The sequence below is a fragment of the Triticum urartu genome, chromosome 4 (assembly GCF_003073215.2).
Source record: "Triticum urartu cultivar G1812 chromosome 4, Tu2.1, whole genome shotgun sequence".
Classification (NCBI taxonomy): domain Eukaryota; kingdom Viridiplantae; phylum Streptophyta; class Magnoliopsida; order Poales; family Poaceae; genus Triticum; species Triticum urartu.
This window is the reverse complement of record NC_053025.1, coordinates 56829681-56901769: the sequence shown is the minus strand read 5'-3', so window position 1 is coordinate 56901769 and position 72089 is coordinate 56829681. Positions and strand designations below refer to the sequence as shown.

The 72089-nt window shown below is 44.8% G+C and overlaps 1 protein-coding gene across 1 annotated transcript; it reads left to right on the top strand.

The window, feature by feature from the left end:
• The first annotated feature begins 54350 nt into the window (after positions 1-54350).
• On the top strand, positions 54351-57747 carry LOC125553526 (4-coumarate--CoA ligase-like 7). Its single transcript, XM_048717294.1, has 5 exons — positions 54351-55450; positions 56616-56802; positions 56903-57048; positions 57164-57231; positions 57359-57747. The coding sequence occupies exons 1-5, from the start codon at positions 54419-54421 to the stop codon at positions 57570-57572; spliced, it is 1647 nt and encodes a 548-aa protein (XP_048573251.1). The 5' UTR covers positions 54351-54418; the 3' UTR covers positions 57573-57747.
• The last annotated feature ends 14342 nt before the right edge of the window (positions 57748-72089 follow it).

The following is a 72089-nucleotide window of genomic DNA, read 5'->3' as shown; positions in this document are numbered from 1 at the left end:
GACACACCATTACGCTGTGGTGTTCCGGGTGGCGTGAGTTGCGAAACTATTCTGCATTGTTTCAAATGTAGACCAAACTCGTAACTCAAATATTCTCCTCCATGATCAGATCGTAGAAACTTTATTTTCTTGTTACGATGATTTTCAACTTCACTCTAAAATTCTTTAAACTTTTCAAATGTTTCAGACTTATGTTTCATTAAGTAGATATACCCATATCTGGTTAACGATATCCGCCACGAGCCTCAACATTCATTGGACCACATACATCTATATGTATGATTTCCAACAAATCCGTTGCTCTCTCCATAGTACCGGAGAACGGCGTTTTAGTCATCTTGCCCATGAGGCACGGTTCGCAAGTACCAAGTGATCCATAATCAAGTGGTTCCAAAAGTCCATCAGTATGGAGTTTCTTCATGCGCTTTACACCGATATGACCTAAATGGCAGTGCCACAAATAAGTTGCACTATCATTATCAACTCTGCATCTTTTGATTTCAACATTATGAATATGTGTATCACTACTATCGAGATTCATCAAAAATAGACCACTCTTCAAGGGTGCATGACCATAAAAGATATTACTCATATAAATAGAACAACCATTATTCTCTGATTTAAATGAATAACCGTCTCGCATCAAACAAGATCCAGATATAATGTTCATGCTCAACGATGGCACCAAATAACAATTATTTAGGTCTAATACTAATCCCGAAGGTAGATGTAGAGGTAGCGTGCCGACCGCGATCACATCGACTTTGGAACCATTTCCCACGTGCATCGTCACCTCGTCCTTAGCCAATCTTCGCTTAATCCGTAGCCCCTGTTTTGAGTTGCAAATGTTAGAAATAGAACCAGTATCAAATACCCAGGTGCTACTGCGAGCATTAGTAAGGTACACATCAATAACATGTATATCACATATACCTTTGTTCACTTTGCCATCCTTCTTATCCGCCAAATACTTGGGGCAGTTCCGCTTTCAGTGACCAGTCTGCTTGCAGTAAAAGCACTCAGTCTCAGGCTTAGGTCCAGACTTGGGTTTCTTCTCCTGAGTAGCAACTTGTTTGTTGTTCTTCTTGAAGTTCCCTTTCTTCTTCCCTTTGCCCTTTTTCTTGAAACTGGTGGTCTTATTGACCATCAACACTTGATGCTCCTTCTTGATTTCTACCTCCGCAGCTTTTAGCATCGCGAAGAGCTCAGGAATAGTCTTATTCATCCCTTGCATATTATAGTTCATCATGAAGCTTTTGTAGCTTGGTGGCAGTGATTGAAGAACTCTGTCAATGACACTATCAACAGGAAGATTTACCCCCAGTTGAGTCAAGTGATTATGATACCCAGACATTTTGAGTATATGTTCACTGATAGAACTATTCTCCTCCATCTTGCATCTATAGAACTTATTGGAGACTTCCTATTTCTCAATCCGGGAATTTGCTTGAAATATTAACTTCAACTCTTGGAACATCTCATATGCTCCATGACGTTCAAAACGTCGTTGAGGACCCGATTCTAAGCCGTAAAGCATGGCACACTGAACTATCGAGTAGTCATCAGCTTTGCTCTGCCAGACGTTCATAACATCCGGTGTTGCTCCTGCAGCAGGCTTGGCACTTAGCGGTGCTTCCAGGACGTAATTCTTCTGTGCAGCAATGAGGATAATCCTCAAGTTACGGACCCAGTCCATGTAATTGCTACCATCATCTTTCAACTTTGCTTTCTCAAGGAACGCATTAAAATTCAATGGAACAATAGCACGAGCCATCTATCTACAATCAAACATAGAGAAGCAAGATACTATCAGGTACTAAGTTCATGATAAATTTAAGTTCAGTTAATCATATTACTTAAGAACTCTCACTTAGAAAGATATCCCTCTAATCCACTAAGTGATCACGTGATCCAAATCAACTAAACCATGTCCGATCATCACGTGAGATGGAGTAGTATTAATGGTGAACATCAATATGTTGATCATATCTACTATATGATTCACGCTCAACCTTTCGGTCTCCGTGTTCCGAGGCCATATCTGTTATATGCTAGGCTCGTCAAGTTTAACACGAGTATTCCGCGTGTGCAACTGTTTTGCACCCGTTGTATTTGAACGTAGAGCCTATTACACCCGATCATCACGTGGTGTCTCAGCACGAAGAACTTTTGCAACGGTGCATACTCAGGGAGAACACTTATACTTTGATAATTTAGTGAGGGATCATCTTATAATGCTACCGTCAACCAAAGCAAGATAAGATGCATAAAAGATAAACATCACATGCAATCATTATAAGTGATATGATATGGCCATCATCATCTTGTACTTGTGATCTCCATCTCCTAAGTACCGTCATGATCACCATCGTCACCAGCGCGACACGTTGATCTCCATCGTAGTATCGTTGTCGTCTCGCCAATCTTATGCTTCCACGACTATCGCTACCGCTTAGTGATAAAGTAAAGCATTACAGCGCGATCGTATTGCATATAATAAAGCGACAACCATATGGCTCCTGCCAGTTGCCGATAACTCGGTTACAAAACATGATCATCTCATACAATAAAATTTAGCATCATGTCTTGACCATATCACATCACAACATGCCCTGCAAAAACAAGTTAGACGTCCTCTACTTTGTTGTTGCAAGTTTTACGTGGCTGCTACGGGCTTAGCAAGAACCGTTCTTACCTACGCATCAAAACCACAATGATAGTTTGTCAAGTTGGTGCTGTTTTAACCTTCGCAAGGACCGGGCGTAGCCACACTTGGTTCAACTAAAGTTGGAGAAACTGACACCCGCCAGCCACCTGTGTGCAAAGCACGTCGATAGAACCAGTATCGCGTAAGCGTACGCGTAATGTCGGTCCGGACCGCTTCATCCAACAATACCGCCGAACCAAAGTATGACATGCTGGTAAGCAGTATGACTTATATCGCCCACAACTCACTTGTGTTCTACTCGTGCATAACATCAACGCATAAAACCTAGGCTCTGATGCCACTGTTAGGGAACGTAGTAATTTCAGAAAATTTCCTATGCACACGCAAGATCATGGTGATGCATAGCAACGAGAGAGGAGAGTGTTTGTCTACGTACCCTCATATACCGGCAACGGAAGCGTTGACACAACATAGAGGAAGTAGTCGTACGTCTTCCCGATCCGACCGATCCAAGTACCGAACGTACGGCACCTCCGAGTTCTGCACACGTTCAACTCGGTGGCGTCCCTCGAGTTCCGATCCAGCAAAGTGTTGAGGGAGATTTTCGTCAACACGACGGCGTGATGATGGTGATGATGTTCTACCGACGCAGGGCTTCGCCTAAGCACCGCTATGATATGACCGAGGTGGAATATGGTGGAAGGGGGCACCGCACACGGCCAAGGAACGATCACGAGGATCAACTTGTGTGTCATGGGGTGCCCCCTTGCCCCCGTATATAAAGGAGGGAGAGGGGGAGGTGCGACCGGCCCAAGGGGTGCGCCTGGAGGAGTCCTACTCCCACCGGGAGTAGGACTCCCCCCTCTTGCCTTGTTGGAAAAGGAAGGGGGAAGGGAGAAAGAGGAAAGGGGGGCGCCCCCCCCCTTCCTTGTCCTATTCGGACTAGGGGGAGGGGGCGCGCGGCCTGCCCTGGCCGGCCCTCCTCTTCTCCCTTATGGCCATGTAGGCCGAATAACCCCCCGGGGGGTTCCGGCAGCCCCCCGGTACTCCGGTAAAATCCCGATTTCACCCGGAACGTTTCCGATATCCAAATATAGGCTTCCAATATATCAATCTTTATGTCTCGACCATTTCGAGACTCCTCATCATGTTCGTGATCACATCCGGGACACCGAAAAACCTTCGGTACATCAAAACACAAAAACCCTAATTACGATCGTCACCGAACTTTCAAGTGTGCGGACCCTACGGGTTCGAGAACTATGTAGACATGACCGAGACACGTCTCCGGTCAATAACCAATAGCGGAACCTGGATGCTCATATTGGCTCCTACATATTCTACGAAGATCTTTATCAGTCAGACCGCATAACAATATACGTTGTTCCCTTTGTCATCGGTATGTTACTTGCCCGAGATTTGATCGTCGGTGTCTCAATACCTAGTTCAATCTCATTACCGGCAAGTCTCTTTACTCGTTCCGTAATACATCATCCCGCAACTAACTTATTAGTTACAATGCTTGCAAGGCTTGAGTGATGTGCATTACCGAGAGGGCCCAGAGATACCTCTCCGACAATCGAAGTGACAAATCCTAATCTCGAAATACGCCAACCCAACAAATACCTTCGGAGACACTTGTAGAGCACATTTACAATCACCCAGTTACGTTGTGACGTTTGGTAGCACACAAAGTGTTCCTCCAGTAAATGGGAGTTGCATAATCTCATAGTCATAAGAACATATATAAGTTATGAAGAAAGCAATAGCAACAAACTAAACGATCAAGTGCTAAGCTAATGAAATGGGTCAAGTCAATCACATCATTATCCTAATGATGTGATCCCGTTAACCGAATAACAACTCATGTCTATGGTTAGGAAACATAACCATCTTTGATCAACGAGCTAGTCAAGTAGAGGCATACTATGTATTATGTTTCCGGTTAATACAATTCTAGCATGAATAATAAACATTTATCATGATACAAGGAAATAAATAATAACTTTATTATTGCCTCTAGGGCATATTTCCTTCAGGGTGATGGCTTCCTGTTGGACCGGCGGCGACGAGGACGACGACCGACGGCTACAAGGACGGCGAGCGCATCCAGAAGCGCAGGGCGGCAGAGGGAGGAGGTCCAGGTGAGGGAGTGGTGGCCGGCGGCCGGGAGGGATGATCAGCGGGGGGCGGCCGAGGGGCGACAGGGGATGCGCGGGGAGAGGAAGAAGGAGATGGGGGAAGTCAACGCGCCCAAATCAAACGGCTCGGGCTAGTTACATTGGGCGGTCGGGGCGCGACCAACCGAACTATTGGGCCGGTGCGCCGGCGCCTATAAGCGCCCTTACAATAACTTGATTAATGTGGTGTGTAGGCGAAATCACTAATTAAGGAGTACTCGTTGCAAAGAACACTCCACTTTCCTATGTCGCGACAAGTGGCGCACATGCAGCGCGCCACTTGTCGCAACCTAGGAGTTTTCCCTTTTTTCGTAGATTCGTTTATTCAAAACGTTTTATCTCTTAAACCGTGCGTCCAAATATAGAACCGTTTTCACCATTGGATTCTTCGCGTCGAGATCTTCAAAACTAGATCCCATGTTGATAGATTTTGACGAACTTTTTTTTCACGAAAAAAAACAGACGAAAAAAACCGGGCAAAAAAACCAAACCGGGCGCACGATTTTTTCCCTTTCCGAAAGAGGCACGCCCATGCCTCTCGCGAAATCACAACCGTGCCTCTCGTTGAAGCAAAACCGTGACTCTCATGGAAGGAAAAAAACAGAGAATGCGTTTTTTCCGTTTCCGAGAGGCACGGCCGTGACTCTCGCGAAAGCACAACTGTGCCTCTCACGAAAGCAAAACCATGACTTTCGTGAAAGAAAAAAAAACAGAAAACGCGTATTTTCCCCTTTCCTAGAGGCACGGCCGTGACTTTCGCGAAAGCACAACCGTGCCTCTCACGGAAGCAAAACTGTGACTCTCACGAAAGAAAAAAAAACACATTTTGTTTTTCCCTTTCCGAAAGGCACGGCCGTGACTCTCGCGAAAGCACAACCGTGCCTCCCGCGGAAGCAAAACCGTGACTCTCGCGAAAGAAAAAAAAACAGAAAACGCGTTTTTTTCGTTCTGAAAGGCATGGCCGTGACTCTTGCTAAAGCACAACCGTGCCTCTCGCGGAAGAAAACCCGTAATTTTTGTGAAAGGAAAAAAACGTGTTTTTTCACGCATTTTTTTTTTATTTTTTTTGTCGAAAAGCTACGAAAGATCGGGGGGAAACCAAAACATCGAAAAAAACCCGGGAAAAACCGTTTAAAAAGCCGAAAACGCGTGCGGAAAAATAAAAAAACAAAATTCGAAGGGAGCGTTCAAAGCGCGACACGTGGCGAATGGCTGAGAGCGCGCCAAGTGGCACTGATCGTTGCGAGGCTCCAGGAGAAGCGCTCGTTAACTAGTTGCTCCCGTGTGTAGGAATACGTTTGTCGCTTTTAAACGGGTTGTAGTTAGTGCAGCCCATTTCACACATGTTATATTTTTTTAGAAGTAGTAAACAGTTTGTAAACTAATATCACAGTAAATAAATTTCGAGTATTAACATGGTAGAAATATTATACGTACAAATAAAATAACTTATTTAAAAGATGTTCATGTAAGTTTAAAAATATTTACTTATCTACATGCGGATTATATTGAAAACATTTAGTTAATACTCCCTCCGTTCTCTAATATAAGATCTTTTAGTTTTTTCTTGATTTGTATGCATCTAGACACAATTTAGTATGTATGTTCACTCATTTTAGTATATATGTAGTCAATATTTTGAAATAGCTAAAAAGTCTTCTATTAAGGAACGGAGGGAGTACAAAACTATTAATCATTTAGTAAATGTATAAATATTATACCTCGTGGCTTATATTTAAATTGTACAAAATTATGGACACAAATTTTTTTTATTAATATTCATTTGTGATAACTTTCACTTGTGGCATATAGTCTTAATTTCTATTTTACATAGAAAAATTCTTAAAATACAAATTTATGAAATATAAAAATGTGCATATAGTTATACAAATATTTGTGGAATCAAAATAATTATTATTATGTATGATTTGGAAAATGTTTGTATTATTATATATTGTACAAACATTTTGATAATCAGAAATACTATTTTATTTATAAGATATTTTTCTAAAATACGGCATCAATACTCTTTATAAGTACTTGAAAATTTTGCTAAATAAGTTAATTTTTGTATGCATAGTATTTATAACACACAAATGTTTAAACGTTATTTTTATTACTATCATCATAATTTACATACTTTTTACAAACACTACAAAGATAATAAAAAGCTAACAAGTGCAACATGCCCGCATAGACAGCAACCCCTTTAAACCACACAAGCGTGTCTGTTTATAATATAAATCGTCATGATGTTTAGTGACATGAAAGCATTAGTGGTTACACGTAAAAATAAAATAAAATAAAGCATTAGTGGTGACGGGTCAGCATTAGCTAGCTTGATTTCTGTTAGGATTTAATTAATTCTATTAATCCATGATTTTTCTAATTGAGGCGGTTGTCTCGTGTCCCTTCGAACGGGAGCTCCTAAGTGGCGCCTTCAGCGCCACTTGAGGAACGGGCGCACACTGAGTTTCTGCGCTGGGCCGGCCCATGTAAGGTAAGCCCTTTGGTTCCCCCTGGTCGCTCGGTTCCCCCTGCCCCCCGCTCGAGTGCAGCTGACCGGTCGCCCAGTCCCCCCTCAACGGTGACTTTTCCAAAAAAGAAAAACAAAAGAGAGAAAAATTCGCAAAAATATAAAAAATAGTGAATTGAAAAAGTTCACGGTTTAAAAAAACGTTCACAAACTTCAAAAAAGTTCACGAAATTGAAAAAAGGTTCATTGATTTGAAAAAAAGTTCACCGATTTTGAAAAAAGTTCATCGAAATAGAAAAAGGTTCATCAAATTTGAAAAAAAAAGTTCATCGACTTTGAACAAAAGTTCATTGAATAAGGAAAAAGTTCAACAAATTTGAAAAAAAAATCATCGATTTTAAAAAATGTTCATTGATTCTGAAAAAAGTTCATCGAATTAGAAAAAAAGTTCATTGGATTTCAAAGAAAGTTCATCAACTTCGAAAAAAGTTCACAAAAAATGATAAAAAGTTCATCAAGTTGAAGAAAAGTTCATAAAAGTAAACAATAAAAGAAAAGAAAAAAAAAAGTAAATAAAAACCAAACTAAACCGGAGCAGAAAAAGAATCGAAAACAAAAAACCTACTTCAGCGAAGTGAATAATAAGAGGGCTAAAACGCGGTATATTGACACAAGTAGTGAAGTAGTCCAAGTGTGCGCGTCCGTTTGCACCGATCGTTTAGGGAATGCCCCTTCGGACGCACCCTTTCGAGGGCTATATATATGTAATCCCATCATCAATGAGAACAACGATTCATTTTTACTTTTGTGTCTCCCTCTCTCTCGTTTCTTTTCAATACGTTACCAGCACGCTCTCGGCAGAGCGACTACCGGCCTCACGGGCGACATGGAACGGCGGAAGACCGAGGCCGACGACGTCTCGAAGAGCAGCAGCGACGCTCCCCGGCAGACGACGCGGCCCTTGTCTTGCATCTGGCGCATATCGACAGGCCTCGGCCAGTCCTCCACAGCGATGCCCTTGGTCCCGTGATCCCGTCGCTACCCCCGCGCGAGGCCCTTCCCACGCGCGGGGCCTGCCTTACTCAGCGGCGGCCACGGCCATGACCAATCCCGGTGCGGCGCGCAGCCCCGCATCGACGACAGTGCCTGCGACCGGCCCTCCACCCCGACTCCATGCCACGACGTCCCCAGCAACTCCAGCGATTTTCAACTCGAACGAACTCCAAGAGAGGAAAATCCAGAGGGGAAGAAGAACTGAATCGGAGTCAAGCACCACGCAAACATCAGCGTCTTCGTCATACAAAATAATTGCTTTCCCATGAACAGGAAGCCATGAAGCAAGTCTTACCCCGGCGAGGCCCCATGCCTGGTGCTCGAGTCCACTGCCAACGGCACCGGTCGGCGTCGCCTTGGCGCACGACGTCGAAGGCGGCTCCCTGCGGGGCAGCGCCCTCCGGCGCGTGGCACCCAGCCCGGTGATGCTTCTCGTCCCTCCAACGCTAGGCAAGGCGACGCTCCCATCGGCGCGGCTCCAATCGACGGAACCTGCGCATGGCGGTGGCCGCGACCACAGCTTATGGTACACGCCGCTGCACCCTCGATCTGTAGAGAGGCGCGGAGCAGTGGACCATGGCGCGGTTGTAGGGCTTCAACTCCCCGACGAGCGGCGCCCTTCGGTGTGGCTGCTCGGGGCCACGGCCCCTCCCGTGAAGGAGACGGGACGGCCAGACAGCGATGCCCTCAGGCGCGCGCGACGTGACCTGGCTCTCCAGCGCGGTACCCTCTGCGGCGTCGACAGAGCGGTTTCGTATATACTGGTGATGCGGCGCTGCTAGCGCATGGCACGGCGGCGCACAGTGCGACCGTCTCCCGACGGTGGCGGTTATCAGGGACTGCATGAGAAAAAAAAGAGAACCTTATCTCTTCGGCAGTTTTCACTTCAGACCTTGTGGTTTCCTATAATCACAAATGACTGCCTACAATTCTCTCACGCATGATAGCCTATTTTTCTGTTGAGTTTTAACATTCCAGAAAATATATGGTTATTGTATGTGGCATGTTCAATATGTTTGCTTTTTAGCAATTCCTATAACATGTTCCATTAGTACAATGACATTGTTTTGCGATTGAGATTAAGTTTTCTCGCACAACATTTGCGATTGAGAAATTTTATTTTTCTCGCAAAATAATCTCATTGCGGTTGAGATCAGTTTTCTCTCGCAAAATATTAATTCACTCTGCTAAATTATCTTGCAATTTGATACAAGATCTCATTTAATTTGATATCTATACAATTCAAGTTTTTCACTTGAGGATCAAGTTTGCAACATCATTATTATTCATTACATTAGTAGTATTTTTCTGTTGAGTACCAAGATGTATTTTAGATCTTAAATTGATGTAATACATTTCCACATTTATCACGTGTTGAGATTAATTACGTCCATTTGCAATAGAGATTTTTAATCTCTTGCAAAGATAAATTCAGTACCTCTGTGGTACTGTTTTTCTGTTGAGTATGAGGTATTCCGGAATATTTCTATGATGCATATATTCCCATGTTCGCCACATTTCGAAATTAATACGTCTATTTGCAATTGAGATTTCAATTTCTTGGAAATATGGATGCAAAATTCAAAGTGATTACTTCAAATTGATGTATTGGGATCACAAGGTAGTGTGTAGATCTACTGCTTTGCAGATTATCACCACTACTCTTTAAGCCAACATTTTGTCATTTGACATTATGATTGCTTTCCAAAGTGCTCTCCCATATATTTTTACTAAGTCGTGACATAAGGCATTAGGAGTGAGTATCTACTGATTTCATCAGATTATACTCTCTAATGCGGCGAGATCTACTCCAGTTTGGAGATTATCTTCAAGGTGTCATAATTAACAATTTGAGATTCACACTAATGATTTCAAGCCAACTTCTTGAAACTATATCAATTTTGCAAATTTCATTACAACATTAACCATGATGGTATTTAATTTACTTGTTGTGAATTAATTATCTCTGGTAACAGATGACTAGAGATTTTGAGGCATTCGTCCTCAATGGACACCACTGCCCTATCTGGGCAATGGACATCACGATCGCTCTTGTGTCTCGTGGAATAATGTGTGCAATCTTGGATTCACCTCTAGTCAGGATCACACTGCTGAGAGAAAAATGTTGTCTTATACATGATAAGGCATTAAATTCAAATCTCAGCATCTGGTTATTCTGTATCAGCAATTCTTGGGACACAATGAACTCAAGGGCAAAGGTTTGAAGACCACTTCAACTTTCAACCCGACATCACCAATGATGACGGGATCCTATGGACACGGAGAACGTGTGCTTGAATATGACTCAACTAACATGTTTGAAGACATTGATTTCTACGGGGGTCAATCTGATGAAAGATGATATGTGCCTTATGGACATATGCACCACAAGCTCTATACTCAGGGAAGTGAAATGTTTCCACTCTCGTTGAGACAAAGGAGATATTTTAAAATCACTAGACGCGATGAGGTATTTGTTGGCTCAACTCGAGTCATATTTACTATCTTTGTGGGTACTCAAGTAATGTCAGGATGCTTTATTGTTTCCCGGTTTAACTCGTACCCTACTAAACTATAGAGGTATCCGTCAAAACAGTTTCCATAGCGAAATTTATGATGACAACAAAGAGAAATAATTTCTCTTTACCATATGCAACGGATATGGCGAGCACATTCTCTGTGTATCATCTGGATTGTACTACACATACGACGCAACCCGTAGCACATGTTGCGTATGAGATAGTTTTCCAGAGTGTCTTGTACATGACAAACTTGGCATACTCGCCTTGGTCATCGAGACATTGAGTTGAAACCGAAACTATCAGCAATTCCATTAGTTTAATTATGATGCTAAATTCTAACAACATTTAGATTTTATGTGCACTACAAGTGACACGGGGAAGCTAATTTTAAGGCTCACACACCTTAAAGTCTACACTGAACCACTCAAACTCCTTGAATGCATCAAGTTGAGGTAAGTGGCTCTTCCCATCCATTGACTAGACTATTCAGGTATTTCCTGGTTCTCAAAGACATATCTACATGATGGTCTTAAGTGTGTGCTTTATTCACACGAAACCATTGGCTCATTATCCTGACATCGATTTCAAGCAAATCGAATGGATAACATTGCAGAATTCTCCTTGAGTGCTGTAACACCCACGATGCAGCTATATCTCCCACGTGTCGGAGCACGACTTAGAGGCATAACCGCATGGTAGGCATGTCGCAAGAGGGGTAATCTTTACACATCCCATGTACTGAATAAGAAAGGGATAAAGAGTTGGCTTACAATCGCCACTTTAAGCAATACATAAATATAGCATTACATCATCCAGAATACAATCAAGGTCTGACTACGGAACCAAAATAAAAGAAGACCACCCCTAATGCATAGGTCCCCGATCGCCCCGACTGGGCTCCACTACTGATCAACTGGAAACGAAAACAACATAACGAACACGATCTTCATCGAGCTCCCAACTGAGCTGGGTTGCGTCACGTGCACTGGTATCATCGGCACCTGCAACTGGTTTTGGAAGTAATCTGTGAGTCACGGGGACTCAGCAATCTCACACCCTCGCGATCAAGACTATTTAAGCTTATGGGTAGGAAAAGGTAGTGAGGTGGAGCTGCAGCAAGCACTAGCATATATGGTGGCTAACATACGCAAATAAGAGCGGGAAGAGAAGCAAGGCACGTTCGTGAACTAGAAGTGATCCTGAAACTACTTACATTCAAGCATAACACAAGAACCGTGTTCACTTCCCGGACTCCGCCGGAAAGAGACCATCACAGCTACACACGCCGTTGATGCATTTTAATTAAGTTAAGTGTCAAGTTCTCTACAACCGGACATTAACAAATTCTCATCTGCCCATAACCGCGGGCACGGCTTTCGAAAGTTCAAAACCCTGCAGGGGTGTCCCAACTTAGCCCATCACAAGCTCTCACGGTCAACGAAGGATATTCCTTCTCCCAGGAAGACCCGATCAGACTCGGAATCCCGGTTACAAGACATCTTGACAATGGTAAAACAAGACCAGCAAGACCACCCGCTGTGCCGACAAATCCCGATAGGAGCTGCACATATCTCGTTCTCAGGGCACACCGGATAAGCTAAGCGTACAGGAGACGACGTAACCCAAGTTGCCAAGGGATGGCCCTGCACGGTGCTCTAGTTTGCACCAACACTCAGAGGAGCACTGGCCCGGGGGTTTAAATAAAGATGACCCTTGAGTCGGCAGAACCCAAGGGAAAAAGGCTTAGGTGGCAAATGGTAAAACCAAGGTTGGGCCTTGCTGGAGGAGTTTTATTCAAAGCGAACTGTCAAGGGGTTCCCATTATAACCCAACCGCGTAAGGAATGCAAAATCAAGGAACATAACACCGGTATGACGGAAACTAGGGCGGCAAGAGTGGAACAAAACACCAGGCATAAGGCCTAGCCTTCCACCCTTTACCAAGTGTATATATGCATTAATTAAAATAAGATATATTGTGATATCCCGACATATTCATGTTCCAAACATGGAACAAACTTGAGCTTCACCTGCAACTAACAACGGTATAAGAGGGGCTGAGCAAAGCGGTAACATAGCCAAACAACGGTTTGCTAGGACAAGGTGGGTTAGAGGCTTGACATGGCAATATGGGAGGCATGATATAGCAAGTGGTAGGTATCGCGGCATAGCAAAAGAGTGAGCAACTAGCAAGCAAAGATAGAAGTGATTTCGAGGGTATGGTCATCTTGCCTGAAATCCCGCAAGGAAGAAGAACGGGTCCATGACGAAGACAAATGGACGTAGTCGAACGGATCCTCACAAACGCGACGTTATTGGAACTAAACCGAAGGAGCAACACCGGAAAGAAGAAAACAACATAGTAAACAACCATCACATAAACATGGCATGATGCACAACCAAGTATGATGCATGACCGGTTTAATGAAGCATGGCATGGCAAAGTGCAACAAACAACACTACAAATTAAGTGGAGCTCAATATGCCACGGAGTTGCATATTGAAGAAAACACCACATGACTTATTTAGTTCTCTCTCGTTTAGGTACTCAACATTATTAAATGTTGGTTAGCATGGCAAGAGGTGAAGCATAACAAAACTATACTATCTAAACAATTTAAATGGGGCCGGATATAACAAGCAACAAATCCGGTAATCCCCATATGCATTAGCAATTTAATGCAACAACAATTTTAACCATTTAAATGTTATTAACATGATGCGGATGACATGTGCAAGTTTTATGCAATTTTTTATTAAAAGTTGACGTGAGCATATTATGAAGCATTTGTCATCGTGGCGGAAACGAAAAGGGGTGCCACGGCGACGATAACGAAATGGTGCCACGGCAACGTTCCGGTTCCGATAAATCATTGAGACGTCGGTGCAAAAGAAAGGGTGGCGGGAACGTGTGGAACACGCAAGAGATCATGGGGTGCTCCCGGTAATCGGGTTCCCACGGTTCGACGACGGTGCCAAGGCAAAAGAGGGACAACCTGCACCGACAATTCGAGCACGGAGCAAGCACGAGCATCTCATACATCACACATGCATTCGTTCATGGGCGGTCGTCTCGGGGTTATACCTTCGAAGCGTGCAATCGTGATGGTTCGGGCTCGTCGAGGGAAGTAGAGGAAGTAGTGGTACTATCGGTCCTCGACAGTAGTGAAAGTAGCGGTTCTCGCGGGTCGAAGAGGTACTTGGGCGATTTCGAAGACGGCGGAAGACGAACTTGGCGGTCCTCGTAGAACTAGTACTTGGCGTTAGTGATACACGCTTTGAAAGTGGTTCACGATGATGGTAGTCGAAACTTGGCGAACCGAAGGGGTACTTGGCGAACAACGGTCGTCGTACACGATTCGTAGACGTTCGGGTCTTCCATAGGGGTACTCGTTACATCTCCAGGTGTAGTGGTACTTGTCATAACCCGAGACGGTCTTGGCGATGCAGCGACCGTAGAGGTACTTGGCGATGTTTCCCTGAAGCAACAAACAAAGCACCCGCAAACAAAACAACCAGTACCCCGGTGCTTTGTATGAGGGTCGATGCAATTGTGGCCGAACAGAAAAGGAAAATAATGCATCTTGGAGAAGCATGGAGGCGGCGCCAGGGGCTTGCGGCGAGGCTGGTAGGCGCGGGAAACATCGGGTCGGCGAGGAACTCGGCGACGGGGACTGCCAGAACTGCTGCTGGTGGCGCTCGACGTCCCTGGCGAAGCGGCAACCGAGGAGGTCCTGTGCTCCGGCGAGGTCGACGGGGAACGGCGGGGACTTGCGGGCGCAGAGGCAGAGGAGCTTGAGGGGAGGCTCGGGCATGAAGGAGCAGGGCGCGGGGATGCGGCGAGCTCCGGCTGCTTGAGGAACTTGGCGACGCGGACTTGGGGGCGCCGGCGACGCTTGGCGCGATGCAGGGCTCCGACGGCGCGGTCAACGAGCAGGAGAGGCAGCGTTGAGGACGATGGGTCCGGGCGGCGAGGAGGCGCGGCCATGGAGACTGGGCGCGTCGCGCGGCGCTCCGGGCCGGCAGGGCCGCGGCGGCGCTGTGGCGCTCTGCAGATGGAGGAGGCGCGGGGAGAAGGAAAAGGATCGAGAGGAGGGAGGAGCGATGTGAGGTCTTTCCTCTCTCTAGCGATGCGTGTTGCGTGTGGCGGCGTAGGAGGGAGAGATCGATGGGAGATGAAGGGAACGAGCAGGGGAGGATAGGGTTACAGCGGGGGCGCGGCTGGACGGGGCTGCTGGAGGCCCAAGTGGCCGACTGGGCTAGGCTTCTCTCTTCCCTCTTAATTCTTCTTCAACAGAAACAATAGAGAGAAGGGGAAAAAGGAAGAGGGGTTTAGGGAACGAATTTTTGAGCATGCGGGTAAATTTCCCGAACTCACAAATATGTGTTTGTTTTGAGAAAATAGAAAAGGCCATGATTGAGAGATCTAAATTCAAATCCATTTGAATTTAATTCAAATTGTTTGAACAAGTTCAAGGTAATGAAGAGTCCAAAAAATATTCGGATTTTTGGTGGAGCTCCGGAAAATGATGAAAGAATAAATGGCAAGGTTTGAGGTCAAACTCGAAGAGGAATAGACATGGGAATTATTTTGCACGTGTGTTATGATGATTCCAAATTAATGGAATATTTATAATAGCTCCCTAAATATTAGGAGGATAATGTTATAAAGAGAAGTCACTCTTCCCTCGATTTAAATGGATCGAAGATCCACACAATTTATTTAGTTGTGATGCAAAAGATTTATGACATGATGGCATGATGACATGATCCAATGCAAAACTAAAAGGAGCAAGCAAAAATGAAACACACGGAGAAACCCGGAACCTATGGAAGTCTTCTCGAGCATCGGTCTTGGGGCGTCACAACACTCCACCACTACGAGAGGATCTCGTCCCGAGATCTAGGATGGCAACGGAGAGAAACGGAAGATCAATAGGTAAAACAAAGTTTCTTCTTTGACAAACGAGTGAAACCAATGAACCTTGAAAGGTTAAACCATCTCGAGAAAGGAATACAACGGAGATGATCGAAGTAGAAAACACTCTGTTAGGAAAGAGGAACAAGGAAGAACAAATCCGAGCAGCACTCTGGTTGAAAAGAGATGCAAGACTTGGTAAGATGAAAGAACTTGAGCAGAGGGCTTAACACTCCGGTTAAATGGATAAGCAAAGGAAAGAACATGATCTTGACAAAACAAGATGATGGGTCGAAGAGAGCAACATCACAATGCGTCCGGAAGAAATGAGAGAATGGAATGACATGAACGGAGGAGAAAACAATATCTTCTACCTCAAATGAGCTTGAAAAGCATCTTTAGGAGAAGGGTCGAACGGAGTTGTTGGAAAAAAACCACAACGAAAGGAGTAAGCTTGTTGTGGGCTTATGGAAAACATCTCGAAATTTGAGGTGAAATTCTGCCACTAGCGGAAACACTAGATTGGACTGATATGAACAAGGAGACGAGAAGCTTATCTCACCGGGAGGATAAATGAAGAACTTGGGTCATTTATAAGCACCATAATAGCAACAATCCTTAGGGAAGTCTTAAGGTGAAATATAACCTAAGATAACTCCAAAGAAGAGATTGATGGGTTGCAAAGGATCTCATGAACGAATTGAAAATGATGGGTTTACAATATGTCATTCCGGACAACTTGTGAATCATGAAACACCAAGCAATTGTCAAAAATGACTTAACACCACCTCAAAAGATAAGGTAGAAAGAATAGCACTTCGGAATGCAACATGAAGAAAACTTGAGCTCCTATGAAAGAATCTTGATGAGCACTTCGAGAAGGAATTACATCCTTGATGAACCATCATGTAGAGCCTCCATGAAGAACTCCGGTCATAAAAGAATGATCAAACGAAAGGAAAGAGAAGTTGAAAACACAAGGTGAATCCTTGCAATGATTTAGATGAATCTCCGTGGTGATATAATTGCGAGATCTTGGAACTCTTGGAAAAGAAAAGATAAAGCATCTCGAACCGAGAATGTGATATGATGAACCACTCCGGAAAGCAGGAATTGAATTTACTCGATGAAACAAGAATAAGAATTACATTATGCGTATCCTTCACCAATTAAATTGATGACGAGCAAACGGATTTGGCAAACTACTTATTCTCGTTGAAAGGATTAACAGAGATAGAGCATAAACTCAATGGACCACCGGTAGGATTGAAACAATGAATAAATTAATATGATCACCATTGAAGAGAATCTTGAGCAAACCACCGTAAGAATTGAAAACAAACAAACTAAATGGGTGAATCAAGATGCAAGAAAAATGAAGAGATCGTGAATTGATTAGAGAAAACTTGAATGATGCACCGGTAAGATTTGGAGAACGAGAGCTGAACGCTGGAATGAATACTTCTGAGATGATGGGCTCTTGAGAAACAAACTGAAAAGTCTCCTGATTTGCTCCGGAAGGGTGAAAAGAATTCTCACAATCGGAAATGATTATGAGAGGATGGCATCAAGCTTGAACCATGAATCTTCAAGAGTACAGATAAGACTTGGAGGGAAACTCTTCTTTGGTCTTCAAAATCCGAGAATGATGACGACAAACACCACCATGAATTGTTGAGGCACTCCGGAATGGAAATTAGAAAGGTTGAACCAATGATGAAAAGAATGTGAAAGACCTTGGAGAAGGCATTAGATTGATGATAACTCATTCTTACGTCAAACTTCGAAAAGAAATTTGAGGGTAGGTTCGGGAAAATAAGAAGAGTCAGGTAAGATCCTGGGGAAAACCTGTGGGTTAGGGCCCACTCAAGATAAACACCACTGAGCGATTTTGAAAAGAGATTACACCGGTTTAATTAAATGGCTTGCAAAAGGTAAGACCTCGAAATAGCTTGAACAAATGAAAATGGAAACGAATCTTCTAAGATATCTTCACACTTCGGAAAAAATGAATAGTGAGAGGTGAATCATTAAGAGGTGCACTGGCATGAGAAAGCATTAGAACCGAGAAAAAGATATGATCAACAAAGCTTGAATTGAATCCACCGGAGAAGAAAAAGAATGAAGAATGATTAACTTGTAGAACATCTTCATGAGAATCACCGGATAAGACCATTGAAAGAAAAGAAAGAAGAGACTTCACAAGCATAAGATGGATACTTGATTGAGAAATATGAGTCCTTGAAGAAGAAGGGTGGGAGGGTGGGAAAATGATAACCCAGAGGTATAGGGGATCGCAACAGCTTTCGAGGGTAGAGTATTCAACCCAAATTTATTGATTCGACACAAGGGGAGCCAAAGAATATTCTCAAGTATTAGCAGCTGAGTTGTCAATTCAACCACACCTGGAAACTTAGTATCTGCAACAAAGTGTTTAGTAGCAAAGTAATATGATAGTGGCGGTAGCGGCAACAAAACTAAAGACATCAAAAGTAATGTTTTTGGTATTTTGTAGTGATTGTAACAGTAGCAGCGGGAAAGTAAATAAGCGAGAATCAGTATATGCAAAACTCGTAGGCACCGGATCAATGATGGATAATTATGCCGGATGCGGTTCATCATGTAACAGTCATAACATAGGGTGACACCGAACTAGCTCCAATTCATCAATGTAATGTAGGCATGTATTCCATATATAGTCATACATGCTTATGGAAAAGAACTTGCATGACATCTTTTGTCCTACCCTCCCGTGGCAGCAGGGTCCTATTGGAAACTAAGGGATATTAAGGCCTCCTTTTAATAGAGAACCGGAACAAAGCATTGGCACATAGTGAATACATGAACTCCTCAAACTATGGTCATCACCGGGAGTGGTTCCGATTATTGTCACTTCGGGGTTGCCGGATCATAACACATAGTAGGTGACTATAGACTTGCAAGATAGGATCAAGAACTCACATATATTCATGAAAACATAATAGGTTCAGATCTGAAATCATGGCACTCGGACCCTAGTGAAAAGCATTAAGCATAGCAAAGTCATAGCAACATCAATCTCAGAACATAATGGATACTAGGGATCAATGTTAGGGAACGTAGTAATTTCAAAAAAATTCCTACGCACACGCAAGATCATGGTGATGCATAGCAACGAGAGGGGAGAGTGTGATCTACGTACCCTTGTAGATCGACAACGGAAGCGTTAACTTGGTTGATGTAGTCGTACGTCTTCACGGCCCGACCGATCAAGCACCGAAACTACGGCACCTCCGAGTTCTAGCACACGTTCAGCTCGATGACGATCCCCGGACTCCGATCCAGCAAAGTGTCGGGGAAGAGTTCCGTCAGCACGACGGCATTGTGACGATCTTGATGTACTACTGTCGCAGGGCTTCGCCTAAGCACCGCTACAATATTATCGAGGACTATGGTGGAAGGGGGCACCGCACACGGCTAAGAATATGATCACGTGGATCAACTTGTGTCCTTAGGGGTGCCCCCTGCCTCCGTATATAAAGGTTCAAAGGGGGGGGCGGCCGGCCAAGAGGAGGCGCGCCAGGAGGAGTCCTACTCCCTCCGGGAGTAGAACTCCCCCCTTTCCTAGTTGGAATAGGATTCGTGGAGGGGGGGGAAGAGGAGAGAGAGGAGGAAGGGGGCCGGCCCCCTCTCCTTGTCCTATTCGGACCAAGGGGGGGAGGGGCGCGCGGCCCATCTCTGTCCACCTCTCCTCTCTTCCACTAAGGCCCACTAAGGCCCATATACCTCCCGGGGGGGTTCCGGTAACCTCCCGGTAATCCGGTAAAATCCCGATTTCACCCGGAACACTTCCGATATCCAAACATAGGCTTCCAATATATCAATCTTTATGTCTCGACAATTTCGAGACTCCTTGTCATGTCCGTGATCACATCTGAGATTCCGAACAACCTTCGGTACATCAAAACGCATAAACTCATAATATAACTGTCATTGAAACCTTAAGCGTGCGGACCCTACGGGTTCGAGAACAATGTAGACATGACCGAGACACGTCTCCGGTCAATAACCAATAGTGGGACCTGGATGCCCATATTGGTTCCTACATATTCTACGAAGATCTTTTATCGGTCAGACCGCATAACAACATACGTTGTTCCCTTTGTCATCGGTATGTTACTTGCCCGAGAGTCGATCGTCGGTATCCTATACCTAGTTCAATCTCGTTACCGGCAAGTCTCTTTACTCGTTCTGTAATACATCATCCCGCAACTAACTCATTAGTTGCAATGCTTGCAAGGCTTAAGTGATGTGCATTACCGAGAGGGCCCAGAGATACCTCTCCGACAATCGGAGTGACAAATCCTAATCTCGAAATACGCCAACACAACATGTACCTTTGGAGACACCTGTAGAGCTCCTTTATAATCACCCAGTTACGTTGTGACGTTTGGTAGCACACAAAGTGTTCCTCTGGCAAATGGGAGTTGCATAATCTCATAGTCATAGGAACATGTATAAGTCATGAAGAAAGCAATAGCAACATACTAAACGATCGGGTGCTAAGCTAATGGAATGGGTCATGTCAATCAGATCATTCAACTAATGATGTGATCCCGTTAATCAAATAACAACTCTTTGTCCATGGTTAGGAAACATAACCATCTTTGATTAACGAGCTAGTCAAGTAGAGGCATACTAGTGACACTCTGTTTGTCTATGTATTCACACATGTATTATGTTTCCGGTTAATACAATTCTAGCATGAATAATAAACTTTTATCATGATATAAGGAAATAAATAAAAACTTTATTATTGCCTCTAGGGCATATTTCCTTCAATCAAACCCTAACAAAACTAACTCGATTACATGATAAATCTCATCCAACCCATCACCGTCCAGTAAGCCTATGATGCAATTACTCACGCACGGCGGTGAGCATCATGAAATTGGTGATGGAGGATGGTTGATGATGACGGTGGCGACGAATCCCCCTCTCCGAAGCCCCGAACGGACTCCAGATCAGCCCTCCCGAGAGGTTTTAGGGCTTGGCGGCGGCTCCGTATCGTAAAACGCGATGATTTCTTATCTCTGATTTTTTTCTCTCTGAAAGCAAATATATAGAGTTGGAGTTGGCGTCGGAGGGTTTCTAGGGGGCCCATGAGGTAGGGGGCGCGCCCTAGGGGGGGCACCCTCGTGAGAAGGGTGTGGGCCCCTGGTCTTCATCTTTGGCGAGGATTTTTTATTGTTTTTTCTAAGATGTTCCGTGGAGTTTCAGGTCATTCCGAGAATATTTGTTTTCTGCACATAAAACAACACCATGGTAATTCTGCTAAAAACAGCATCAGTCCGGGTTAGTTCCATTCAAATCATACAATTAGAGTCCAAAAGAAGGGCAAAAGTGTTTGGAAAAGTAGATATGACGGAGACGTATCAACTCCCCCAAGCTTAAACCCTTGCTTGTACTCAAGCAATTCAGTTGACAAACTGAAAGAAAGAAAGAAAAACTTTTACAAACTCTGTTTGCTCTTGTTGTTGTAACTATGTCAAGCCAGGATTCAAGTTTTCAGCATAGATCATAACTAACCACATTTGCAATAATTCGCAGGTCTCACAATTACTCATATCAATAGCATAATCAACTAGCAAGTCATAATAATAAATCTCGGATGACAACACTTTCTCAAAACAATCATAATATGATATAACAAGATGGTATCTCGCTAGCCCTTTCTGAGACCATAAAACATAAATGCAGAGCACCTTCAAAGATCAAGGACTGACTAGACATTGTAATTCATGGTAAAAGAGATCCAATCATAGTCATACCCAATATAAATTAATAGTGATGAATGCAAATGACGGTTGTGCTCTCCAGCTAGTGCTTTTTAATAAGAGGGTGATGACTCAACATAAGAGTAAATGGATAGGCCGTTCACAGAGGGAAGAAGGGATTTGTAGAGGTGCCAGAGCTCGGTTTTGAAATAGAGATAAATTGTATTTTAAGCGGTATACTTTCATTGTCAACGTAACAACTAAGAGATGGCGATATCTTCCATGCTAAACACATTATAGGCGGTTCCCAAACAGAATGGTAAAGTTTATACTCCCCCTCCACCAACAAGCATCAATCCATGGCTTGCTCGAAATAACGAGTGCCTCCAACATACATCAGGTCCCTGGGGGAGTTTTGTTTGCAATTAATTTTGATTTAGTTTGCATAAAGCATGGGACTGGGCATCCCGGTGACCAGCCATTTTCTCGTGAGTGAGGAGAGGAGTCCACTCCTCTTGAGAATAACCCGCCTAACACGGAAGATAAGGACAGCCTTTGTTGATACATGAGCTATTCGAGCATACAAAACAAAATATTTATTTGAAGGTTTAGAGTTTGGCACATACAAATTTACTTGGAACGGCAGGTAGATACCGCATATAGGAAGGTATGGTGGACTCATCTGGAATAACTTTGGGGTTTAAGGGATTGGATGCACAAGCAGTAATCCCGCTTAGTACAAGTGAAGGCTAGCAAAAGACTGGGAAGCGACCAACTAGAGAGCGACAACAGCCATGTACATGCATTAAAATTAATAAACATTGGATGCAAGCATGAGTAGGATATAATACACCATGAACATAAATATCGTGAAGGCTATGTTGATTTTATTTCAACTACATGCGTGAACATGTGCCAAGTCAAGTCACTTAAATCATTCAAAGGAGGATACCCCATCATACCACATCATAATCATCTCAATAGCATGTTGGCACACAAGGTAAACCATTTTAACTCATAGCTAATCAAGCATGGCACAAGCAACTCTGATCTCTAATTGTCATTGCAAACATGTTTATTCATAATAAGCTGAATCAAGAACGAGGGACTCATCATATTTACAAAAACAAAAGAGATCAAGTTCATACCAGCTTTTCTCATCTCAGTCAGTCCATCATATATCATCATAATTGCCTTTCACTTGCACGACCGAACGGTGTGAATAATAAGAGTGTACGTGCATTGGACTAAGCTGGAATCTGCAAGCATTCAATAAAAAGGAGAAGACAAGGCAATATGGGCTCTTGGTTAAATCAACAATAATGCATATAAGAGCTACTTCAACAATTTAATTATGGTCTTCTCCTACTGACCCCCAAAGAAAAGAAAAGAAATAAAACTATTTACACGGGAAAGCTCCCAACAAGCAAAAGAAGTACGGGAAATATTTTTGGGTTTTCTTTTTAATTATTACTACTACAGGAGAAAAAATAAACTACTACTAATTTTTTGGTTTTTCTTAAGGTTTAACAAACACACAAGAAGAAAGCAGGAAAAAGAAAATAAACTAGCATGGATATTACAGCGAAAAAGTATGAGCACCGACATCTAGCAATGAGTGTGTGTGAACATAAATGTAATGTCGGTGAGAAATACGTACTCCCCCAAGCTTAGGCTTTTGGCCTAAGTTGGTCTATGGCCACGGCTGGCCTGGCGGATATCCATAATAATAGTTGTTGGGGTCGTATTTTGATGAGGAAGGATAGTTGGGATCATACTGTGATGAAGATGAAGACTCTGACTGCCACTGGCTGACCGTCATCTCTGGATCCCAAGAATAAACAGATTGTCGTGGAGGCTCATCTTGTGGTTCCTGTTCCGGGGCTGGTGCAGGATTCTTGTAAGCTTGGACGACAGCCCACGTAACGAGGTAGGGTCCTACAAAATTAAACAAAGAAGGAGCAGGCAACGTAATAGTTTCAGGATGATGTTTGTTAAAGAACAATTGCTATTTAAGCTCTCCTTCCCTATTCTTAACAATAAAATCATGTGCCACCATACTTTTATGATCTAGATAAACATGGGGCAGCACTTTTTCTTCCTTCTCAGCATGCCTAATAGGTATGTTAAAATGTGCACCTAGGCGTGTGGCATAGATGCCTCCAAAGATGGGACCCTTAGTACAGTTCATACTTAACCGTCTAGCAATAATACCGCCCATACTAAAAGTGTTATCACTGTATAAACCGTGGTGCAAAATAAATATATCAGGGATACTCAGGTTTCCACTGTTTCTGCGTCCAATTAAACAACGACTAGCAAATAATGCAAAGTAACGTAAAACAGGAAAATGTATGCTAGTGATTCGTGCATCGGAAACCTTTCTAGTTTCTCCTACAGTGATAGTATCAATAAACCCAGCCACATCATCATGATGTGGTTCTTCTGTCTTGCCCTCAAAAGGGATTAAACAAATCCAACAGAAATCATAAAGTGACATCTCCTTATGCTCATCATATAAATGAAACTCCACCGTAGGTGGTGAGTTCCTAGAATGAAAATGAAAGTTTTGCACAAAAGTATTTGTGAGTAAGAGATACTGATCGCAATTGTCGTGGAGGAAAGCGGTGAGGTCTGCATTGTGATCCAATTCATGAAAATCTTCATAGATATCGACTGCTCTCAAGAAATCTTCAGAAGGCCATTCACACGCCCGAATCTCCGCGGTGCGCGGCAAATTATACTTAGGCTTCGGTGCCTTTTCTTTCGAGCTTTGGCTCGACGAGCCCCTCAAAAATCTCCTCATTATTTTTCTGAAACAATATGATTTTTTTAGTAACTTCAAACAAAAGTGAACCAACTTCAATAAAACTGATAGCAACTACTCTTACAAGTGCCTAGAGCCTATATCAAGCATTAGAACTACTTAGAACCATATAAATTTGACATGCAAGCTCAAGAACATGGTCACCTATGCAGCACAAATTTGCAAAGAATAAAGCACTAGAACAAAAACTAATTGGACCAATGGAGGAGTCACATACCAAGGAACAATCTCCCCAAGCAGTTTTGCGAGAGGTGCTTTGAGCAAGGAGATCGAAAATCACAGCAAAAATGGTTGGAACTCGTGCTTGAGTTGGTTTTTCGGGTTTGTGTGAGATAGAGGAAGAAGATGGGTGCTGGGATAAGTGGAGGAGGGCAACCGTGGGCCCACGAGGCAGGGGTGTTGGGGAACGTAGTAATTTCAAAAAAATTCCTACGCACACGCAAGATCATTGAGGGAGTCCTGGATTAGGGGGTGTTCGGGTAGCCGGACTATACCTTCAGCCGAACTCCAGGACTATGAAGATACAAGATTGAAGACTCCGTCCCGTGTCCGGATGGGACTTTCCTTAGCGTGGAAGGCAAGCTTGGCAATGCGGATATTCAAGATCTCCTACCATTGTAACCGACTTTGTGTAACCCTAACCCTCTCCGGTGTCTATATAAACCGAAGGGTTTTAGTCCGTAGGACAACTTCATCATACAACAATCATACCATAGGCTAGCTTCTAGGGTTTAGCCTCCTTGATCTCGTGGTAGATCTACTCTTGTACTACCCATATCATCAATATTAATCAAGCAGGACGTAGGGTTTTACCTCCATCAAGAGGGCCCGAACCTGGGTAAAACATTGTGTCCCTTGTCTCCTGTTACCATCCGGCCTAGACGCACAGTTTGGGACCCCCTACCTGAGATCCACCGGTTTTGACACTGACATTGGTGCTTTCATTGAGAGTTCCTCTGTGTCGTCGCTTTCAGGCCCGATGGCTTCTTCGATCATCAACCATGTTGCAGTCCAGGGTGAGACTTTTCTCCCCGGACAGATCTTCGTCTTCGGTAGCTTCGCACTGCGGACCAACTCGCTTGGTCACCTTGAGCAAATCTAAAGTTATGCCCCTGGCCATCAGGTCAGGTTTGGAAGCCTAAACTACACGGCTGACATCCGCGCGGACTTGATCTTCGACGGATTCGAGCCATAGCCAAGCGTGCCGCACTGTCTCGATGGGCATGATATAGCTCTGCCGCCGAACAGTGCCTTGGAGGCCGCACACGCATCGGTTCCGACCATTGATTTGAAGCCCACTGCGCCAATCGAGGATCAACGGTTGGACGCTGCCTCAGGGGCTGCAATCTCAGAGGCGATCGAGCCGAACTCCAGCCCCGCGCTCCGCATGGCCCGTGACTCCGAGGAGCCGGATTCCTCTCCGAACTCCGAGCCCCCCACGCCCCCGCCGATCGAATCCTATTGGGCGCCAATAATGGAGTTCACCGCCGCGGACATCTTTCAGCACTCGCCCTTCGGCGACATCCTGAATTCTCTAAAGTCTCTCTCTTTATCAGGAGAGCCCTGGCCGGACCACGGTCAGCAAGCTTGGGATACGGACGATGAAGAAATTCAAAACCCACCCACCACCCACTTCGTAGCCACTGTCGATGACTTAACCGACATGCTTGACTTCGACTCCGAAGACATCGATGGCATGGACGACGATGCAGGAGACGAACAAGAACCAGCACCTGTAGGGCGTTGGAAGGCCACCTCGTCATATGACATATATATGGTGGACACTCCAAAGGATGGAGATGGCGATGGAACAGTGGTGGACGATACCTCTAAAAAACAGTCCAAGCGCCGACGTCAGCGGCGCCGCTCTAAATCCCGCCAAAGCAAAAATGGTGATTCCGGCACGGGAGATAATACTACTCCGGATAGCGCCGAAGAACACCCCCTCCAGCAAAATTCGGCACAGGAGGATAGAGAAGCCAGCCCTCACGAGAGGGCGGTAGACCAAGAGGTTGAGGACGATAATTATACGCCTCCCTCCGAAGACGAGGCAAGCCTCGACGATGACGAGTTTGTCGTGCCAGAGGATCTTGCCGAACAAGAGCGTTTTAAACGCAGGCTCATGGCCACGGCAAGCAGCCTCAAGAAAAAGCGGCAACAGCTTAGAGCTGATCAGGATTTGCTAGCTGACAGATGGACTGAAGTCCTTGCGGCCGAAGAGTATGAACTCGAACGCCCCTCCAAGAGTTACCCAAAGCGCAGGCTGCTACCCCGACTAGAGGAGGAAGCACCTACATCACCAGCGCATGACATGGCCGACCGGCCACCTCATGGCAGCGACAGAGAGGCCTCTTGGCCCTCCACTCAAGCCATGCCCCGGCACCGCGTCAAGCATACTAAGGCACGGGAAAATGCGCCCGACCTGCGCGACATCCTGGAGGACAAGGCAAGGCAAACAAGATCGATCTACGGATCGCGCAGGCGCCCCACGGCACGTGACGGTGATCGTCACTCCGGACGCAATGAATCCGGCCGGGCCGAACGCAACAGACAAAGCTCCTTCGAGCTGCGTCGTGATATAGCCCAATACAGAGGCGCCGCACACCCACTATGCTTCACAGATGAAGTAATGGATCATAAAATCCCCGAGGGCTTCAAACCCATAAAAGTCGAATCATACGATGGCACAACAGATCCTGCGGTATGGATCGAGGATTATCTCCTTCATATCCACATGGCCCGCGGCAATGATTTACACGCCATCAAATACCTCCCACTCAAACTTAAGGGACCGGCCTGGCATTGGCTTAACAGCTTGCCAACAAACTCAATCGGTTCTTGGGAGGACCTGGAAGCCGCATTCCTTGACAACTTCCAGGGCACTTATGTGCGACCACCGGACGCCGATGACCTAAGCCACATAATTCAGCAACCAGAAGAATCGGCCAGGCAATTCTGGACATGGTTCCTAACAAAGAAAAACCAGATAGTCGACTGTCCGGACGCAGAGGCCTTAGCGGCCTTCAAGCATAATATCCGTGATGAGTGGCTGGCCCGGCACCTGGGACAGGAAAAGCCGAAATCTATGGCAGCCCTCACGACACTCATGACCCGCTTTTGCGCGGGACAAGATAGCTGGCTAGCTCATAGTAACAACTTAACCAAGAACACTGGTAATTCGAAAACCAAGGACAAAAGTGACAGGTCGCGTCGGAACAAACAAAAGCGCCGCATTAACAGCGACAGCAACGAGGATACGACAGTTAATGCCGGATTCCAAGGCTACAAATCCGGTCAACGGAAACAACCATTCAAAAGAAAAACTCAGGGCCCGTCCACTTTGGACTGAATACTCGACCGCTTGTGCCAGATACATGGCACCCCCGAAAAGCCAGCCAATCACACCAACATGGATTGTTGGGTGTTCAAGCAGGCAGGCAAGTTAAGAGCCGAAAACAAAGACAAGGGGCTGCATAGCGACGACGAGGAGGAGCCCAGTCCACCGAACAACAGTGGACAGAAGGGATTTCCCCCGCAAGTGCGGACGGTGAACATGATATACGCAACCCACATCCCCAAGAGGGGGCGGAAGCGTGCGTTACGGGACGTATATGCGATGGAGCCGGTCGCCCCAAAGTTCAACCCATGGTCCTCCTGCCCGATCACCTTTGATCGAAGGGACCACCCCACTAGCATCCGTCACGGTGGCTTCGCCGCATTGGTTCTAGACCCAATCATTGACGGATTTCATCTCACAAGAGTCCTCATGGACGGCGGCAGCAGCCTGAACCTGCTTTACCAGGATACAGTGCGAAAGATGGGCATAGATCCCTCGAGGATCAAGCCCACCAAAACGACCTTTAAAGGCGTCATACCAGGTGTAGAAGCCAACTGTACAGGCTCAGTTACACTGGAAGTGGTCTTCGGATCTCCGGATAACTACCGAAGCAAGGAGTTAATCTTCGACATAGTCTCGTTCCGTAGTGGCTATCACGCACTGCTCGGGCGAACCGCATTCGCAAAATTCAACACGGTACCGCACTATGCATACCTCAAGCTCAAGATGCCAGGCCCTACAGGAGTAATCACGGTCAATGGGAACACTAAACGCTCCCTCCGAACGGAGGAGCACACGGCAGCGCTCGCAGCAGAAGTACAAAGCAGCCTCTCTAGGCAGTTCTCCAGTTCGGCCTTCAAAAAGCCGGACACTGTCAAGCACGCCCGGAGTACCCTACAACAAGACCGCCTGGCACGTTCCGAGCTAGCGTAGCAATGCGGCCCCAACCCTAGCCCTCGTGATATAGCGAAACCAGCGCTTCGCGTACATAACTACGCTCTTGAAATACCATGGGCACAGGGGAAGGGGCACTATCACGGCACGCCCGAAATACGGCTTAAACCGCACCAGGGGCTACCGGATTCCTTCTTTTTCTTTTTCTCTTACTCTCAGGACTCCATACTTCCGACGACTCATTCGGCAATTCAACTGCCGCACAAACAATGCAAGATCCAGGGAAGCAGACAAGTCACGCCGCATCATGGAACTCCCAGGTGGTCTCTATTGCGAGCAGTATACCTGTTTTTTAATACAATTCCGCGGCCTGCCCCTGGCCAGGACATGTTAAATAGTCCAATTTATTTGGCTTATCGCACTATTTGTATCGTCCCGCTTTCATAGCAGCCTTTCTATAAACAATGCATAGCTTTTTGTCTATTTTTGCATTACCCTTTTTTATATATATGTTTATTAATAACATGCTGCATCCGTACACTGTGGTATGGCAAAATACGCCAGGGGCTTCAGTACCCATCAATATGGCGTGAGAAGTCCGTCCACTTTCACAAGTGCGGCACCCCGAACTTATAGCACTATATGCATCGGCTCCGAGTCATGATTTGGGTCAATAGTTGGGTTTTCCCGGCTCCTATGTTTTGGTGCCTTACGTTCCACTATATCGGCTAAGGTAGCACTAGGAGAACCACTGCGATTGTGCCCCAGTTGAGCTGGGCCGAGCACCTCAGTGGAGAAAGCTAAAACCGACTGTCATGATGAGGCGAGAGACCGGTCGCTATTCGAGAGGTTTTTCGAGTCCTTAAAGGCTTATGCCGCTTCGAGCGAGGAACCGGCTTTGTCCGGCCAAGGCGTGGATAGCGCTCCGAACTCGGTCTTCTGAATACTAGGGGCTTCGCCGAAATTTAAAATTATAGAGTTCTATGGCTAAGTGAGAGTGTTCAAGCATTATAGTCCGATTGCCTTGTTCGTTGTGCTGACCGCCTCCCTCGACGGACTCCTGTCATTTTTTGCAATTGCGCCTTCCTATAGGCATTTTTTCTATAAGGTATTTCTTACCTTCTTTCTCCTCGAGCTGCCGTTTGGCAAGGCCGAGCTCTTGCTCGGTCCGCTCGAGGCCCTGCTTCAGGGCACCCACCTCCGCAGTCAGTGCGGCGGTGGCCAGCAGCGAAGCCTGCATACGTATATTGACACCTTTTTAGTTAGACTCCTGCGATATTTAATAGATCCTCTATTTGGCTTTTCTTTCTGAACGCCAAACAGAGCATCAGGGGCTACTATCTATACGGTAATATTTTTTACATATTTTTACTTACCTCAAAGCCTGTTAGAAGGCTAGCACAAGCTTCATTCAGTCCGCTTTTGGCGGACCGAACCTTCTGGACCACCGTACTCATGATGGCACGGTGTTCCTCGTCGATGGAGGCGCCCTTAAGCTCCTCCAGCAGATTGTCCGATGCCTCCGGTTGGACGGAGGATGCCGGCTCAGTAGGCTTGCTCCTCTTGGCAGGAGTTCGCCTACCGCGGTCCGGAACCGTCGATGATTCTGGCGCAGTGTTTGGCTTAAAGCCGGACTTGGAGCCCAGGGGGTCTTGTCCCCTTCACTCCTGGAGTCCGGGAGGTCGCCTCGCGGCTCCTCCTGGACCACCTCCTCTCGCCCCGGAGCTTGTCGCGACGCCACTTCGGCGTCATCCGCAGCACAGGGGGAAGCAGCGGCCGGAACTGAATTCACGTCCGATGAATCTAGGGAGCCGCTCGACGACTCGTCGAGCCCGTCCTTGGGCGGACTGCATGATTATATCCGACATCAGGGAAAGCTGTGCAACAAAAGGAATATCACGAGTTACTCTGGTATCCGAACACTTACGATCTCGCCGGACGCTTGGCCCTGTTCGGCCACTCCTCTTCATCCTCGTCGGCGTCGGGGGCGTAGTCCGGTGGAGGGGTTTTCGTCTTCTTGGACCCCTCGGCTTCCCCTACTGGGGCGGCCTTCCTTTTCTCTCCTCCCCCCGCTGGAGGGGGAGAGGTTTCTTCTTCCTCCTCCTCGTTTTCACGGGAGGAGTGCGTCTCGGACTCGTCGGACGACGAGTCCGACACCACCATATGCCGGGAACTCTTTCGAGTCCACGTGGCCTTCTTCTTCTTGGCCTTCTTCTCCGGCACCACATAAGGTGCCGGAACTAGCAGCTTCTCTAGGAGAGCAGGGGCTGGGTCTTCGGGCAAGGGAGCCGGACAGTTAATCTGTCCGGACTTCTCCCACCAATTCTGTCAAAGGTGAGGGAGTTTAGATCCCGCATAGAGTCAAACTATGAAAAAACTTAACATCCTGTAAAGGATAGAAATATCTTACCTCGCCAGCAGGACGCTGCGAGCTGAATCCGCGGTCTTTGGAGGCGGATGTGGGAGCCTCAGCGCCTTTGGTTATCCCCCTCCAGAAATCTTCGTACGTCGTGTCGAAGATCCTGCTCAGAGTGCGGTGCTGCGCCGGGTTGAATTCCCACAAATTGAAGTCCCGTTCTTGACACGGAAGGATCCGGCGGACGAGCATGACCTGGATTACGTTGACAAGCTTGAGCCGCTTGTTCACCAGGGACTGGATGCATTTTTGCAGTCCGGTCAACTCTTCTTCGTCGCCCCACGACAAGCTTGTCTCCTTCCAGGACGTGAGCCGCGTAGGGGGTCCGGATCGGAATTCAGGGGTTGTGATCCACTTCGGATCGCGTGGCTCGGTGATGTAAAACCACCCTGACTGCCACCCCTTCAAGGTCTCCACAAAGGAGCCCTCGAGCCATAGGACGTTGGCGATTTTGCCCGCCATGGCACCTCCGCACTCCGCCTGGTTGCCGCGCACCACCTTTGGCTTGACGTTGAAGGTCTTGAGCCAGAGGCCAAAATGGGGGCGAATGCAGAGGAAAGCCTCGCACACGACGATAAACGCCGAGATATTGAGGATGAAGTTCGGGGTCAGATCGTGGAAATCTAGGCCATAGTAGAACATGAGCCCGCGGACAAATGGGCGGAGAGGAAAACCCAGTCCGCGGAGGAAGTGGGGAAGAAATACTACCCTCTCATGGGGCCTTGGGGTGGGGAGAAGCTGCCCCTCCTCAGGAAGTCGGTGCGCGATGTCTTTGGACAAGTATCCGGTCTTCCTTAACCTTTTGACATGGCCCTCCGTGACGGAGGAGACCATCCACTTGCCTCCCGCTCCGGACATTGTTGGAGAGGGTTGAGGTAGAAAGTACGGGCTTGGGCGCTTGAGCTCGGGTGCGCAGAATATGGGTAGGCAAAGGAGGAAGAAGGCATAGGTAAAAAGGTGGATCCTTATCCCCTTATATGGGCGGATGCGACTATGCGTCCCCACCAGCCTAGTAAAACTCGCTTGCCTCCCAAGCGCCATGATAAGTGGCGCGGTTGGGTTACCCACGTCCGTATTAACGAGAATCCCGTAAACAAAGGGGACACGATCTCTGCTTTGACAAGACGTGCGAAGGAAACCGCCTCGCAAAACACGCTGAGGTGGAGAAGTGAAAACGATTCGAATAAAGGCTTGGCCGTAGTGTGATGTCACGCTGCGGAATACGTCAGCAGATTAGATTGGCGTTAATATTATTCTGTCTATGGCAATACGTGGAAGCTTATTTTGCAGAGCCGGACACTACTCTTGGTGTTTACAAAACTTTTATGAAGAATTTTAGGAGGAACCCGCCTTGCAATGCCGAAGACAATCTGCGCGTCGGACTTGTCGTCATCGAAGCCTGGTTCAGGGGCTACTGAGAGAGTCCTGGATTAGGGGGTGTTCGGGTAGCCGGACTATACCTTCAGCCGAACTCCAGGACTATGAAGATACAAGATTGAAGACTCCGTCCCGTGTCCGGATGGGACTTTCCTTGGCGTGGAAGGCAAGCTTGGCGATGCGGATATTCAAGATCTCCTACCATTGTAACCGACTTTGTGTAACCCTAACCCTCTCCGGTGTCTATATAAACCGGAGGGTTTTAGTCCGTAGGACAACTTCATCATACAACAATCATACCATAGGCTAGCTTCTAGGGTTTAGCCTCCTTGATCTCGTGGTAGATCTACTCTTGTACTATCCATATCATCAATATTAATCAAGCAGGACGTAGGGTTTTACCTCCATCAAGAGGGCCCGAACCTGGGTAAAACATTGTGTCCCTTGTCTCCTGTTACCATCCGGCCTAGACGCACAGTTCGGGACCCCCTACCCGAGATCCGCCGGTTTTAACACCGACAATCATGGTGATGCATAGCAACAAGAGGGGAGAGTGTTGTCTACGTACCCTCGTAGACCAAAAGCGGAAGCGTTAGCACAACGCGGTTGATGTAGTCATATGTCTTCACGGCCCGACCAATCAAGCACCGAAACTACGGCACCTCCGAGTTCTAGCACACATTCAGCTCGATGACGATCCCCGGACTTCGATCCAGCAAAGTGTCGGGGATGAGTTCTGTCAGCACGACGACGTGGTGACGATCTTGATGTTTTACCATCGCAGGGCTTCGCCTAAGCACCGCTACAATATTATCGAGGACTATGGTGGAGGGGGGCACCGCACACGGCTAAGAGATCAATGATCAACTGTTGTGTCTATGGGGTGCCCCCTTGCCCCCGTATATAAAGGAGTGGAGGAGGGGGCCGACCAAGGAGGGTGGCGCGCCCTAGGGGGGAGTCCAACTCCCACCGGGAGTAGGACTCCCCTTTTTCCTATTAGGAGTAGGAGAGGGAAGGAATAGGAAGGAGGGAGGAAGGAAAGGGGGCCCCCCCCTCGCAATTTAGATTGGGCTTGGGGGGGGCGCCCCCTCCCTTGCTCCTTTCCCCTCCTTTCCACTAGGCCCAATAAGGCCCATATACCTCCCGGGGGGTTCCGATAACCTCCCGGTGATCCGGTATTGTCCCAATATCACCCGGAACCTTTCCGGTGTCCAAATATAGTCATCCAATATATCCATCTTTATGTCTCGACCATTTCGAGACTCCTCGTCAAGTCCGTGATCACATCCGGGACTCCGAACAACCTTCGGTACATCAAAATATATAAGCTCATAATGAAACTGTCATCGTAATGTTAAGCGTGCGGACCCTACGGGTTCGAGAACAATGTAGACATGACCGAGACACGTCTCTGGTCAATAACCAATAGCGGAACCTGGATGCTCATATTGGCTCCTACATATTCTACGAAGATCTTTATCGGTCAGACCGCATAACAACATACATTTATTCCCTTTGTCATCGGTATGTTACTTGCCCGAGATTCGATCGTCGATATCTTAATACCTAGTTCAATCTCGTTACCGGCAAGTCTCTTTACTTGTTCCGTAATACATCATCTCGCAACTAACTCATTAGTTGCATTGCTTGCAAGGCTTAAGTGATGTGCATTACCGAGAGGGCCCAGATATACCTCTCCGACAATCGGAGTGACAAATCCTAATCTCAAAATACGCCAACCCAACATATACCTTTGGAGACACCTGTAGAGCACCTTTATAATCACCCAGTTATGTTGTGACGTTTGGTAGCACACAAAGTGTTCCTCCGGTAAACGGGAGTTGCATAATCTCATAGTCATAGGAACATGTATAAGTCATGAAGAAAGCAATAGTAACATACTAAACGATCGAGTGCTAAGCTAACAGAATGGGTTAAGTCAATCACATCATTCTCCTAATGATGTGATCTCGTTAATCAAATGACAACTCATGTCTATGGCTAGGAAACATAACCATCTTTGATCAATGAGCTAGTCAAGTAGAGGCATACTAGTGACACTCTGTTTGTCTATGTATTCACACATGTATCATGTTTTCGGTTAATACAATTCTAGCATGAATAATAAACATTTATCATGAAATAAGGAAATAAATAATAACTTTATTATTGCCTCTAGGGCATATTTCCTTCAGTCTCCCACTTGCACTAGAGTCAATAATCTAGTTCACATCGCCATGTGATTTAACATCAATAGTTCACATCTTTATGTGGTTAACACCCATAGTTCACATCGAAATGTAACCAACACCCAAAGGGTTTACTAGAGTCAGTAATCTAGTTCACATCGCTATGTGATTAACACCCAAAGAGTACTAAGGTGTGATCATGTTTTGCTTGTGAGATAATTTTAGTCAACGGGTCTGTCACTTTCAGATCCGTTAGTATTTTGCAAATTTCTATGTCTATAATGCTCTGCATGGAGCTACTCTAGCTAATTGCTCCCACTTTGAATATGTATCCAGATTGAGACTTAGAGTCATCTGGATCAGTGTCAAAATTTGCATCGACATAACCCTTTACGACAAACCTTTTTGTCATCTCCATAATCGAGAAAAATATCCTTATTCCACTAAGGATAATTTTGACCAATGTCCAGTGATCTACTCCTAGATCACTATTGTACTCCCTTGCCAAAAACAGTGTAGGGTATACAATAGATCTGGTACACAACATGGCATACTTTATAGAACCTATGGTTGAGGCATAGGGAATGACTTTCACTCTCTTTCTATCTTCTCCGTGGTCGGGCTTTGAGTCTTACTCAATTTCACACCTTGTTACACTGGCAAGAACTCTTTCTTTGACTGTTCCATTTTGAACTACTTCAAAATCTTGTCAAGGTATGTACTCATTGAAAAGACTTATCAAGCATCTTGATCTATCTCTATAGATCTTGATGCTCAATATGTAAGTAGCTTCACCGAGGTCTTTCTTTGAAAAACTCCTTTCAAACACTCCTTTATGCTTTGCAGAATAATTCTACATTATTTCCGATCAACAATATGTCATTCACATATACTTATCAGAAATGTTGTAGTGCTCCCACTCACTTTCTTGTAAATACAGGCTTCACCGCAAGTCTGTATAAAACTATATGCTTTGATCAACTCATCAAAGCATATATTCCAACTCCGAGATGCTTGCACCAGTCCAGAGATGGATCGCTAGAGCTTGCACATTTTGTTAGCACCTTTAGGATTGACAAAACCTTCTGGTTGCATCATATACAACTCTTCTTTAATAAATCCATTAAGGATTGCAGTTTTGTTATCCATTTGCCATATTTCTTAAAATGCGGCAATTGCTAACATGTTTCGGACAGACTTAAGCATAGATACGAGTGAGAAACTCTCATCGTAGTCAACACCTTGAACTTGTCGAAAACCTTTTTGCGACAATTCTAGCTTTGTAGATAGTAACACTACTATCAGCGTCCCTCTTCCTCTTGAAGATCCATTTAATATCAATGGCTCGCTGATCATTGGGCAAGTCAATAAAAGTCCATACTTTGTTCTCATACATGGATCTCATCTCAGATTTCATGGCCTCAAGCCATTTCGCGGAATCTGGGCTCATCATCGCTTCCTCATAGTTCGTAGGTTCGTCATGGTCAAGTAACATGACCTCCAGAACAGGATTACCGTACCACTCTGGTGCAGATCTCACTCTAGTTTACCTACGAGGTTCGGTAGTAACTTGATCTAAAGTTACATGATCATCATCATTAGCTTCCTCACTAATTAGTGTAGTAGTCACAGGAACAGATTTCTGTGATGAACTACTTTCCAATAAGGGAGCAGGTACAGTTACCTCATCAAGTTCTACTTTCCTCCCACTCACTTCTTTCGAGAGAAACTCCTTCTCTAGAAAGGATCCATTATCAGCAATGAATAACTTGCCTTTGGATCTGTGATAGAAGGTGTACCCAATAGTTTCTTTTGGGTATCCTATGAAGATTTACTTCTCCGATTTGGGTTCGAGCTTATCATGTTGAAAATTTTTCACATAAGCATCGCAGTCCCAAACTTTAAGAAACGATAGCTTAGGTTTCTCGCCAAACCATAGTTCATACGGTGTCATCTCCACGGATTTAGATGGTGCCCTATTTAACATGAATGTAGCTGTCTCTAATGCATAACCCCAAACGATAGTGGTAGATCGGTAAGAGACATCATAGATCGTACTATATCTAATAAAGTACGGTTATGACGTTCGGACACACCATTACACTGTGGTGTTCCAGGTGGCGTGAGTAGTGAAACTATTTCACATTGTTTTAACTGAAGGCCAATCTCGTAACTCAAATATTTTACTTCTGCGATCATATCGTAGAAACTTTTATTTTGTTACAATGATTCTCCACTTCACTCTGAAATTCTTTGAACTTTTCAAATGTTTCAGACTTGTGTTTCATCAAGTAGATATACTCATGTCTGCTCAAATCATCTGTGAAGATCAGAAAATAATGATACCTTCCGCGAGCCTCAATATTCATCGGACCACATATATCAGTATGTATGATTTCCAACAAATCTTTTGCTCGCTCCATTGTTCCGGAGAACAGAGTCTTAGTCATCTTGCCCATGAGGCATGGTTCGCAAGCATCAACTGATTCATAATCAAGTGATTCCAAAAGCCCGTCAGCATGGATTTTCTTCATGCGCTTTACACCAATATGACCTAAACGGCAGTGCCATAAATAAGTTGCACTATCATTATTAACTTTGCATCTTTTGGCTTCAATATTATGAAAATGTGTATCACTACGATCGAGATCCAACAAACCATTTTCATTGGGTGTATGACCATAGAAGGTTTTATTCATGTAAATAGAACAACAATTAATTTCTAACTTACATGAATAACCGTATTGCAATAAACATGATCCAATCATATTTATGCTCAACGCAAACACTAAATAACATTTATTTTAGGTTTAACACTAATATCGAAAGTATAGGGAGTGTGCGATGATGATCATATCAATCTTGGAACCATTTCCAATACACATCGTCACTTCACCCTTAACTAGTCTCTGTTCATTCTGCAACTCCCGTTTCGAGTTACTATTCTTAGCAACTGAACCAGTATCAAATACCGAGGGGTTGCTACGAACACTAGTAAAATACACATCAATAATCTGTATATCAAATATACCTTTGTTCACTTTGCCATCCTTCTTATCCGCCAAATACTTGGGGCAGTTCCGCTTCAAGTGACCAGTCCCTTTGCAGCAGAAGCACTTAGTCTCAGGCTTAGGACCAGACTTGGGCTTCTTCACTTGAGCAGCAACTTGCTTGCCGTTCTTCTTGAAGTTCCCTTTCTTTCCCTTTGCCCTTTTCTTGAAACTAGTGGTCTTGTTAATCATCAACACTTGATGCTCTTTCTTGATTTCTACCTTCATCGATTTCATCATCATGAAAAGCTCGGGAATCGTTTCATCATCCCTTGCATACTATAGTTCATCACGAAGTTCTACTAACTTGGTGATGGTGACTAGAGAATTCTGTCAATCACTATTTTATCTGGAAGATTAACTCCCACTTGATTCAAGCGATTGTAGTACCCAGACAATCTGAGACATGCTCACTGCTTGAGCTATTCTCCTCCATCTTTTAGCTATAGAACTTGTTGGAGACTTCATATCTCTCAACTCGGGTATTTGCTTGAAATATTAACTTCAACTCCTGGAACATCTCATATGGTCCATGACGTTCAAAACGTCTTTGAAGTCCCGATTCTAAGCCGTTAAGCATGGTGCACTAAACTATCAAGTAGTCATCATATTGAGCTAGCCAAACGTTCATAACGTCTGCATCTGCTCCTGCAATAGGTCTGTCACCTAGCGGTGCATCAAGGACATAATTCTTCTGTGCAGCAATGAGGATAAACCTCAGATCACGATCCAATCCGCATCATTGCTACTAACATCTTTCAACCTAGTTTTTCTCTAGGAACATATCAAAATAAAATAGGGAAGCAACAACGCGAGCTATTGACCTACAACATAGATATGCTAATACTACCAGGACTAAGTTCATGATAAATTTAAGTTCAATTAATCATATTACTTAAGAACTCCCACTTAGAAAGACATCCCTCCAATCTTCTGAGTGATCACGTGATCCAAATCAACTAAACCATAACCGATCATCACGTGAAATGGAGTAGCTTTCAATGGTGAACATTAATATGTTGATCATATCTACTATATGATTCACGCTCGACCTTTCGGTCTCAGTGTTCCGAGGCCATATCTACATATGCTAGGCTCGTCAAGTTTAACCTAAGTATTCTGCGTGTGCAAAACTGGCTTGCACCTGTTGTAGATGGACGTAGAGCTTATCACACCCGATCATCACGTGGTGTCTGGGCACGACGAACTTTGGCAACGGTGCATACTCAGGGAGAACACTTTTATCTTGAAATTTAGTGAGAGATCATCTTATAATGCTACCGTCAATCAAATCAAGATAAGATGCATACAAGATAAACATCACATGCAATCAATATAAGTGATATGATATGGCCATCATCATCTTGTGCTTGTGATCTCCATCTTCGAAGCATCATCATGATCACCATCTTCACCGGCGCGACACCTTGATCTCAATCGTAGCATCGTTGTCGTCTCACCAATCTTATGCTTCCACGACTATCGCTACCGCTTAGTGATAAAGTAAAGCATTACAGCGCGATTGCATTGCATACAATAAAGCGACAACCATATGGCTCCTGCCAGTTGCCGATAACTCGGTTACAAAACATGATCATCTCATACAATAAAATTTAGCATCATGTTTTGACCATATCACATCACAACATGCCCTGCAAAAACAAGTTAGACGTCCTCTACTTTGTTGTTGCAAGTTTTACGTGGCTGCTACGGGCTTAGCAAGAACCGTTCTTACCTACGCATCAAAACCACAACGATAGTTTGTCAAGTTGGTGCTGTTTTAACCTTCGCAAGGACCGGGCGTAGCCACACTCGGTTCAACTAAAGTTGGAGAAACTGACACCCGCCAGCCACATGTGCAAAGCACGTCGGTAGAACCAGTCTCGCGTAAGCGTACGCGTAATGTCGGTCCGGGCCGCTTCATCCAACAATACTGCCGAACCAAAGTATGACATGCTGGTAAGAAGTATGACTTATATCGCCCACAACTCACTTGTGTTCTACTCGTGCATATACATCAACGCATAAAACCTAGGCTCGGATGCCACTGTTGGGGAACGTAGTAATTTCAAAAAAAAAATCTACGCATACGCAAGATCATGGTGATGCAATAGCAACGATGGGGAGAGTGTTGTTTACGTACCCTCGTAGACCGGAAGCGGAAGCGTTAGCACAACGCGGTTGATTAGTCGTACTCTTCACGGCCCGACCGATCAAGCACCGAAACTACGGCACCTCCGAGTTCTTGCACATGTTCAGCTCGATGACGATCCCCGGACTCCGATCCAGCAAAGTGTCGGGGATGAGTTCTGTCAGCACGACGGCGTGGTGAAGATCTTGATGTTTTACCGTGCAGGGCTTCGCCTAAGCACCGCTACAATATTATCGAGGACTATGGTGGAGGGGGGCACCACACACGGCTAAGAGATCAATGATCAACTGCTGTGTCTATGGGGTGCCCCCTGCCCCAGTATATAAAGGAGTGGAGGAGGGGGGCCGGCCAAGGAGGGTGGCGCGCCCTAGGGGGAGTCCAACTCCCACAGGAGTAGGACTCCCCTTTTTCCTATTAGGAGTAGGAGAGGGAAGGAAGAGGAAGGAGGGAGGAAGGAAAGGGGGGGCCGGCCCCCCTCCCAATTCGGATTGGGCTTGGGGGGGGCGCCCCCTCCCTTGCTCCTTTCCCCTCCTTTCCACTAAGGCCCAATAAGGCCCATATACCTCCCGGGGGGTTCCGATAACCTCCCGGTGATCCAGTATTGTCCCAATCTCACCCGGAACCTTTCCGGTGTCCAAATATAGTCGTCCAATATATCGAATCTTTATGTCTCGACCATTTCGAGACTCCTCGTCAAGTGTGATCACATCCGGGACTCCGAACAACCTTCGGTACATCAAAATATATAAACTCATAATGAAACTGTCATCATAACGTTAAGCGTGCGGACCCTACGGGTTCGAGAACAATGTAGACATGACCGAGACACATCTGGTCAATAACCAATAGCGGAACCTGGATGCTCATATTGGCTCCTACATATTCTACGAAGATCTTTATCGGTCAGACCGCATAACAACATACGTTTGTTCCCTTTGTCATCGGTATGTTACTTGCCCGAGATTCGGTCGTCGGTATCTAATACCTAGTTCAATCTCGTTACCGCAAGTCTCTTTACTCGTTCCATAATACATCATCTTGCAACTAACTCATTAGTTGCATTGCTTGCAAGGCTTAAGTGATGTGCATTACGAGAGGGCCCAGAGATACCTCTCTGACAATCGGAGTGACAAATCCTAATCTCGAAATACGCCAACCCAACATGTACCTTGGAGACACCTGTAGAGCACCTTTATAATCACCCAGTTATGTTGTGACGTTTGGTAGGCACACAAAGTGTTCCTCCGGTAAACGGAGTTGCATAATCTCATAGTCATAGGAACATGTATAAGTCATGAAGAAAGCAATAGCAACATACTAAACGATCGAGTGCTAAGCTAACGGAATGGGTCAAGTCAATCACATCATTCTCCTAATGATGTGATCCCGTTAATCAAATGACAACTCATGTCTATGGCTAGGAAACATAACCATCTTTGATCAATGAGCTAGTCAAGTAGAGGCATACTAGTGACACTCTGTTTGTCTATGTATTCACACATGTATCATGTTTCCGGTTAATACAATTCTAGCATGAATAATAAACATTTATCATGAAATAAGGAAATAAATAATAACTTTATTATTGCCTCTAGGGCATATTTCCTTCAAGGGGCGCGCCCTAGAGGGGGGCGCCCACCACCCTCGTGGCCAGGTGCAGCTCCTCCCGCGGTAATTTTTGCACAGTAAATCCTCAAATATTCCCGAAAAAATCATATTAAATTGGCATGGCATTCTGAGGACTTTTATTTTTGGGATATTTTTATATTGCACGGATAAGTCAGGAAACAGACAGAAAAATACTATTTTTACTTTATTTAATATAAATAACAGAAAGTAAAAGTGGGGTACAGAAGGTGTGCTTCTAGTTTCATCCATCTCAATGCTCATCAAAAAGAATCCACTAACAAGGTTGATCAAGTCTTGTTAACAAACTCATTCCGATAATCATGAAACCGGAGAAATTTCGAATAACACTAAGTTACCTCAACGGGGATATGCACATCCCCAATAATAAGAATATCATATTTCTTCTTGACAGTTGAGAGGAAATTCAAAACCTCCAAATATAATCGATGGAATTTTTCCAATAGAGTTGATACTATGAACTTGAGGTTGTTTCCTCGGAAAGTGTACCGTATGCTCATTACCATTAACATGAAAAGTGACATTGCCTTTGTTGCAATCAATAACAGCCCCTGCAGTATTAAGAAAAGGTCTTCCAAGAATAATAGACATACTATCATCCTCGGGACATATAAGAAAGTCCGTTAAAATAGTAACGTTTGCAACCACAATAGGCACATCCTCACAAATACCGACAGGTATAGCAGTTGATTTATCAGCCATTTGCAAAGATATTTCGGTAGGTGTCAACTTATTCAAGTCAAGTCTACGATATAAAGAGAGAGCATAACACTAACACCGGCTCCAAGATCACATAAAGCAGTTTTAATATAATTTCTTCGGTCTCCAAGTTTCTTTGGTATTCCACCCTTAAAAGTATAATTAGCAAGCATGGTGGAAATCTCAGCTTCGGTTCTTCCTTTTATTGTAATGATATCCTTCATATATTTAGCATAAGGATTTGGTTTGTGCACATCAGTTAATCGCATACGCAAAAAGATAGGCCTAATCATTTCAGCAAAGCGCTCAAAATCCTCATCATCCTTTTTCTTGGATGGTTTTGGAGGAAAAGGCATGGGTTTCTGAACCCAAGGTTCCCTTTCTTTACCATGTTTCCTAGCAACAAAGTCTCTTTTATCATAACGTTGATTCTTTGATTGTGGGTTATCAAGATCAACAGCAGGTTCAATTTCTACATCATTATCATTACTAGGTTGAGCATCATCATGAACATCATCATTAATATTTTCATTAGGTTCATGTTCATTACCAGATTGTGTTTCAGCATCAGACATAGATATATCATTTGGATTATCAGGTGGTTCAGCAATAGGTTCACTAGAAGTTTGCACAGTTCTATCATTTTTCTTCTTCTTTTTAGAAGAACTAGGAACATCAATATTATTTCTTTGAGAATCTTGCTCGATTCTCTTAGGGTGGCCTTCAGGATACAAAGGTTCCTGAGTCATTCTACCAGTTCTAGTAGCCACTCTAACAGCATAATCATTTTTCTTACTATTCATTTCATCAAGCACTTCTTTTTGAGCCTTAAGTACTTGTTCTACTTGAGTGGTAACCATAGAAGCATGTTTGCTAACAAGTTTAAGTTCACCTTTAATATTAGCCATATAATCACCCAAGCGTCTAATCATATAAGCATTTTCTTTTAATTGTCTACCAAAATAAGCATTGAAGTCGTCTTGCTTAAACATAAAGTTATCAAACTCATCCAAGCACTGACTAGCAATTTTAGTAGGAGGGACTTCAGCTTTATCATATCTATAGAGAGAATTTACCTTTACTACCTGTGTCGGGATATCGGGATCAGGAGGTTCTTCAGTAAATAAATAATTGAGATCATATGTTTCTTCAACAGGCGGTATATAAGACCATGTATTTCTTCAATAGGAGGTAAATTCTTAACGTCTTCAGCTTTAATACCTTTTTCTTTCATAGATTTCTTTGCCTCTTGCATATCTTCGGGACTGAGAAATAGAACACCTCTCTTCTTCGGAGTTGGTTTAGGAATAGGCTCAGTAATTGGAGCAGGAGATGGCTCAGGAGCTGGCTCAGGAGGTGCCCAATTATTTTCATTTGTCAACATATTATTCAATAGAATTTCAGCTTCATCCGGTGTTCTTTCCCTGAAAAGAGAACCAGCACAACTATCCAGGTAATCTCTGGAAGCATCGGTTAGTCCATTATAAAAGATATCAAGTATTTCAGTTTTCTTAAGAGGATGATCAGGCAAAGCATTAAGTAACTTGAGAAGCCTCCCCCAAGCTTGTGGGAGACTCTCTTCTTTAATTTGCACAAAGTTGTATATTTCCCTCAAAGCAGCTTGTTTCTTATGAGCAGGGAAATATTTAGCAGAGAAGTAATAAATCATATCCTGGGGACTACGCACACAACCAGGATCAAGAGAATTAAACCATATCTTAGCATCACCCTTTAATGAGAACGGAAATATTTTGAGTATATAGAAGTAACGCGATCTCTCATCATTAGTGAACAGGGCAGCTATATCATTTAACTTAGTAAGATGTGCCACAACAGTTTCAGATTCATAGCCATAAAAAGGATCAGATTCAACCAAAGTAATTATATCAGGATCAACAGAGAATTCATAATCCTTATCAGGAACACAAATAGGTGAAGTAGCAAAAGCAGGGTCGGGTTTCATTTTATCTCTAAGTGATTCTTTGTTCCATTTAATTAATAACCTCTTAAGCTCATATCTATCTTTGCAAGCTAAAATAGCGGCAGAAGATTCCATATCAAAAAGATAGCCCTCAGGAATAACAGGCATATTTTCATCATCACTATCATCATCGTATTCAGATTCAATAATTTTTTTTCTCTAGCCCTAGCAATTTGTTCATCAAGAAATTCACTAAGGGGCACAGTAGTATCAGGCATAGAAGCAGTTTCATCATAAGTATCATGCATAGCAGAAGTGGCATCATCAATAACATGCGACATATCAGAACGAATAGCAGAAGCAGGTGTAGGTGTCGCAAGCTTACTCATAACAGAAGGTGAATCAAGTGCAGAGCTAGATGGCAGTTCCTTACCTCCCCTCGTAGTTGAGGGATAGATCTTTGGTTTTTTGATCTCTCAAATTCTTCATAGTGTTCAGCAGATATAAATCCCAAGTGACTCAAAGAATAGAGCTATGCTCTCCGGCAGTGGCGCCAGAAATTAGTCTTGATAACCCACAAGTATAGGGGATCGCAACAGCTTTCGATGGTAGAGTATTCAACCCAAATTTATTGATTTGACACAAGGGGAGCCAAAGAATATTCTCAAGTATTAGCAGCTGAGTTGTCAATTCAACCACACCTGGAAACTTAGTATCTGCAGCAAAGTGTTTAGTAGCAAAGTAATATGATAGTGGTGGTAGCAGCAACAAAAGTAAAGACAGCAAAAGTAATGTTTTTGGTATTTTATAGTGATTGTAACAGTAGCAGCGGGATAGTAAATAAGCGTAAACCAGTATATGGAAAACTCGTAGGCACCGGATCAGCAATGGATAATTATGCCGGATGCGGTTCATCATGTAACAGTCATAACATAGGGCGACACAGAACTAGCTCCAATTCATCAATGTAATGTAGGCATGTATTCCGTATATAGTCATACGTGCTTATGGAAAAGAACTTGCATGACATCTTTTGTCCTACCCTCCCGTGGCAGCGGGGTCCTGTTGGAAACTAAGGGATATTAAGGCCTCCTTTTAATGGAGAACCGGAACAAAGCATTAGCACATAGTGAATACATGAACTCCTCACACTATGGTCATCACCGGGAGTGGTCCTGATTATTGTCACTTCGGGGTTGCCGGATCATAACACATAGTAGGTGACCATAGACTTGCAAGATAGGATCAAGAACTCACATATATTCATGAAAACATAATAGGTTCAGATCTGAAATCATGGCACTCGGGCCCTAGTGACAAGCATTAAGCATAGCAAAGTCATAGCAACATCAATCTCAGAACATAATGGATACCTAGGATCAAACCCTAACAAAAACTAACTCGATACATGATAAATCTCATCCAACGAAGAGAAGAGTCAAAACTCTACGTCAGGATGCCTCACCAAAGCGACGAAGGGACTGAGGAGTACAAAGAATCCTACTCTCTGGAGCCCCGAACGGACTCCAGATCAGCCCTCCCAAGAGGTTTTAGGGCTTGGCGGCGGCTCCGTCGTAAAACACGATGATTTCTTCTCTCTGTTTTTTTCTCTCCGAAAGCAAATATATAGAGTTGGAGTTGGCGTCGGAGGGTTTCCAAGGGGCCCACGAGGTAGGGGGCGCGCCCTAGGGGGCGCCTTCACCCTCATGAGAAGGGTGTGGCCCCCCTGGTCTTCATCTTTGGCGAGGATTTTTTATTGTTTTTTCTAAGATGTTCCGTGGAGTTTCAGGTCATCCCGAGAATATTTGTTTTCTGCACATAAAACAACACCATGGTAATTCTGCTGAAAACAGCGTCAGTCTGGGTTAGTTCCATTCAAATCATACAAGTTAGAGTCCAAAACAAGGGCAAAAGTGTTTGGAAAAGTAGATACAACGGAGATGTATCAGAAAACAAAAACAATTTGGGAACGGATGAAACAAACACTGTTGAGAATACTTAGAGTTGATCTTGCGAATGTTGACAAGATTGGATCCACCTGAAGAGGAGCACAACGGTTGAAAAGAAATTGAAATGACAAACTCGATGATCGAGAGGGATTAGTATTCACATAGGAACATGAGAACACCGCTTAGGAAAAGTATGGAATCAACACTTGACTTCGAAGCAACTCGAATACCACAACAAAAACAAAACAAAGGATTGGCTTGCAAAATAAGCCAGAACAAACATATGATAGATCCCATATCGTATCATGTGTCTGTTGGAAGGATAACCTACGAGCTACTTGAATTCCCACTTATAAACTCCCGAAACTTTCCGGTTATGCAATCATGTGTTGGGGATACAGGGGAAGCATAATATCTCACCCAAAACTAACAAATCCTACATCCAGCTGTATCCATCCTTCAACACATAACCAAGAAAACTTCGGAAATCGTTTACCTCAACCTTCGAAAAGCATCCATTATACGAGTTATGGCAATACTCCCGAACTCCCACCCCAGTACTGGGTGGCGTCGAGGTTATCTCACCAATAACTGCATTAAGGGGATTTTCAATGTCGGCGAACTCAGGTATTCCAGAACTGCAACGATAAAATTGTGACGACAACACCTCAGAGCTCAACTCCCTGGGACACTGCCACAACCCCTAAATGTCAGGAGGCACCAAGAACAATGTTCTCGTCACAAAACCATCAGAATGATTCCAAGATACCCGCGTGATCCTAAATTTTTTTAGTGAAATTTGAGAAGAGAAGAGTCAAAACTCTACGTCAGGATGCCTCACCAGAGCGACGAAGGGACTGAGGAGTACAAAGAATCCTACTCTCTGATATATATAATCCTAAAAGACTCAAAATATTTTTCTAGACTCAACAACGCCAGCGATTCAATCAAGCAGGGGGCTCCTAAGTCGGGGAAGGCTCTGATACCAACTTGTAACACCCACGATGCGGCTATATCTCCCACGTGTCGGAGCATGACTTAGAGGCATAACCGCATGGTAGGCATGTCGCAAGAGGGGTAATCTTTACACATCCCATGTACTGAATAAGAAAGGGATAAAGAGTTGGCTTACAATCACCACTTCAAGCAATACATAAATATAGCATTACATCATCCAGAGTACAATCAAGGTCCAACTACGGAACCAAAATAAAAGAAGACCACCCCTAATGCATAGGTCCCCGATCGCCCCGACTGGGCTCCACTACTGATCAACTGGAAACGAAAACAACACAACGAACACGATCTTCATCGAGCTCCCAACTGAGCTGGGTTGTGTCACGTGCACTGGTATCATCGGCACCTGCAACTGGTTTTGGAAGTAATCTGTGAGTCACGGGGACTCAGCAATCTCACACCCTCGCGATCAAGACTATTTAAGCTTATGGGTAGGAAAAGGTAGTGAGGTGGAGCTGCAGCAAGTACTAGCATATATGGTGGCTAACATACGCAAATAAGAGCGAGAAGAGAAGCAAGGCACGGTCGTGAACTAGAAGTGATCCTAAAACTACTTACGTTCAAGCATAACACGAGAACCGTGTTCACTTCCTGGACTCTGCCGGAAAGAGACCATCACGGCTACACACGCGGTTGATGCATTTTAATTAAGTTGAGTGTTAAGATCTCTACAACCGGACATTAACAAATTCCCATCTGCCCATAACCGCGGGCACGGCTTTCGAAAGTTCAAAACCCTACAGGGGTGTCCCAACTTAGTCCATCACAATCTCTCACGATCAACGAAGGATATTCCTTCTCCTAGGAAGACCCGATCAGAATCAGAATCCCGGTTACAGGACATCTCGACAATGGTAAAACAAGACCAGCAAGACCACCCGCTGTGCCGACAAATCCTGATAGGAGCTGCACATATCTCGTTCTCAGGGCACACCGGATAAGCTAAGCGTACAGGAGCCGACGTAACCCAAGTTGCCAAGGGATGGCCCTGCACGGTGCTCTAGTTTGGACCAACACTCAGAGGAGCACTGGCCCGGGGGTTTAAATAAAGATGACCCTTGAGTCTGCAGAACCCAAGGAAAAAGGCTTAGGTGGCAAACGGTAAAACCAAGGTTGGGCCTTGCTGGAGGAGTTTTATTCAAAGCGAACTGTCAAGGGGGTCCCATTATAACCCAACCGCGTAAGGAATGCAAAATCAAGGAACATAACACCGGTATGACGGAAACTAGGGCGGCAAGAGTGGAACAAAACACCAGGCATAAGGCCGAGCCTTCCACCCTTTACCAAGTGTATAGATGCATTAATTAAAATAAGAGATATTGTGATATCCCAACATATTCATGTTCCAAACATGGAAACAAACTCGAGCTTCACCTGCAACTAACAACGCTATAAGAGGCGCTGAGCAAAGCTGTAACATAGCCAAACAACAGTTTGCTAGGACAAGGTGGGTTAGAGGGTTGACATGGCAATATGGGAGGCATGATATAGCAAGTGGTAGGTATCGCGGCATAGCAAAAGAGCAAGCAACTAGCAAGCAAAGATAGAAGTGATTTCGAGGGTATGGTCATCTTGCCTGAAATCCCGCAAGGAAGAAGAACGGGTCCATGACGAAGACAAACGGACGTAGTCGAACAGATCCTCACAAACACAACGTTATCGGAACTAACCCGAAGGAGCAACACCAGAAAGAAGCAAACAACATAGTAAACAACCATCACATAAACATGACATGATGCATGACCGGTTTAATGAAGCATGGCATGACAAAGTGCAACAAACAACACTACAAATTAAGTGGAGCTCAATATGCCACAGAGTTGCATATTGAAGAAAACACCACATGACTTATTTAGTTCTCTCTCATTTAGGTACTCAACAATATTAAATGTTGGTTAGCATGGCAAGAGGTGAAGCATAATAAAAGTATACTATCTAAACAATTTAAATGGGGCCGGATATAACAAGCAACAGATCCGGTAATCCCCATATGCATTAGCAATTTAATGCAACAACAATTTTAACCATTTAAATGTTATTAACATGATGCGGATGACATGTGCAAGTTTTATGAATTTTTTTATTAAAAGTTGACATGAGCATATTATGAAGCATTTGTCATCATGGCGGAAACGAAAAGGGGTGCCACGACGACGATAACAAAACGGTGCCACGACAATGTTTCGGTTCCGATAAATCATTGAGACGTCGGTGCAAAAGAAAGGATGGAGGGAACGTGTGGAACATGCAAGAGATCGTGGGGTGCTCCCGGTAATCGGGTTCCCACGGTTCGACGAAGGTGCCAAGGCAAAAGAGGGACAACCTGCACCGACAATTCGAGCACGGAGCAAGCACGAGCATCTCATACATCACACATGCATTCATTCACGGGCGGTCATCTCGGAGTTATACCTTCAAAGCGTGCAATCATGATGGTTCGGGTCGTCGAGGGAAGTAGAGGAAGTAGTGGTACTATCGGTCCTCGGCGGTAGTGAAAGTAGCGGTTCTCGCGGGTCGTAGAGGTACTTGGGCGATTTCAGAGACGGCGGAAGACGAACTTGGCGGTCCTCGTAGAACTAGTACTTGGCGTTAGTGATACACGTTTTGAAAGCGGTTCACGACGATGGTAGTCGAAACTTGGCGAACCGAAGGGGTACTTGGCGAACAACGGTCGTCGTACACGATTCGTAGACGTTCGGGTCTTCCGTAGGGGTACTCGTTACATCTCCAGGTGTAGTGGTACTTGTCATAACCCGAGACGGTCTTGGCGATACAGCGACTGTAGAGGTACTTGGTGATGTTTCCCTGAAGCAACAAACGAAGCACCCGCAAATAAAACAACCAGTACCCCGGTGCTCTGTATGAGGGTCGATGCAATTGTGGCCGAACAGAAAAGGAAAAACAAGGCGTCTTGGAGAAGCATGGAGGCGGCGCCAGGGGCTTGCAGTGAGGCCAGTAGGCGCGGGAAACAATGGGTCGGCGAGGAACTCGGCGACGGGGACTGCCAGAACTGCTGCTGGTGGCGCTCGACGTCCTTGGTGAAGCGGCGGCCGAGGAGGTCCTGTGCTCCGACGAGGTCGACGGGGAACGGCGGGGACTTGCGGGCACGGAGGCAAAGGAGCTCGAGGGGAGGCTTGGGCATGAAGGAGCAGGGCGCGGGGACGCGGCGAGCTCCGGGTGCTCGAGGAACTTGGCGACGCGGACTTGGGGGCGCCGGCGATGCTTGGCGCGATGCAGGGCTCTGGCGGCGCGGTCAATGAGCAGGAGAGGCGGCGTTGAGGATGACGGGTCCGGGCAGCGAGGAGGCGCGGCCATGGAGACTGGGCGCGTCGCGCGGCGCTCCGGGCTGGCAGGGCCGCGGCGGCGCTGTGGCGCTCTACAGATGGAGGAGGCGCGGGGAGAAGGAAAAGGATCGAGAGGAGGGAGGAGCGATGTGAGGTCTTTCCTCTCTCTGGCGATGCGTGTTGCGTGTGGCAGCGCAGGAGGGAGAGATCGATGGGCGATGAAGGGAACGAGCAGGGGAGGATAGGGTTACAGCGGGGGCGTGGCTGGGCCTTGGGCCACTGGTGGGACGGGGCTGCTGGAGGCCCAAGTGGCCGGCTGGGCTAGGCTTCTCTCTTCCCTCTTAATTCTTCTTCAATAGAAACAATAGAGAGAAGGGGGAAAAGGAAGAGGGGTTTAGGGAACGAATTTTTGAGCATGCGGGTAAATTTCCCGAACTCACAAATATGTGCTTGTTCCGAGAAAATAGAAAAGGCCATGATTGAGAGATCTAAATTCAAATCCATTTAAATTTAATTCAAATGGTTTGAATAAGTTCAAGGTAATGAAGAGTCCAAAAAATATTTGGATTTTTGATGGAGCTCCGGAAAATGATGAAAGAATAAATGGCAAGGTTTGAGGTCAAACTCGAAGAGGAATAGACATGGGAATTATTTTGCATGTGTCTTATGATGATTCCAAATTAATGGAATATTTATAATAGCTCCCTAAATATTAGGAGGATAATGTTATAAAGAGAAGTCACTCTTCCCTCGATTTAAATGGATCGAAGATCCACACAATTTATTTAGTTGAGATGCAACAGATTTATGACATGATGGCATGATGACATGATGTAATGCAAAAATAAAAGGAGCAAGCAAAAATGAAACATACGGAGAAACCCGGAACCTATGGAAGTCTTCTCGAGCATCGGTCTTGGGGCATCACAAGTGCCTTCTCTATGGCCCTTGGATTGAAGTTTAGCAATTTGTCCTAATGGCTAGACTCAAGATGGTTTTGTAGAATCCTATATCCAAAGAATTAAGCTCATTGCATTATCTTTACTTTGGAATTGCAAATTACCAACTTTACGTTGGAGTCATGTAGTTTTACACGCTCATGACAAAACTGCATAATATTATTCCCCTCTGTCTTTGATACATGGAAATCTACCAAGTATTTCCTATCTGCGGTAATTCGGTTACACACCGATATCACCACCTCGACATACATCATTGGCCTCTCAACATATAGTTGGGATCTATGTGAGGAATAACTGTATTACCGTCAATACCTCAAGCCCCTCACATGGGAGTTATTCAAGGCCAGTATGTTGATTCAGTGAGGAATATTTCCAGGCATTAGGGGAAGAATTCAGGTACCATAAAAGAATGCCAGGAAATTAGTGCAATGTTCAACACATTTTTGCCTCATATCCATGTACTCAAAGAGCTGAACCATGTGTTTAGAAGATTTGCAACATATTGCAAATAACCTGCCAGATTCATTTACTAACTATAAAGGTGTCACACAATCCTACAATCCTGCAAAAGTACGCCTGAAAGACTGGAGGTACCAACAAAATCCACTCCACTCTCCGTTCAAAGCAACGGGGGGATGTATGGCAGAAGTACATCAGGATTCAGCTTCTCGCAAGCAAGGATATCAAGGCCCGTGAATCAGTAAATGCAAGTGAACTTCACGTTGGTAGACACCTAATGGGTAGTATACACCCAGTGGACGGAAAACCTCCACCAACCCAGGTCATAGTGCACACAATGACCGGGACATCGGAATACCCAACTCAATCGCATTGGGAAATCGCGAGCAGTCACTATGGGTAACGATATTTCCATCAACTATATATTGATATATAGATTCTGGAGAAACATATAACCGGAAGTCTACAATTGTCGACATACATTTATCAACTAGATTGAAAAACCCTTTCAAGTGATTCAGATCCAAAGACCATGGCCATGGCAAAGTGTGAACAACCTCGGACTGAACTCAAGCAAAGGGTATAATCTAGATAGAAATGATCTTGCTCAATAATGGGAAGGTATTCATAAGCAATACCTTCACCAGTTTTCTTCTGAAAACAGAATTGAGAACAACGAGGTGGTGAAACAAAGAGCAAGTATTGTAGCACAAGGGTTCACGCAGATACCCAACTATTCTCCAGAGGTGGAATCTTACTCCGATAACTTATATCATTGGCAGTACAAAATCATCTATCTCTGCAGTTGATAGATGTAGTCATTACATATCCATGTGGATCACTAGATTCAGACATATATGATTGATTCCTGATGAAACCTCAATTCTGAATCGAAATACAAAATGCAACATACATTGTGTAAAACTAGTAAGTCACCATACAACTTATTGTGGTCGGTACATATGGTACAACCGACGTAGTGAGTTCCTTATACAAAAGGATTACTCCTGCAAAGATGATTATCCATGTTTGTATGTCTGCAATGACGACACATGTAATCATCTAATGACGGAGTTTAAATGAAGGATTTGGGTAAACCAAAACACCACTCGTTACTACAACTTGAGAACCTTCATTCATACATTATGATATACTATGTTCTCTATATCCAAAATATATTGGAGAAATTCATTGTGGACAAATATTATCCATCCATAACTCTCATGGTAGTTCATTCTCTAGACGTAGAGAAAGACCTATTTAGACAAAGAGATGATGGAAATAAGATATTGGGACTCAACGTTCCATATGCCATTGGATCGACCAAACACAATTGGTTGGTACTCAAGAATATCTTTCGATATCTCCAAGGCATGAAACATCTTGTCCTGGTTTTTTCAGTTTTGGAGAAATCTGAACACCAATATCATTGGATACATCGATCAGATCACCACTATGTCAGATCATAGACAAATTTAGTGTTCCTACTAGGTGTGGTAGCCTTTTCATGAAGAGTCTTCAAAACAGACCTCATGGCTACATTCACCAACCATTATCTCAACGATAATGTTTCTTGTGTTGCCCAGATGCGAACAGGTTACATAATAAGCAATATCACTATATTGCATATCTTGCAAGTCATATCATGCGACTGATTTGTTCAGCGGGTCTCTACCAACTTCTATGTTTTGGTATGTGACGACTTCGAATTTTGCAAGAATCAAGGGGAGTATCTTCCTGAATTGTTCCTGTTTAATGCACCATATTATACTCTTTTTTTCCTTCATGAGTTTACTTTACAGGTTCTCATAAAGGTTTTTAATGAGGTAATATCAACATGAGATCATGTGTCATACTTTCTGTTTTCCCCACCGGGGTTTTTGGGAAAGTATATATGACATATTTATTGTCCTCTAAACTCTATGAGTTTTCTCGTATTGAGTTAAAAGAGACAATGACCACTATATGTTGTACCATTTTCTCCTTATTTTCCCACTGGATTTGAAGGAGTTTTAGCAACATATCAAACACCTATCTTCTCATATTTTCCCCACAGGGTTTTTGGAGAAGCTTTTTCAAGATGATGATACTTACACTAACAAGAATGGATTAGGGAGAGTGTTAGGATTTAATTAATTCTATTAATCCCTGCTTTTCCTAATCGAGATGGTTGTCTCGTGTCCCTTCGGACGCACCCTTTCGGAGGCTATATATATGTGTAATCCCATCATCAATGAGAACAACGATTCACTTTTACTTTTCTGTCTTCCTCTCTCTCGTTTCTTTTCAAAAATTCCGTAAGTTCGATTCCGGGCGGGGATTGTTTTTCTAGTTACATTAATGCTAACCTAAATATGGTGCCACGTCAGCACATTATACGTATGCAGATTGGATTAGCACCTATTTGTATGCTGGTCCCAAGTTCGGAACCAGTATATATATTTCAAGTTTAACCACTAAATTGAACATTGATGGCAGATTTAAGCACCATTAGTGATATTACTCCTACCTCAATATACGCGCTTGATTACGACTACTCAGCAATCCGTGAAACGACCCACATTTACTGCTGCAGGCTTCCTTAATCCTTATCAACTGCGACAGCCTCCCTCACCACCTCACTGCCTCCCAACTCCTCGCCTCACTGCCGAGTTTCCCAGTCGAAGATGTCCAACGCCCACGGCGGAGCCATGGACGCCCGCAGCGGCTACTGCGCAACGACCAAGTCATTCCGCAGCCTCCGCCCGCCGCTGCCGCTGCCGCCGGCGGACGCCCCGCTCACATTCCCGTCCTTCGCGCTGTCGCTGCTGCCGTCCCCTCTCCCTGCCCACCCCGCGCTCCTCGACGCCGCCACCGGCGAGGCCGTCTCCTACCCGGCCTTCCTGTCCCAGGTGCGCGCGCTCGCGGCCGCCCTGCGCTCGCGCGCGCTCCCGCTCCCGCTCGGCCACGGCGACGTCGCCTTCGTCCTCGCCCCCTCGCGCCTCGACGTGCCCGTGCTCTACCTCGCGCTCCTCGCCGTCGGCGTCGCCGTGTCCCCGGCCAACCCGGCCCTCACCGCCGGCGAGCTGTCCCGCCTCGTCTCCCTGTCCGGCGCGTCCGTCGCCTTCGCGGTCTCCTCCACCGCCGCCAAGCTCCCCGCCGGCCTCCCCACCGTCCTCCTCGACTCCCCGTGCTTCCGCTCCCTCTTGCGCCACAACGAGGACCGAGGGGAGAACGAGTCGGCGCCCCCGCTCGACGCCGGCGCGGTGCACCAGTCCGCGACAGCGGCCATCCAGTACTCCTCCGGCACGTCGGGGCGGGTGAAGGCGGTGGCGCTGTCGCACCGGAGCCTCATAGCGATGGCGGCGGGGCTGCACGCCCAGCACGTGAGGTCGAGGAAGGGCGTCGAGAGGAATCTGATGAGCGCTCCCATGTTCCACTCCATGGGCTTCTCGTCCGTGCTGAACGGGCTGGCGCAGGGGCGGACGATGGTTGTGATGACGGACGCGGCCGCGCGGGCAGGACTGAGGGGGATGCTGGAGGCGGCGGAGCGGTGGGAGGTCACGGAGATAACGGCGGCGCCTCCCATGGTGCTGGCGATGACCAGAGACAGGTACCGGCTGAAGAGCCTGGTGCGGGTGGTCTGCGGCGGAGCCCCTCTGCCGACGCCGGTGGCGGAGCAGTTCCGTCGGCGCTTCCCTCACGTGGATCTACGCACGGTTAGTGTTTCCACGTCTATACCTCGTTTTGCTTTATTTTTCCTACTGAATAACGTACGTATTATTTGCCCTCGCCCTCGCCTAAAAACATACGTAAAAAGCGTATGGCAAATGGGACCCACAGACGCATTATAACGAATAGAATAACCAACTACAGTAGTACCGTAGTAACAAAAGCAGGTATGGTAGTGCGCTTTGAAGAAAGTCACAGATCGTGTTAAACTGGATCCTAAGGAATCACTTTTTGATGAGTGTTGGTGAAGATAATATTATTATCTTTTAGAAAAGGATCACTGGGTAGTGGGCACCCAATTTCGCTGAATGAAATTGACAACACCAGTGAAAACGATATAAGTACCACCCAGTTTGCTCAAAGAGTGGTGTGCTCTGTATTAATATGTGAGAAATTGGATTTAAGGAAAAGGTGAGGAGCCAAAGGGAACCAAAATGATGTGTCGGGTCTGGGAGAAATCTTCATAAGGGCTAATTCGGAAGGACACATCCTTGGAAAAAATAAAATCAAAAGGACACTGCGTCAAACTGTCGAGCAAATGCACCTTAAGCGAGCGAGGTAAGAACTTTCTGGCAGGTTATACCCGTTTTCTTCTTCTTTCTACCGGGGTTTTTTGTTTTTGTATTTTTTTCATAATTTCATAAAACAATTTATATTTATATTTTTTAAAATGTTCACAATTTCATAAATTTTCCAAAATTATCAAAAAAGTTCAAATTTTAAAAAATGATTTAAAAAATTGTTCGCATTTTAAAATTTATGCCCAGAGTAAGAGATCTAAATCTTAAAAAATGTTCAGAGTTTCAGAAAAATGTTCCCCAAAAGGTCAGAAAATTTTAAAAAGTTCAATTTTTCAAAAAAAATCTTCACGTTTTTCCAAAAAATGTTTGTGTTTAAAATATATTCTCAAATTTAAAAATGTTTGATACAGTATCCGTTTTGCTATAATAGCCCGCTAGATCCCGATTCGCTATAGTTCGTGCAATGGGTCGGTGCACCAGGACGCCCTGTCTTGCAACCCTCCTATTTGACGCAATCAAAATAACGACTGTAATTTGCAGCCATAGGATCTTCTCACCGTGTCAAATTTGTGCAAGTCTAGGAAATTTTTCAGTACAATTTCTAAAATCTTGTGGCTTAAATGTGCTTCAGGGTTATGGCTCAACAGAGGCTGGGGCAGTATCCTTGATGGTCGACCGGGACGAGTGCTCCCACCTAGGCTCCGCTGGCCGCATCAACCACAACGTCGAGGCGAAGATCGTCGACATCGTCACCGGCGAGCCCTTGTCCGTCGGGCAGAAAGGGGAGCTGTGTTTGAGAAGTCCTTCCACCATGACAGGTGAAGCCACGAGCATCATCCTGCAATGCACATTGTCCTCAGTGCGCGCAGATTGTTGTGACGCTGCGCTGAGATTACTTACGGTTTTTGTGCATGTCAGGCTATGTAGGCGACGACGAGGCGAACGCGGCCGCTTTCGATTCGGAAGGCTGGCTGAAGACCGGCGACCTTTGCTACATTGATGAGGATGGGTTTCTGTTCGTCGTGGATAGGCTCAAGGAGCTCATCAAGTACAAGGCCTATCAGGTCTGGTCTGCTCTTATCAGCTCCTGAACCATGTGTTATTATTGTCATATACTTCTAGCAAGTTAGCCTGATTTGCATGATTGATGCTTATAGCTGAATAAACTGAATACTGCAGGTCGCGCCTGTAGAGCTGGAGCTTATCCTTCAGTCGTTGCCAGAAATTGTTGATGCTGCAGTTATGCCGTAAGTCCGATGAATGATCGTCACAGCTTACCGCATTCTGAATTTTACAATGGAACATGGCAGCTTACAAACTGAATGTACGGCGCCACATGCTCCGGCAGTATTGACGGTTCCAGTGAATTTGCAGATATCCTCACGAAGAGGCGGGAGAGATACCCATGGCGCTCGTGGTGAGGCAACCCGGGAGCAAGATCACTGAGACACAAGTCATGGAGCATGTGGCGAAGCAGGTGGCGCCGTACAAGAAGGTCCGCAAGGTGCTCTTCATCGACTCCATACCCAGATCGCCGGCCGGGAAGATCTTGAGGAGGCAGCTGTCGAGCCATCTGTCCAGAATGTGATCAAGCTTGTGAGACCATCTGTGAGATCCTCGTCCGTATTCGTTGCAATGGGCAAAAAGAAGACTTATAATATCGACAGCAACTATGGTGTGGACTGTGGAGTGCTCAATGTTAATGTTCAAACCTTGTTGTGCCCTCTTGGAACATGTCGCCGAAGCATTTTATTTTTCTTCCGCCAGTCACTTGTCAATTCTCATACCTAAAGAATATATCATACGTTTGATGGGTGCCTAAAGTGCCCTGCCAAAATTTTGACAGCCGTATTTTGGTCCTTGCATTGGTTGCTAGTAAAAATTCTGGTTGCCTACGCGAAGTTTGTCGGCGTTGTTGCGTGTCTGCCGGGGAAGGTGGCACCGAGGATCTGTTGACTTGCGTTGTTGTTGTTGTTGACATGGATTTTGACCGAGATAAATAAATGTATAAAATATAAATTCAAAACAGCAAAAATAAAGTGTCCGATAATGAAAAGAGTTAATTTAAAGAAATCAATCAACAACTCAATCAACCAAGACATCGGCGACTGGCAGCTCCAACTTTGTTGATGTACATTGCAAGAAAAAGTTGCAAGCCTCACAACGACCTAGTCCATCGCGATCTCCGGAGAGCACTGTCTGCTGAAACCGCCCTCATGGAATCATCGTTGTCGCGGAGGCCCCGCCGCGCGCAGCTCCGACTTCTCTGTCGTAGCAAGAAATAAACATAGGCGCATCCATTGACGCACTGGACCGTCGGGACCAGGAGGATTACCTGCGACCAACTCTGCATGTCCACCCTAGGGAAAGCGCGAAGGGGAACTAGTCTTCAAGATGACGACCATAAGGGAAAAGCGACCCGAGAACAACGACATCAGCCGACCCTGCTATAGCAGCGCAAAAGGTTTTCACCCAAAGACAAACCTCGAAGACGGACAAGGCCGGAGAGTACCATGACGACCCTGCGGGAAGGAGGAACAACACCCACGGGCGCCGCGCCGTCGGCGTCGGCCATCAAAATATCACGGCATATTAAGAAAATGCATAGACAAGATACTTGGTGACTAAAGAAAATTTAGCATCAATTAAATCTTTAGCTAGCACACAGCAATGCAAAGGTGATGACATATATGCTATGCACGAAAGCATAGGCCAGCGTACATGCATGAACGTATGTGGTGTGGCCCTCACAGCCAATCATTAATCTCTTGAAACAAATCAACACAGTCCCTTCATATGAAAAAGCTGCTCTGATTAAACAATGGGTAAGAAGCCCATGCAAACGTTGTCCTACACAGAGGGGCCCATAGATAGACAACCATTAATCACTAAAATAGCTAAGGGGCCGGCCGAGCCCAGCTGTGTTCCACGCCTAAAAAAAAGCTCTCAAAATATCTGCGTGCATACGGACTAGCATATCCACGAAAGGAAGTGAGAATCGTTTGCTGGCGTAACCAGCCACGCGCCCACGTTCTGCCACAATCTGCACGATGGCGACGTGGCCAAATACAAAGCGCAACGCCCACGGGAAGGGAGAGGCAGCATGCGCGCCCCTTGCTCCCCTATAAATACCAGGATGCCTGACTGCTCTAGGGTCGGCCCCTTAGATTGTTCCTTTCATCTGGTAAAAATTACACACGCATACAGTAGCATAGGAGGAGAGAAGGAGACAGGCGTCCTGCGAGTAGGAGGTTTGAAAGGTGAGATTCAATGGCTCTCCTCTAGCCCCTGGTTTGGCCATTGTGGTACAAGCCAGGGAGCTTTCCTCTCCTTCTTCTTCTAAATTTCTAGCCCTTGATTCGGCCATCATGGTACAAATTAAGGAGCATATTTCATCTCCCTAAAATTCTTGCCTTTGGTTCGGCCGCTATGGTACAAACCAAAATGCATGATTAATCTACATAAAAATTTGTCCTTGGTTCGGCCATCGCGGTACAAATCAAGGAGAATGCTTCCTCCCTCCCCAAAACTCTAGTCCTTGGTTCGGCCATCATGGTACAAATCAAGGAGCATATTTCATCTCCCAAAAAATTCTTGCCCTTAGTCCGGCCACTGCGGTACAAGCTAAGGTGCATGGTTTAATCTATTTCAAAATTTTGTCTTTGGTTTGGCCATTTTGGTACAGACTAAAGAGTGTGTTGCATCCATCCTAAAATTTTGTCCTTGGTTCGGCCATCACGGTACAAACCAAGAAGCATGTTATATCTACCCCAAACTTTCTCCTTCGGCTCGGCCATCGCGGTACGAGTCAAGGGGCATGCATGGTTCTTGTAAGCACGGTTTCTTTAAATGTTGCGTGTGCTTCGTCCTATTGATCCCCGTCTTGATTCGGTCCCTTTAGCGATACAAGCCAAGACGAACGCCTCGTTCCTTGGTTTGGTCTCTATACATGGATACGAATCAAGAATGTCATAGGTGCGAAAACCTCGTAAAAAAATTAACTTAATTTGGTCACCATAAAAAAATTTGGATATGACTAAGTTGGAATGAAATTACGAAGGCACTAAACTGAACTCATGATAATCTCATGTTTGGGTGCGCCACGGGCATTATGTGTCACGCTAGTTGCAATACAAACAAGAGCATAAAAATATATTCCCTCACTTGGTTACGCTGCACACGGGCATTATCTTAATGCCACGCGGTGTTAGTAGTAATATGAGCAGGGCAAGACTTAATTAAAAAATGGGTTCACGATACACACCTAGAAACCAAAATTATGCAAGATGAATTATAGAATATGTTGCATCATAAAAAAACCAACCTTACTTGGTTACGCTACACGTGGGCATTATCTTGATGCTACGCGGTGTTAGTAGTAATACAAGTGAGAGAAAACTAAACAAAATATTCAAGCCACATATTTGGCCCAAAGTTAAATAAAATATGTCATGAAATGCTCCAATGCTGTAAGAGCCTAAACTATTAGCATCGTCATAAATGGATATTATAAACTCACTTTACTTGGGTTATGCTACACACTAGCGCCAATGAAATGACGCTATGTGGAGTTAGTGCTAATACCATGTGAGGTACAAACATAAACAAAAATGATAGATGTCATACGACTCATGCAACACCATAATTGCTCCACAAACCTTTGCCTGGTTACGCTGCACGCGGGCATTATCTTAGTGCCACACCGTGTTAGTAGTAATACAGGTAAAGCAGAACTCAATAAAAAATAAGTTCACTCCACATCCACATATGCATACAAAATTCATGCAAAATACATGATAAGGCATATTCCATGTAGCCCACATAGGCTTTAAACAAATAAAAAATATCATAAACAAACTCCATTCGGGTCAAGCTATACGTGTGTGTCATATCATTGCACCGCGTGGTTAGTTTTGATACCGTGTGAAGTCAAAGTCAACAAAATATGGCACATATCATATGCACTATAAAAAACATCAAAATTGTGTCAGAAAGCTTCAGTCCATTACGCTACACACGGGCATCATATTAGTGTCGCGCGGTGATAGTAGTAATGTGATGATGCAAAACTTATTAAAATTGGCATGTCACATGTATCCATGCCACCAAAAACAAAGATGTTGTATAAAATTCCCAAAGAAAAATATATACATATCATGTATGCCAAACGTAGGATAAAACTAAGCCTAGTCAAAACCAACCTTCATTCTGCACCATCATATAAATGAGGTTGACCACAATTAAACATGTTAGGAAAATATATACTCCAACATATCAAACATGAAATTATGGAGAAGTACTTGCATGAAAGCAAACTTCAAATACCCAAGCAGGAGTGCATTGACGACCGCGAGGAGGAATTTTCTTGTAGCATATTGTAATAGGAATGTGTTGCAATCTTATGTAATAGATATGTTGGAATTCTTAATCAGGGGTTTTCTCTTCGGAGATGTAATTAACAGAATTTTTATGTAAATGTAAGAGTTCTGGAAATAAAGTACCTGCAATGTTTGATCATATTTTTATTGTATGCATCTACATATTTAAATTATTAACTCTGTATCAATGACGTGGACGCGTGTCTCACGCCCGCCATTTTCCCGTCATCAAATTCTGGCATGCCCGGTGGGACATATTTCTCCCCTCATCTTCGAATTCCAACATAGGATTGCAACATATGAATTTCCATAGTACATAAAACATAAAAAATTATGTATGCATATACAAAAAAATAGATGAAGAAAACTAATATATGGTTTTCTTTATTGTGAAGGTATGGAGGGACAGGTCCAGCAATTCGTCACTCTCCGCTTTGGCGACCTCTGGCTAGATGTGCTTATTGGTCTGCTTGTGGTTGCAGTTAGCAAGAGTTTGGAAATGACAGCTGCATCCCCAACTAAGCCAGAAGAAAAGGAAGTCTCTTCTGCACTGAAGGAAGGGTTTACTCCTATTCTCACAAAGTCAGCAAAGAGAAGGATGCGTGCAGCTGCAAGAGCATCTAAGAATCAGCATGTACGCGAAGCTTCTTCATGTACTTCAGTTCCTCCTGGTTTCACAAAGATGTCACCCACCAAGGTCATGAGACATGAGGTACCAGCAAATGTTGTTCGCATGACACCCGAAGAGTGGCCCGTTCTCGCAAAACGGACATGATCACTAAAGGTGGCATCGCCAAGACAATCTGCTTCAACTACATCGACCAAAGTTGCAGTGCCCCTTACACCTTCAAAACTTAGGTGGGCGCACACGAAGGGTCAGGAGAAAGCTCCCATAAGCTTATCCCAAGCAACGTAGGGGCAACACAAAGGGCTTGCTCCACGGACAAAGGAAAGGGTGTAATGGCCGAGGACACTGAGTCTTCCTCACATGAAGGATCGGCTCGTCCAAGAAACCAACTGCGTGTTGATGCACCTGAATTTATCCCCACCATGGGCTATAATCCCATTGGACCATACCTAGTGGGAGAGCCAAGCAATAGACGCTCGCTCCAGTGGCAGGGGGTGTTTGTCACTTCGGATGACCTCCAAGCTGGTCATATGGATCCAACTGCTACAATATCAGATCCTTTGTCCTCCTCGGTGCCAGCACCAAGACCATCATTTGAAGGCTCAGTTGATCCAACACGTCGTCGTCGTCGACGGCAGAGGGCTCACCGTGCATGGCTTGATTTCCCAGTGGCAACTGATGCAAACATGACCAATCAACAACGGAAGCAAGTGGCATATCCCATCAGAAATAGAGAAAGGAAGAGCAATGCGAGGATTCGCGGAGGGAGCCATGCTAGCTTCCATGCCGTCATGACACAGAATGTTTGCCAAGCTTTGAAGGAAATACTTCCAGGATGCTCTATCTCTGCTGATAATGTTGGTGGCGCCATCATGCGGCGTGTAGAAACTCTATCGAAGTGGCCAGAATATGAAGAATTTGTGAAGGCAAATCCACGACGACAAGAGTATGTGAAGCAGGCTGCTCATGCACGCAAAAAGCGGGCTGCCCTAAAACAAAGAGAGATGGCAGTACGAGTTGATTCAGGGTATAGCAGAATACAAGGAAGAGATTCTCCATCAACAAGCCACGTCAGTGGAGGAAATGGGGCAAAAGAAATGGCAAGTACAGAAAACAAGACTACCAGAACTCTCGCTCCATGGCCAACTCGTAAGAAGGTCTCAGGCAACTCATTTGAAGTATTCAACGCAATGCCAGTTGGTGTCAAAGGGGTGACAGACAATAGTAGCCAGACCTCCTCAGCATCAATACACTTCAAGAGGAAGAAGGCACGTAAGACTGTTGTAGAAGGTCCTCGCCGCACGACGCGGAGCCAGAAGGGTTCAGATCATGAAGAACTTGGGTCAAGCAATGGGGGGTCTCACAATCCCCTATCAGATAGCACTCCTTGCCCTTCTGAGAATGATACAGAACTTCACCATGGTGAAGAGCATACAGAACAAGTCCTAGCTGCGAATGAAACTCGTCCCATTGAGGAGCAATTAGCCAACCTTACGACAACACTTCAGCAAAAGGTAGACGAGCTAGCAGCCCTTTGAATTCATATGAGCAATAACCAGAGCAAAGGAAATGAAGGGGATGGTGGCGCAAGTGCTAGCAGCCAACATGGAGGAGCAGGGCTTAACCTTGAGGCGATCCAAAGAATGATCGCTGAAGGGGTAAAGTCGCAATTAATGCAAATTCAGTACTCGACGCGGCCAGGGTATGTTAAGCCATACCCACCTGATGTGGACCTAGTTCCTTTCCCAACAAATTATAGGCAGCCGCAGTTTAGTACGTTCAACGGGAGTGGATCTCCCCATGAGCACATAGCACACTTTCTTGCTACTTGTCAGGATACAGCTAACAACGGAGCACTTCTCCTTAGGTAGTTTGTACAGACATTGTCTGGGCCTGCCTTCACTTGGTACAGCAAGTTGCCTCCAAGCTCTATAAAAATGTGGGAACAAATGCAAAACTCATTCCTCGAGAGGTTTTATAGCACATAGAGGACGGTGGGCATAACTGAGTTGACCCAAACTGAACAAGGGTTCAATGAGAGGGCGGCTGATTTCATAAATAGACGGAGAAACCTAAGTCTTCATTGCCCACAGCCAATCACTGAGCCGGAAGCAGTGCGCATGTGCATGAACAATCTCCGCTCAGAAGTGGCTGTCCAGTTACAAGGAGTGAGGCCCCTCACGTTTGAAGAGTTAGCTTCAAAATCCACGGATATAGAAAATTTTATGCAGCTTGTCGCTCGTCGAACAAAAACATGTTCAACAAGCCTACAGACAAAGGTGGTCAGTGTGAAAAGTTGTCGATGAAACCCAAGTCTGCACAAGCCATGGAGACAACGATGGTAAAACCTCAGTCCCAGCCCAGAAGAGCACCTATAGGGAATCAAGGGCAGCAAGATGCACAGGTCAGTAGGAGGCCAACTCTCAGCGAGCGACAAAACAGGGAGTATTCTTTTCCTGTAGAAGAAATTGATGACCTTTTTAATGGTTTAAAGGAGTTGAGTCTTATAGAACTTCCCAAGCCTAAAAGGCCAGAAGAAGCTTCAAAATTTCATGACCCAACTTTTTGTCACTACCATCGCATTTTGGGCCATACACTCAAAGATTGCTTTGTTGTGAAGAATATCATACAGAAAATGATCGATGAGGGGACCATTGATACTGATCTCCTCAAAAGCTTAAAGAAAGGAAAGAAGATGGCTACAACAAATTTTGCCACTCTTCAAGATAGCTCGGTGAGTTGCGCATCTTCAAATATGAGGCCAACTTATGATGATATGATTTTTACATCAGGATATGAATTTACCCCAATTATCTCTTCAGGCTTCCTCCCGTACCTCGGCCATAGGACCACGTCCCAGGGTCAGCGTAAAAGAGAGGCTCATGTTCCCTGCAGCCGTGATGGATGGCCCAGTGTACCAGCTTCTCAAGAACCCCAAGACTGGAGGGAACAGCGGCCAAAACGCCGTGTACTACCCCAAGTGATGGAAGATGTCGCTCCTCTGCGCTTTGTACCAAAGAAATACCAGCATCTGGCGAAGCGCATGAAGGTTCCGCCTGGTGAAGAATTCAACGTTCTCACTATAGGTGTGTTTGAGGATGATAGCGAGTCCCTTCACTTCCCCGAAGAAGATGCACCAGAAGTGGATCAGGTCCACCTTAGATCAGGTCGCCAGTTAGCTGACCCACATCCTCCACCTAGAAAGGAGCCTAGGAACAAAGATGTAATTGAGAATGAGACAATTGACCCGCCTTCTAAGGTGTCGGTCAAGTATGATGTAATCTCTCATTTGAAGAAAATATCAGCTATGCTTTCTGTGTATGATGCTTTGTCTCTTTCCTCGGATTTACGCAAGGCACTAGTTACAACATTGTCATTTCCTGAAGATTATAGAGTGGAAGTCTCACAGACTGAAGCCCAATTAAATGATGTGTTAAATATTACATTCACGGATGAGGACATGTTGTTAGGAGCAAAGAAGCATAACAGACCTCTTCTTATGTTTGGTGAGATTGACAACTTGGCAACAAATCGCATAATGATAGATGGTGGATCCGCCATAAATTTGTTGCCTCTGCGTACTTTGAAAAGGATTGGATATTCCCCTAAGGATTTGAGTCAGTCAAATGTGGTCATTCACGGCTTTAACCAGTCAGGTCAAGAGGCCATGGGTACCATTTCCTTGGTACTAAAAATGGAAGCATTATCTACATACGTGAGATTCCATGTGATTGGTGTAGCAACATCTTACAATGCACTGTTGGGCCGACCATGGTTGCATGAAAATCAGGTTGTGCCATCTACACTCCATCAGTGTGTCAAGTACAAAGAGCAATATGGAGAAACAATAAGAATATTTGCAGATAAGAGACCATTCACCGTAGCTGAATCTTTTTACGCCGATGCTAAATTCTACTTTGAGCCTGTTTAAAAAGTACACAAGCCAAGGCCTGTAGTAGTACCTGAATCAAATATGGTAAAAAAATGCTACATAATCCTCATCTGGCCGAAAGATTTATCAGTATATACCAAGTGACCAAAGGAAAGAGGGTGACCCAATATTCCGTGTCATCGATAAATCATCTGTTAAAAGAGGTACCAAAATGCCTATGCTCTTACCTCCTTTGGTTCAACATAAAATTGAGCAAGATAAAGAGAAGTCGCATGATTGTGAAAATAAAAATAAAAATGTGGTTCATATCACCTTGGAAAATAAAGATGATGAGTCATTGCCTATTTCTCTGTACGATAACCGAGTATTGTATATGATGCAGAGAATGGGATATGATACTCTCACTGGCCCGTCGTTGTGCGATGGCCGGGGGCAGCGAGCGCCATTTGAAAAGGCGTTGTCCCGAGAACAACTCGAAGCTCTACATGAGGGCCAACCTTTGAAAGAAAAAAGACATGGGCTGGGCTATGAGGTTTGCATGACCTCGACACATGGGCTGGGCTATGAGGTTTGCATGACCTCGACACATGGGCTGGGCTATGAGGTTGGCATGACCTCGACTGAATTTGTAGACCCAACTGAGGCATCCCCAGAAATGGAGGATGGTAATCAGCCAACTATTGATGACTTGGAAGAAATAAATATTGGGACAGTCGAGGATCCGTGACCGATTTTTATTGGCGCACGTCTGTCCAAAGAGAAGAAAGAGGAATATCATAAGTTTCTTTCTGCGAACAAAGATGTCTTCGCCTGGACTTATGAGGAAATGCCAGGCTTGGATCCGGAAGTGGCGGTGCATCGACTTGCCGTGCAAGACGATGTTCCCCTAGTGAAACAAACACAAAGGTTTCGACCCGAGCTACTCCCCAAGATAGAAGCTGAGGTCGACAAACTCATAGCCGCTGGATTCATTAGGGAAGTCAAATATCCTAAGTGGCTTTCCAATATTGTACCAGTCAAAAAGAAAAATGTTCAAATCCGTGTGTGTGTAGACTTTAGGGACTTAAATAAAGCATGCCATAAAGATGATTTTCCTATACCTATATCTGAAATACTCGTTGATGCTACCATGAATCATGAAATATTTTCTTTTATGGATGGATATTCTGGATATAATCAAATAAAAATGGCGCCAGAAGATGAAGAGCTAACAGCTTTCAGGACACCCAAAGGCATATTCTGTTATAAGGTCATGCCATTTGGATTAAAAAATGCAGGGGCGACATATCAGCAAGCCATGACCATAGTTTTAGATGGGTTGTTATATGTAATCGTTGAATGTTATATAGATGACATAGTAGTAAAATCAAAATGTGAAGAGGACCATATGAAACATCTTGCAATGGTTTTCGAGCGTCTGAGGGAACATAACTTGAAAATGAATCCCATGAAATGTGCGTCCGGAGTTTCCTCCGAAAAATTTCTTGGTTTTGTGGTCACAAAGAATGGCATCCAAATTGACCTAGATAAAGTAAAGGCGATCGTTAAAATGACTTACAAGATAAACTGGGGCACAAAAAAAACTCCAATGACTTACGAGTATAAACTATGACGTAAAAAAAGAGGGTAATAAAAAAATATATAAACATCAAGCAGGCTCCAGACTTCATCATAAGCTTAAACGTCGTACAAAAATGGTACGTACATGCATTTATATAAAAAAATAGAATAAAAAATAAGGCTTCAGGCCATACACAACGATAGTGTAAATAATATGGATGCTTCAACGTCAAAGCTGGCGTACTAGCACATCATGCATAAAACTCGGAGTTCCCAGGTGAATAAACAAATTACTGCTACATTTGAAGTGAAACTGAGTACTGAGCCTAAAATGATTCAAAGGGAAATGATAAATTGAAATGGCTAAATAAAAAAAACTAAGCGAAGTCTAGGCCTTCTCAAGGAGCTCGCCACTTCTGTAGGCTGTTCAACAACTGACTTGCTTCAATCTTTAATTTTGCCGTCTTTTGTTCAAATTCAGCAAGCCTTGTATGCTTGCCGGCGTTGGTGTCCTGTAGACTCTTCACCAAATCCTTCAGTTCAGATTGATGAGCATTATGTGCTTGTCGGTGCTGTTCCCTCTCTAGTTTAAGCTTCTGCAAACTGGCAGTAGCCTTCTCAAGCTACAACTTAAGCGCCGCTTCCTGCACCTCCATTTCAGCACACTTCTTGTCTAGGTTAGATAAGTCCCCAATCGCAGCCTTGGAAACTTCGTGACCGGACTTAATTTTAAGCTCGACTTCAGCAGCAGCATGTTCATCTCGCTCGGATCCCTTTGTGAACTCAGTCTGGCCAACCTCCAATTTCTTGGAAAGGTCAATAAACCCGACCAACATGGCATGCACCTTAGCTACCTCATGTACTTGCGTGGGCAGCGTCTGAGAAACGCTCTCAAGCATGATGCGTCACTTGGGATCACCAAGGGTAGAGTCGTTCAGTCCTTCGAGGGCTCGTTTCACCACAGTATCTGTGGCATCTATAAACGTGTCTTTGACAAAGCTGCAATCCATCTGTGCGCCTTCCCATGATACAATCATCATTACAGGGTCTTGCAAATGGTAACTTTCTTGTTCGCAACCTAAAAAAAATAAGTGAAGAGTCGTGAAAATTTGATGATAATGATGGTTCATAGATACGGCCAATTAAATAAATGCATAAGTAAATAAACTACCAGGTAAAGTTGACAAGAAATCAAGAGCACTAGGGGTAGGGAGCACAGTTTCAGCCACACCAGGGCTGGAGGGTATACGACTTGTGCCACACTCGCCAAAGGTACAATCCTCGACGGATAAATCGAAGAGGTCACCAAGGCCATGGTCCTTTTCTCCTGTGAGAACATGGCTAAAATCTTCATCACTAACAAAGTTACTGAATTCAACATCTAAGGACGGACCATCCAATGTTATTGGTTCAGAAAAATTGGATGCTTGGGCGAAATCAAGTTTACGCTTCAAAGGCAGCCTTGCTTCCTGTTCCACATGAGGCGGTGTAGATTGTCTGCATCTCTTTCCGCTAGCGGATGGGGCAGTGTCTGAGATATCATTATCCACTGATAGTGGATGAGCGGAGGAGGACCCAGCTATGGCATTCTGTTTCATTACATTACCTCGCCGTAGCTGCAAAAAAAAACCAAAAAGAGAACTCAAGTTAGTACTAAATAGTACGTGAGACATAATGAAATATGGACACACATGTGTTTGAGCTCACCTCTTTAGACTTCACCGGTTGAGCAGCAACAACATCATTTAAATAATTATAGAGGACCAGTCTCCATTGATCTGTAATAGGCGTTTCTGCCTTCTCAAGGGACTGAACATGTTGGTCACGGTGCTCCATAGATACTCTCCTCACCACCATAAAATCTTTATCAGACAATGGGCGAGGCCTGATATTGTGTTGTAGTGCATGCTTATTTTTTATCCTTACATCATAAGGGGTCTTCCCAGTCATGTTGCCATTGCAAAGTTGGTCCAGAATGTTGGCGAAAGGCTTTAGAATTTTTTCCCACCAATTAGCCCATGCTACAGAGGAATTCCCAACTCGATCATCGTCAGGAAAATAGTGGAATTCTTCATAGGTCAAGGATAATAGGTGTGACCAAAAAGCATAGGCAATTCCAATTTCGTCTTGAGTATACATGCCCGCTAGAGGAGAAAAGGGTACAACTTGGTCAAGACGAAACTGTCATGCCACTCGATCGGGGTTATATGGTTCAGCTATACACACATCGGCGGTGATAGTACCACGCCTCCACGGCAGCATGCCTCGACAAATAGAAATTAAGAAAGCCCTCTTGGGTTTGAACACACCTTCCATAGTGAGAGAATAGGGGTTCCAAACAATATTCTCATAGTCATCGAGGCAAGCATGTGCCTCTTTAGGAGTAAAATGACGTGGCGTCTTAAACATGGTGTTCACCATATTAGGTTGTACCGCCAAAATTCTGGAGCTCGGGAAATTTGGCGTTTTTGCGCTATTTCCATAGGGTTTCTTGAGGTACACGCCCATCCATCTAGCAAGGTAGTGGACCGGCCAAATCCTATGTATGAATGAGGGGCCAATCGGATGAGTACAAATTCGCCGAAGTGAGTAATAAAGGGAGCAAAGAGCAGGTGGGCCTAAAGAGATGCGTCATCCTAGGGAAATCCATGCCGCCATCACTAATACCCAAGGGCAAATATATGGCCCACCACCAACAACGACGTAGCGGCAAAGCCATATGGCAAGAAAAGCCGCAGCGTACACGCGCTGGTCTTCTAAGCTCTTGGTAGCAAAGGAGTTTACTCTACTATTGTGAAAGAAGTCATACCATTCCTTGAAACCTACTTTGCCACCCACAGCAAGCTTGGTCCAAATTTCTAGGAGCCGAGGCAGGAAGTTGGGGTACAAAAGAGTCGAAGGATCCAACTCATCAGCTAGGGGAACATATTCTTCATAAGGTTCACCATAAGGGGCAACCCCGCGATCTGATGCATATCAAGAAGTGTGACTGTACGCTCGCCAGATGAGAACAAAAACATGTTGGTGTTGGGATCCCATCTCTCCAATAAAGACCTTAAAAGAGAAGGGGAGACAGAATAGTCGCCTAAAGAGAAATAAATGGCTCCATAGACGTAATCCACACCTTCCTCACTCCCCTTCAGGTGGGTATGATATTTCTTCAAGGCATTAGTACCCCATTCAAGATACCCAAGAGGCATTGGAGCGTATTCAACCTCATGATTCTCCCAGCCTAAACCTTTGGATATCATATGTGTCCCAAGGGTTGAAGCTTCATCAAGTCTGGGCCCAGGTGCGGGAGGTTGATAACAATGAGCTGAGAAAGATGGACCTGCCGTCCATCCACGTGGTCCAAGCTCAGGATGGCCGTGTGGTACGCCTAACTTTGTAATCACTGGATTGGCTAGCTCACTAGTATCAGGTTCAAATAGGTGTTTTTGGCCAACTGTGATAGAGGCATCCTACATGATTAGATGAAGATGGTGTCGTGGCTTCCTCCATCTATATGCAAGGAAAATATGCATGTTGGTATACATATGAAATTACAGGAAGTTAAAATAGTACGTGAAAGTGCAAGATTGAATATTATACCAAGGTGGAAGTAATGATCCCAGGGTACACAGTCTGCAACAAGAGATAGTATCTACAAAAAAGAATCAATATTTGAATTTGACGCAAAAAAAAAGGAATATGAGAAACACGAAACAGGTGCGCGTGATTAAAAATATTCCTCATCCCAAAAAACAGTAGCATCACCGTCGAACGATGGACCAAGCCCATATATAGGCTTGTCGGAACGCCGACAATGATCAAGTCATTAAATTCATATATAGATGAAAAATAATCATAGTCGAACGACGGACCAAGCCCATATATTGGCTTGCGGGAACGCCGACGGTGATCAAGTCATCAAACTCATACATATATGGCAATATAAAATCACCATCGAACGACGGACCAAGCCCATATATAAGCTTGCCGGAATGCCAACAGTGATCAATTCATCAAGTTCTCATACATATATGGTAAAAAGAATCAATCATCAACGTCGAGCGACGAACCAGGCCAATATATAGGCCTCCCGAAACGCCGGCAGTGATCAAGACACCAATTTCATACATACACAATAAACAAAACTATCACTATCGAACGACGGACCAAGCCCATATATAAGCTTGCCGGAACACCGACAGTGAGCGACTCATTATTTCATGCATATATAAAAAAAACCACCGGTTGAACGACGGACTAAGCTCAATCGATAGGGGCTTCCCGGAAAGCCGACTGTGGGATCACAATATTTGGATGAATAAATACAGAATCACACACACCCAGAGACCAGGGCTATATACACCTTGACAAAAAAAAGTTTTATGCATTCAGGGCATAATATCCCTGACACTTCTAGTAATGGGAGAGATGCCACAGCGAACAGACGTAATCAGATAATTTGGAAAGGCAGATTACCCAAGGAATATTCGATCCAGACCGTATCCTAGTGTTCCCGTCTCCCTGCACCTACATGATGAGGAGATGGAATAGAGATTAAAAGCAACATCCAAGATGCTAAAGGATAGATCATTTCTTGGTAATGACAGGACAAAGAAAGAGGCATACCCAATTGGAGGAGTCAACACTTGCCAACAC

Coding starts and splice junctions, on each gene's coding strand:
- LOC125553526 (XM_048717294.1), top strand. CDS start 54,419: ATGTCCAACGCCCACGGCGGAGCCATGGACGCCCGCAGCGGCTACTGC. Junction 55,451..56,615: donor CTCACGTGGATCTACGCACG/GTTAGTGTTTCC, acceptor AATGTGCTTCAG/GGTTATGGCTCAACAGAGGC. Junction 57,049..57,163: donor TCAAGTACAAGGCCTATCAG/GTCTGGTCTGCT, acceptor TGAATACTGCAG/GTCGCGCCTGTAGAGCTGGA.